This window comes from Ascaphus truei, chromosome 1, assembly GCF_040206685.1.
Source record: "Ascaphus truei isolate aAscTru1 chromosome 1, aAscTru1.hap1, whole genome shotgun sequence".
NCBI classification, from domain to species: domain Eukaryota; kingdom Metazoa; phylum Chordata; class Amphibia; order Anura; family Ascaphidae; genus Ascaphus; species Ascaphus truei.
Window position 1 is genome coordinate 5,350,433 of NC_134483.1, and position 72,089 is coordinate 5,422,521.

A 72,089-nucleotide genomic window follows, 5' to 3' on the forward strand; every position below is an offset into this window, starting at 1 on the left:
TGAGACCCTATCTCCACCTGCTCTACTGTACCCCCTGCCTAGCCTCCCCCAGGAGATCAGGCAGAGCATAGCTCGCCGGATCCCCCATCGGTGGGCTACAAATGGCCAGCACTGATGCCAAACTCGGTGCTATGTACTCCTTAAGCATGTTTATATGATAGGTTTTATTTCTTCCTGCCTCAGCATCTACCTGTACAACATAGTTGCACTCATTCATCTTTCGGTGCACCGGATACTGTCCCGACCAGGCAGCCATTCATTTGTTCTCCTGAGTGGGGTTTGAGAACCAATACTTGCTGTCCCGGGATGAATTCTCTACTAGGGCATTCTGATCATACCAAGTTTTCAGCCGACCTAATATCTCCGCCAACTGATGGAATTTCATTCTGGTTCGTTAGAATTCGTTCAGGAGTCACCAGGGCTAACAAATCCCTGAAGTAGGGGTAAATCCTTAGTTACGATGTTGTTAACCCCTTGCGTCCTGGAACCGCTACCGCTGTGCTTGAACGAAATCTTGCGTAGAGCTTGGTGAAATCATGAATCACCCTGGGGATAGCTCGGCAGGCATGGTTATAGGGTTCACAATCCTATCCCTATCATGTGTGCCCAATCTCCTCCATGGGAACATTTAACCCACCAATCCCTGATTTGTCCGGAGTTTGCAAAATGGGTAAAAAAGGCTTTCCAGTTTGCAAAGCACATGTGTAAGCCTGACACCTATGCAGTTTAGCATACCAGGGGTCCACCCCTAACTTTGCGACCCTCAGTCTAGGGTTTGGACCCAATGTGTCAATGGCTCATGCTGAGTACCGGGATCTGGCACTCAGCAACTTCCCGGCCATTTTCACACTTGGAACCTCTGAGGCTTTTTAACCCTGTATTTCACTAGACTCAAAGTCTCCCACTTAGCAGGGGCTCTTAATAAATTTGATATGTGGGTGCATGGTTTCTCTATTCTGGGCTGCACACCAAAAATCAGAGTGCTAGCCCCTTTGGTTCTCAAGTTAGCATACTGAATTGAAAGCTGTCTATTGCGGTTTCCGTGGTTAACCTAGTTCTCACGGCAATAGACTTTCCCCTTTCAAGTTAAGAACGCTAACAAGATGAGTGACAGTAACCACTTCAGACTTAACCGCAAGCCACTTATTCAATTTGACCTTGCGGTTACAATGTCCCGAGCTTAGAAATGGACACCCATTCTCCAACGCAGACTTCCCATACGCAGCCGTGCTTTTCATCCAGCACTTGGTTCAGCGCTCACAACGCCATCTTGTGCCTAAAATCCTAATAGCACAGTTTGTATGCAATTCTATTACTGCAGGCAGGGAACAGGCTGCAAAATGGGGATATGAAGGCTGGGACAGGGGCAAATACATCAGGGTAATGCATATACTTGTAACCGCTTCACTCCCAATGCGAGTTGGGGTTAATCAGCTGGGTATAATACCTTTATTAATGGTCTAATTAACCCCCTCATTGCCACAATGACCACCACAAATCCTCTCTCTGCCAGACCTACCAAAATAATCTTTCTACCAGACCTGCCCCCATGTAGCTCTCTGCAGCCAGCAGATTAGAATATTATGGTAAAAAATAATGGTATTAAGTTACTTTCCATTTTTATTACCATGGTATTGCTACTGGTATACAGGCATACCCCGCATTAACATACGCAATGGGACCGGAGCATGTATGTAAAGCGAAAATGTACTTAAAGTGAAGCACAACCTTTTCCCCACTTATCTATGCATGTACTGTACTGCAATCGTCATATACGTGCATAACTGATGTAAATAACGTATTTGTAACAGGCTCTATAGTCTCCCCGCTTGCGCACAGCTTTGGTACAGGTAGGGAGCCGGTATTGCTGTTCAGGACGTGATGACAGGCGCTTGCGTGAGCTGCCGTTTGCCTATTGGGCAATATGTACTTACTCGCGAGTGTACTTAAAGTGAGTGTACTTAAAGCGGGGTATGCCTGTATTGCCCAACCCTACTCTGAACAAGCAAATTATTTCGCACCAATATGAATTCTGTGGTGTCTAAGAAGGCTGCTCTTCCGAGATAATCTTTTCCCACACTCTACATGTGAAAGGTTTCTCCCCTCTGTGAGTTTTCTCATGAGATTGGAGGTTGCTCCTAGTACTGAATTGTTTCCCACACAAAGTACATGTGAAAGGTTTCTCACGTGTGAATCCTCTCATGGTGGAGGAGGCTGCTCCTCCAAGAAAACCAATTCCCACAAAGCTTTTTAACAAGATACAGTGGCGGCTGCCTTTATCCTAATGCGGCCTGATCCTCGGCGCTCTGATAATCGCGTGCAGATTCGTTTTTTTTTTGGTCCGGAGTGAATTGCGTTATTTTAGCGCTTGTGATATTAGCATTTTATTATCGCTGTCTGCAATACTGCAATACCGTCTAAAAACTCAGGGGGGCGTTCGCGAGCTGTTGTCTTGGAAGTCTAATACTTTAGCAGTTCAACCTACGTCAGTACACAGTCTGCGTGTGCGCACGCAGTAATTGTAAATTTGCATATTTACTGTATACATGCACCTGCAGTGCTGTACTGTATGTCTCATTTGAAAATTGTTGCAATGCATAGGCGTGTACAGTACTGTAACAGTGTCACATCTCGGCATCTACAGCGCTCTCCCCTCTCTCGCCCCCGCACACACACAGGATAATTTACTGCACTGCAGGGTATTTCAACTTCTTATCTTATCTACAGTGCAGTACATCTCTCCCACACCCTTCCTTTGAATGTGTGTCTTTCTGGTTTCAATCACATTCCTGCTTGACAGCAGATGATTACTGCACATGCGCCTGTAACTTCACCCACCACTGCTTGCTTGAGTGACCAAAAATAAAAAAAATTCTCATTTTTTATTTTTATTTTCTCCACAAGCCTGCAAAAACCATCTTGATATTACGATATTCAATCTGTGCTGTACTGTAGGTTTTGACTGCGACCCTGTGCGTTTGACTGCACATGGTTGATTTGTGTGCTTTTTATGTACTGTATTTGGGGGTGTAGGGATCAAATTATTATGATGATCTGCCTTTTGAAATGACGTCATTTCTTGGAACTGCAGTACAACTAATCCTTCCTGCAGCTGTACCCTGTGCCCCCCTCCCCCCCCCACACACACACAAGGCTTGCTCAAGGATTTGAAACTCTTATTGACAGACACCTCTACAGAGTCATTCATTTTCTGAAGCTTTTCATTGTGTTTTTAATCTGTCCCTAGCCGTCCGTCACTGCACCTGCGTGTAATCCTCTTTGAGATGGGAGCTAGCTGATTACTGCGCATGACTCACCCAACCCCCCCCCCCCAACCCTTTGAGGCTTTGTTTACGCTAACGCTTTGGAAAATCCCTTCTCGAATTTGATATGTAAATCTGATTTGCACAGCACTGTGAGAATTGAGTTAAAAAAAACATTAACTGATTCATGTTGTTTTGTCATTCATTCTTTCTCTTTGGTGTACTGTAGGTGTGGGGGGGGGTTGTTGTCAATGATTATGATTATCAAGAATGTAAATAAATATTTATTTTATTTTATCAGGAACAAAAAAATATATAAAAATAATCATTAATAATACATAATGCAGTCTTTATTAAGTTCTTCTGTCAGATGGAAATTGAGGGCCGGTGGATAATCATGGATAATGCACATTGATAATATTAATTAATAATATATAATATATAATAATATGCATGTACTGTATAGTAATATAATTTTTTCCGTCTTTATCTTCTTCCTCATTCTGTGTACAGTACAGTAGTTCATTGAGAGAGGAGAGGTTTTGTGTACATCATGACTGCATTTTAGATACTGTACACTTAACTGTACAAACAGTTCATAGACTTTACACGATACCCCCCCTCTCTCCCAGGCCATCCTTTTTTTCTGAAAAGACAAGAAAACAAAAAATTAGTGCAGTTATGTGCATACTGTATTATGGCATTGTGTGCTGTGTAGTACTGTCAAACTACTCTATACTTGAACTACTGTATACTCTGACTACTGTTAAATACTTTGTAACCAGATGGCTGGTGCTGCTCTCTCTTGAAAGGAAAAAATTGAGCAGTTACTGTAGGTGCATACTGTATTATGGCATTGTGTACTGTATAGCTACTCCATATTGGACTACAGTATGCAGTTAGTACTGTCAAACTAGTCTATACTGGAACTACAGTATACTCTGACTACTAGGAAAGAAAAAATCTGTGCCATACTTACCTGTATCATAATGTACTTACAATACTACAGTACAGTACTATACCATACTACCTTCCTGATGCTTGCCCATTACGCGCGATCACAATGGGCAACACAGTCGCAATATGGTCAATATATTTATTGCATCGTTCCACGGTGAGTACATCGTTCCAAAAACTCAGTATGCATTGCGCCAACTTATCCTTTTTGGAGGGTTTCACGACTTTTCGGATATGGTCCTTCAGCTGATGCCAGACCATTTTGATCGGATTGAAGTCTGGCGATCTGTCATTGGAGGGGGGAAAAAAGGACAATTAGTTTAAGAGATACAGTACACAGTAAAAACAGTGGGAAAAAATGAGACACAGTTACCACACTTAATCCGCTGGCATCTTCACCCAGTTGATACCGCGCTCAAGGATATGCGCTGTTGACGCTGTGTGCTTTGGATCGTTGTCCTGGTAGAAACGGTGACCATCCGGGAACTTACGTGTGATGTTTTCCACAATCTCAGGCACAATTTTGTCTTGGAAGAAAGCTTTATTCATGATTCCTATAACAAGAAAAGAAAAGTGCTCAAAAAACTGCACACTAATACAGTACAGTGCATAAGGCAAAATTATATTTTATATATTTTACCTTCAAAGATGACAATGCATCCTGGTCCACGCCTAGAGATGGCACCCCACACATGCATCTTCACTGGGTGTTTTGGACGCGGCTTCATAGATATGCAACCATTTTTGTGGAATGCAAAGGTGGCAAATCTCTCCAGCGACACAGTAGACTCGTCAGTGAAGATGCAATCCTAGAAAGTTTCTCCACTGTCGATCCATGCCTGGGCCTGGACCACTCTCTTGATCTTGTTAACGTCCCTTATCATAGGGTACGCTCTGTAATGACAAGGAATAATTTTATAGGTACAGTACAGTTTCTTAAACAACACTTTTACCTTCTGTACTGTCCAGTACTAACCTCACACGTCAATATTTCCATCCAATTCTGTGTCTCATCTTCTTTATGCTGGTCTCGGATACAGTCAGATTGTGTTTTTCCTGCAGAGTGTATTTGACCCTTAATGCACTCTTCTCATCATTCTCCTCACTTATTTTGTCGACCAGAAGAGTTGTCTCCCTACAATGTACAGAAAAACAACAATCCGGTAAGTTACTGTACAGTGCAGTAGGCCACAAGCACAGCACATCATTTGCAGTAAAAATAGTATACAGTGAGATACACTGGCGACACGTTTAATTTGAGTAGGGCTAGTACCGCAAGCCGGGACATGTCCCGGCTTGCTAGCCCCACTCCCTCGGCGTGCCGCGCGTCACCGACGCACGGTCATGCGTCATCGGGAGCCTGCGCCCCCTGCACGCGCGTCCAGGGCTCCCCGAGGGAGCCCTGGTGTCCCGCGATGTGGGGGACGGCGGCAGGGGGTTCCGGGGGACCCGGCGGACCCGGCGAGCGGAGGGAGAAAGCCCCGATCGGAGGGCGCTCCTCCGCGGCTTCGGCGCGCGCCCGGCACCCTCCGGCGCGCGCCAGGTTACTGCTGCGGCCGAGACCGAGCAAATGCTCGAATAAACTCGGCCGCAGCAGTATTGTTCTATTAATATGCAGCAATATAAACAATATATATACTGTTGTTATATAAATATACCAAAATAACTATAAAATTAGATACAGTAGATCTACACAATATATTGTTCTATTAATATGCAGCAATATAAACAATATATATACTGTTGTTATATAAATATACCGAAATAACTATCAAATTAGATACAGTAGATCTAAACAATATATTGTTCTATTAATATGCAGCAATATAAACAATATATATACTGTTGTTAAATAAATATACCGAAATAACTATAAAATTAGATACAGTAGATCTAAACAGTATATTGTTCTATTAACATGCAGCAATATAAACAATGATAGATATACTGTATTATATAGTTATATAAATATACTTACGCGTTAGTTACCGTTGGTGTCCTCGTGCGTTGCCTGTTTTTTCTGTGTGCATGATAGCACACGGTGGTTGATGGCACAACGAGGCCAGAAGCAGCTAACCAGCGTTGGATATCTGCAATTCGTTGTCCGCTCGTGTACATCTCCTTAATTCTCATGCTGAGATCCTTTGAAATCTTTTTAACAGGCATTGCTGCGAGTAGAAAGAAATACAAACACAAGAATGTATTTTCGATGTTTAGTCTGTGTATTCAATGTGCAGTGAATCCACAAAATGGATGGTGTATTTATACGTTAATGACTCACATTTGCGTACACCCACTTTCAACACCTGTACTTCGTCGCCATGCATAAAAGGTTACACACTTTGCATATCCCACCACTCGATGATCTTTATCTGAACTTGCCCTTGTCCAGATACTGCATTGTGCCATCTGCTTCCATGGATCAACCCTGATTCTACGGACGCAGGAAGCCACTCGCCTCTGCCGTGCCTGTCATGCAGAAAAAGCGAAAGGCAGGAGCCGTTTCCAAGCCAAGGCCAAAACGACAGGCTAAGGCTAATAAAGAAAACCTTCTGCTGATCCCAAAGGCTAAGGGTTTTAAAAGACGTAAGCCGTATTATGTCAAGAAGAAATACGGTGATATACACTCAACACAAAACAAATGGCAGCCAACCCATCGAACCCGCAGGCCACTTCCTCATTTATGCTTCGACGATTCTGCCGCCGCTCTCCTGGAAATCTTCAGCCCGTCTTCTCCACTACTCGTCCTCGACGCTACCGCTGCCCACACGGAAACCCACAGGCCATCTTCGCCACTGCTCTTCGACGACGCTGCCGCTGGTGCCCCTGAAATCCATGGGTCACTTTCTCCATTGCGCTTAGACGACTCTGCCGCTTCTCGCCCGGAAATCCAGAGGTCACTTTCTCCATCCCTCTTCGACGACGCTGCCGCTTCTCCTCTCCCGGAAATCCACAGGTCACCTCCTCCACCCTTCTTCGGCGACGCTGCCGCTTCTCTCCATGGAACCCCCATCTCATCCTCCGTAACACCCATCCACCATCTGGTCTACAGCACGCCATGCACAAGAACCAGCTCATTAGACCGGATGCTGAATGGGATAAGTGTGGATATCCCCGGGAACTCTATTGTGCTGGCAAAGATAGATCTGCTTCTGGAGGCCATGCTATATATGGATCAACGGATGCAGAAGATGGATCAACGGATGGAGAAGATGGATCGACAAATGGAGAAGATAGAGACTGACATAGCGGGGATACATCATTTGCTTGGTGTTCATGTCCCTGTATCCCCGACACCGGAGCAAGAGGGTGGCATGGATGTGATGAATGGGACCTTCGACCACCTTCCATCAGCAAGCGCACCCCCTCCACCAGAAGATTTTGTGTACATGTATGCCGTTGAGGAGAACATGACAACCCCGTCAAGACCACGCCAGGAGACAACACAGCGACCAAGACAGGAGGAAAGCTTCCTCCCAGACAACCTACCCTTGCCCGCCACCACAAGCACACCCCCTCACAGAAGAACACCCGCTTCCACAACCCAACCTACATACGCTTGCATCGATACGGTGCCCGACATCATCCTGCGCGATCTGCCATTGGCACTCAGGGAGAAGTATAGGGTGATGAGTGCTGGTGTAACCCACAAGTATGCCTTGTTAATTTTTAAGCACTAGGTGTCCTACTTGGTGTACTGCGAGTGGGCCTACAAAGTGAACTACGAAGGAATTCGCGAAAAAAAGGCGCTTCCTGACAATTTAAGAAAGACTATTTTGGAGGAATTGCGGCGCTTTTTTTCAATTACAGATCCTTTAATGAAAGGCGTTCGAGACTGCATTAATGGCATTTTGCGCCATACAAGGCATCGGCCATGGAAGGACAATCTGGTGGGGTACGCATTTGCGTGAGTGTTCAACTGTTGTTTATTTTTTGTAAATGTTTTGTTCCAGTCCCCGAGGGCCGCAAACAGGCCCGGTTTTCAAGGTTATCCTGAAAACCGGGCCTGTTTTCGGCCCTCGAGGACTGGAGTTGTGCAGGCCTGACTGACTGTTCTGCACACCATCCTACTGTAAATGTTTTGACTTGCTGTTCTTTAATAAAGGAGATGTTGCGTTTTGTATATTTTATGAATAAAGAATTGTTTTTAATAACAACATGTGAATGTAAACCATACTGACTGACTGTAAATGTTTTGACTTTCTGTACATAAATGTTTTCACTAGCAGTAAACCATATACCTGTTGATGTTTTGAATTGCTGTGCACTTAAAATGTTTTTACATTGTACAGTATTTGTAAATAAATGTTTTTGTACTTACTCCACCAATAAAAGAAAATGTTGATTTGTTTTAAATTGTTCCATTGTCTCCTTTTATACTGTAACAAAATACAGTGTTTCTAGAATGTACAGTACTGTCCAGACATACTGTACTGTATACTGTAGGCATGCTCAGTACTGTACATCACAAGAGTATTAAAACAATACATGCTGCACGGGTATAGAATACACATATGTACTGGAATACATGTAGAATCAATGCATAGTTTTTATTTTTTCGGGTTTATTATACAGTATATATAAAAAAAGTATTGTATACGGTCTGAAAACATCAGCATACTGTTTCAGGTATTCTATCCTAATCAATAACAACGGCCACTAAACTGTAGACTCCGGTACGTGGTTTTTTAAATCCAATTCAGCAATGTGCAGGCATTGTTACACAAAGCGATATTATCCATCGAAATCCCTCCATTTGCCGTTTTCCGCATGAGATGACAAAGTTTTCTTTTCTGAGGAAAAAATAAATAAAAGTTTTACTGCAATGGTCAGTCCCCTAAAGAAGTTCCCAGTCAGTCCCACCAATAATTTTCTCGGGGGGCGTCTCCTGTTCACATGCGCATGCGCCTACTGTCGATGTGATGACACATATGCGTTTCAAGAAGGTTCCAATGCGCATGCGCCTAGCGTTCCACCAATTGTGCAGTATCTACTGTAGAAGCCGCTCAGCCAATGATATTGCTTACAGGAGAATCGCTTGACTTTTGAATCGCACTGATATTGATATTTTCAAAATAAAAAAAAACAGAATAAAATACGGCAACATTACTCACCATAGAATTTCCCAATCGGCAGGCGCCGGACCACTGCCAGTCCCGTATTCTTGATCATACACGTCGTTGACAGGTCACAGCGGGACTACTACACCTGTAGTCAGCTGATGAGGCTGGAAATCGCTTAGGTACATGTAAGCTTGCTCGAAACTATACGCGAAATCCGGCTCAGGCTGCAGGTATCCGTGCGTGGACAGACAGCAAGGGTTGTCACTGACGGTGGGACCGTTATTGGAAGCCGGTGCTGGTGCATAGCTTGCCAGCGACTGTCGTTTCTTAGTTGGTTTTAACACGACCTTTCACCTTTTGCCATCTGCATGATCATAGATACAGGAAAAACCCGGTGATACACACCAATACCCTCCAATAAATTCGGGATCAATACGAAAAAAACATGGATCGCTACATAACTTTTTCCTTATTGCACGCTTCCACACATGAGGAGCTGGGGAAAATTTGTAAAAGTCATAGTTTTCGATAAAATACTGATAAATTTAAACAACTGTTGCCATCTTATCATCTGTTGCATTAATCGCGGCCCATATTAAATAAGCGTACGTTCTGTCGGGTTTTTGGAAGACGGGCTGCACTTGTACACTCATGGCGGGACGCTCAGCTCAGGACAATAACCAGACCGGAAACGGTGCTTGTCTTTATTTAATATGAGAAGCCTAAATTGATACATTATTGTAACCGCTTCCTTCAGTCCCAAGGCCAATTTACAATAGACCACTGTGGTATTAAACGAAACACCTGCAAGTCGACACATTACTGAAGCGCATGCGCAGAACAATTCATGAATATCTGCCATCTGGCGGACACGCGAAGAATTGCAACCAATTAAATCCGAACCATTCTCAATAAACACATCAACCGCGGGTCAACCGCGGCTGTGAATGCAACATGAACGTGGTGAAGTGCGTAGCATTCCAAAAAAAATCCCGGAAAAATGCGGTGATGTTGGAGAATAAAAGGGGCCATAGCAGTACCATATGAAGAATTTCAAACTTATTTTCAGAATATTATGTCTCCATTTCACGACTTTGCATCTATTTCTCATAGTCCCTGTGCTGTTGAATTTGAAGAATCGTATATTTCCTGTAGTGTAGAGGTTCTTCCTTACTTGCTGACTGCATTATAAGTTCCATGTATTTGTATAATCAGGAATTGAATTAGTATAGGCCTTGGTCTATCTCCTTCCTGACTTTAATTTAGGACCCGAGTGTTGTGCATTATTTCCAATTCCCTCTTTGGATTGAGTCATAGAGGAAAGGAAGGGGTTGAGAGGCATGTTGGAGGAAAGGAAGGTGAGAGATTACAAACAGGAAGATTCCTTGAAGCTGCAGCATGAGACAGTCATGGAGCTTCCAGACCTGCTTCCCTCCTCTCTCTGAAAGACCCACCCAAATCTTCTCTATGCAAGACTTGGCCCCTCCTCACTCTCTGCCAGACCCACCCCCATTCCTCTCTCTTCCAGACCCGTCCCCCACGCAGCTCTCTGCAGCAAGCTGATTAGAATATTATGGTAAAAAATAGTGGTAAGTATTAGGTTACCAGCCATTTTTATTACCACGGTATAGTTATTTGTATACTGCTGCGGCACAGTTTATTCGAGCATTTGCCCGTTCTGTGCCGCAGCAGTAGCCTGGCGCGCGCCCGAGAGTGACGGGCGCGCGCCGAAGCAGCGGAAGAGCGCCCTCCGATCGGGGCGCTCTCCCTACCGCTGCCGGGTCCGCCGGGTCCCCCGGAACCCCCTGCCGCTGTCCCGCGATCGCGGGACACCAGGGCTCCCTCGGGGAGCCCCTGGACGCGCGTGCAGGGGGCGCACGCTCCCGAAGACGCGTGACCGCGCGTCTATGACGCGCGGCACGCCGAGGGGCGGCCACTAGCAAGCCGGGAAATCTCCCGGCTTGCGGATCTGGCCGCAGTGTAATAAACTGTGTCGCCAGTGTATTACTCAACCCTACTCTGAACAAGCAAACTATTTCTCTCCTGTATGAATCCTGTGGTGTCTAAGAAGGCTGCACTTCCGAGAAAATCTTTTTCCACATTCTGTACATGTGAAAGGTTTCTCCCCTGTATGAATCCTCTTGTGTCGGCGCAGGGAGCCCTCATTACTGAATTGTTTCCCACACTCTGTACATGTGAAATCTTTCTCCCCTGTATGAATGATCTGGTGTTTTAGGAGCCTGTACTTATGTGAAAAGGTTTCCCCACACTCTGTACATGTGAAAGGTTTCTCCCCTGTATGAATTATCTGGTGTCTGACGAGACTGCACTTGAGTGAAAAGCTTTTCCCACACTCTGTACATATGTAAGGTTTCTCCCCTGTGTGATTCTTCTCGTGAGATTTGAGGTGGCTCCTAGAACTCAATTGTTTCCCACACTCTGTACATGTGAAACCTTTCTCCCCTGTATGAATCCTGTGGTGTCTGAGTAAGCTTCTCTTATGTGAAAAGCTTTTCCCACACTCTGTACATATGTAATGTTTCTCCCCTGTGTGAATCTTCTCGTGAGATTTGAGGTCGCTCCTAATACTGAATTGTTTTCCACACTCTGTACATGTGAAAGGTATATCCCCTGTATGAATTATCTGGTGCCTGAGGAGACTGGGCTTGAGTGAAAAGCTTTTATCACACTCTGTACATGTGAAAGGTTTCTCCCCTGTGTGAATCCTCTCGTGGATGTGGAGACTGGACTTGTATGAAAAGCTTTTCTCACACTCTGTACATGTGAAAGGTTTCTCCCCTGTATGAATCATCTCATGATTTTGTAGGCTTCTCTTCTGAGAAAACCTTTCCCCACACTCTGTACATCTGAAAGGTTTCTCCCCTGTGTGAATCCTCTCGTGGAGGTGGAGACTGGACTTATGTGAAAAGCTTTTCTCACACTCTGTACATGTGAAAGGTTTCTCCCCTGTGTGAATCCTCTCGTGGTCGTGGAGACTGCTCTTCAGAGAAAAACGTTTCCCACACTCTGTACATGTGAATGCTTTATGAATAATCTGATGTTTGAGGAGGTTGTTCTTAGTACTTAACCATTTCCCATTCCAGTTCTTCTCATCATTCAGACAATTTTCTAAGAGAAGTAAACAAGAAAGACAAAACTCAAATGTTTTTCAACCTGTAAATCAAATGAGTGAAAGCAAATTACAAATAAAAAAAGACTGTACTTTGAAGAATTTACTTTATTTATTTATAAAATGTTTAACCAGCAAGTAATACATTGAGAGTTACCTCTCGTTTTCAAGTATGTCCTGGGCATAGTGTTATGATGACAAATAATACAGGGTTACAAATACATAGTTACATAAGTGAACGTGGTATAAATTATATATTAGACATTGCATGCACAGTTAAAGATAATATATATTATAGGTGGATGTAACAGTTACAGACCAATTTAAAATGTGAGATCGCATTAGTTTTGAAAGAACTTAGACTGGTGGTGGCTGTGAGAGTCTCCGGTAGATTGTTCTAGTTTTGGGGTGCACGGTAAGAGAAGCAGAAGCGGCCATATACTTTGCTGAACCTGGGGACCATGAACAGTCTTTTGGAGTCAGATCTCAGATGATAAGTATTGCAGGTGGTAGGGGTGAGGAGCTTGTTCAGGAAGACAGGTAGCTTGCCCAGAAATTATTTGAAGGCAAGTCAGGAAAGGTGAACTTTGTGCCTACACTAAAGTGATGACCAATCTAGTTCTTTGATAATTTTGCAGTGATGTGTGTTGTAGTTGCATTGGAGAACAAAACGGCATATTGAATTGTAGAGGGTATCAAGTTTGCCAAGGTGACTTTGGGGTGCTGAGCCATATACTATGTCCCTATAATTGATAATTGGCATTAGCATACGCTTTCCGACCAGCAGACCTAGGGAAGACTTGTTCCTATAAAATACACCTAGTTTTGCAAAGGTTTTGGATATCAGGGTATCAATGTGCATCCCAAATGTTAAATCGGAGTCAAACCATATGCCAGAGTATTTAAAACTAGTAACTGGAGTTAGGGTGGTATCAGTGTTGGTTCTGATCTGGAGCTCAGTCATTGGAAGCTTTAAAAATGTAGCCTTGGTCCCAAATGCTACAATATTGTCAGTGTTTAAAAACAGTTAGTTTTGGGAAATCCAATTTTCAAGTTATAAAAAGTCAGATTGAAGTATGTATCGGATAGGCTAGGGCTGTGTGTATATAAGATTGTCATCTGCATACATGTGTGTTGAAGCTCCTTTACAAGCTGTAGGAAGATCATTGATGAACACAGAGAAGAGTAGGGGCCCCAGAACAGAGCCTTGTGAGACACCACAGGTGATATCCAAGGGGTTGGAATTAAAGTCTGAGATAGACATATGTTGGGACCTATCTGAAAGGTATAAAGCATGCTTCCCTATTCCAGAGCACTGGAGTTTGTTAAGCAAGATAACATGATCAACAGAATCAAAAGCATTGGGGGCGGGAGGGAATGGAGGGGAGGGAATGGAGGAAGGAGGGAGGGAATGAAGGAAGGAGGGAGGACACTTTGATGTGTTTGTGGAACTTAGAGAAGAGTTAGTTATGTTTCATCTTGCTTATACAAGTTACTGTGTTGCTGCTGCATGCAACAGAAAAGGTCCAGGCACTCTGTCTTCAGTATAACAGGTTTAATTCAGCAAAAAATTCAAAATACTGAAGACCGAGTGCCTGGACCTTTTCTATTTCATGTGTACTTCTGGGGACGTTGCAGGACTGTCCCTGTTGGCCCGTGGTCACCGGCAGGTGATATCTGATTCTAACAGAGTTTTGTGTGCCAGACTTTACATTGCTGCTAGTAGACTTAAATAGTGTGAATAGGAGTGGGTGGAAGGGTATGAGGGTGGATAAATAAAGCAAAATCACTCACACGGCCCTGTGTGAGTGTAGACACATCACAAAGTAGGCAGCTTTAGCCTGGAGCTTGCTACATAAATCACTGCTCCTGCAGATGATCTCAGAAGGAATAAAGGGGAAACAACAGTGGGTGTAAGTCACGCCGCCAGACCTTCCGGACGCGGAGTTCGGGGTAGACGTCGATCGTGCCATACAGGAGGGCTGCTGTGAGTTCTTGGATAGTAACCATTTTTCAATTTCTGGACATTACTTGTTTTTTGTTTTATTATTAAAAGTATCTGGTTTTACATCCATGGTACATTTTATGTATGAGTGACCAAGGAGGATTGAGTTCCACAAGCGAGACTTGGATTTTCTCTGAGTGTCCACACTCACATATGGCTATGTGAGTCGTTTTTATATATTTCTTTATAGCATTGTCACTTTTTAGTGACATACACCCACTGTTGTTTCCCCTGTATTCCTTCTGAGATCATCTCCAGGAGCAGTGATTTATGAAGCAAGCTCCAGGCTAAGGCCTCGGGCATGGTCAGCGCTTACGCGCTGAGCCGCGCTTGCACTTACCTGTGAGCCCCTACAGCCGCAATGAGAGCGGCTTTAGTAGGGGCTCGCCTAGCGTAGGTCTTAGGGAATTTTTAAAATCACGCGCTTGCCGGAGCGCAGGGCCGGTCACGTAAGTGGTTCGCCCAATGAGGGCAAACCAGCTCCGTGACATCACTGGCCTGCCCCCGACGGCACTCTGTCTAAGGCCAGGGAAAGCACCCGCTTTCTCTGAGCCTCAGCGCGCCCGCTGGAACCCTGGACGAGGCCTTAAGTAATTTTTAAAATCACGCGCTTGCCGGAGCGCAGGGCCGGTCACGTGAGCGGTTCGCCCAATGAGGGCGAACCAGCTCTGTGACGTCACTGGCCCGCCCCCGACACGCCCCCTGATGGCACGCTGTCTAAGGCCAGGGAAAGCACTCACTTTCCCTGAGCCTCAGCGCGCCCGCCGGAACGAGGCCTAAAGCTGCCTACTTTGTGATGTGTCTACACTCACACAGGGCAGTGTGAGTGATTTTGCTCTATTTAGCCACCCTCATACCCTTCCACCCACTCCTATTTCACACACTATTTAAGTTTACTAGTTTACTGATTTTGTTTCTTGTTTCTTTCTGGTTTGCGCTCGCCTTATTGTGTTCCCCTACTGTGTGAGGATCCTGGGAGATCCGTTGTCGTTTGAGCAGCAGCAAAGACTTGTGGCTAGTATTTCATCATTATTTGATATATGTGTATTATCGCCGCCTACAGACGTCTAGTTTAGATTCCCATAAGAATTGGGGTACTATTGTGATTTATTGGTAGGAGCGCCCCAGTTTTTCTATTTATCTTTACATTGCTGCTGCATGCAGCATAATAAAGTTTTCATTGTTACGATGACGTGCTGACGTCATACGTTTCGCGCCATTATCACAAACCCGGAAGTGAATTGGTGTCGCCGGCGTCTATAGTAGGTATAAATGCATTATGGTTATTATATCTTGTATTCACCTTGATAAAGAGCTAACGCTTGAAACGCGTAGGTGTGGGCATTTTTGCCTGTGTATGCTGCTTTTTTCCATGTTGAAAAGAACCCACCTATGCAAATAGTTAGAAAAAGAAAGGCCCCTATTATAGCACTCCCAATGGTGTAATGGTGTATTGTTTAAAATAAAACTTTATTAGCATAGTAAATAAAATAAATGTGGACTAACCAACAGAAAACGTATCACTTATACAATATTGGTTCTCAGAACTACACCTAAGGTGTGGCAGACTATGTTGTGCGTGATATGAAGCTAGGACTATATTAATAATCCTACTATAGTCTTGACGGACTACTTTGATTGTCAGCTCTTCAACCCAATCATGGCATGTAACTGCATTTGTAATAAAGATGTACGTATGTGTATTTTTACTGTTCCAGGAGTGCCGACCAGAGGAGATTCGCAGGGCGTGAGTTCCAGGAGTGCCAACCAGCGGAGATGTGCACGGCGTGAGTGTCAGGGGTGCCAACCAGCGGAGATGTGCACGGCGTGAGTGTCAGGGGTGCCAACCAGCGGAGATGTGCAGGGCGTGAGTGTCAGGGGTGCCAACCAGCGGAGATGTGCAGGGCGTGAGTGTCAGGAGTGCCAACCAGCGGAGATGTGCAGGGCGTGAGCTTCTTGGGTGATTTTACGGTAAAATATTGTCAGGGTGTGTTTGGGTAGAAGGGGGCCAGAGTTGCGGGTTACCCCGAAACATGTACTCAGGAATCGTCCCAGATTCCTGAGGACATGAGGAACGCAGACCACTGGATAAAATCCTCCCTAGAAAGCAGTTTGCAGCTCACCGCCAAATCTCCCTGCTTCAGCACAGACCAAGAACAGTAAGAACGGGCAGGAAATTGAATTACATTCAATGGTCCCCGGTATATGCCCAAACCCCAAAACCCAGTGTGGGGTTCAGTACATCTCTCACGAGGTATAAGGAGATGAGAGTTATATGTTTTTAAGTTAAAGTGTATCATATGGCAAGGTTTCTCTGTATACTTGGAAAAGAAAATGGTTTTAAAAGTCCCCAAGGTTTATATTTTTATTAAAGAAATGTTCAGAGGAAGTCATTCAGTATGGATAAAAATCCATTTGGATGTTTTTAGAAAGATAAATTCACGAAACACCTATCTACGTGCGGACAGCAACCATCCCCGCTCATTAATTGAAGGGATACCGAAAGGACAATTCCTTAGGTTGAGGAGGTTATGCTCCAATGAAGAGACCTTCATGGTGCGTTCAAAAGAGATGATGGATACATTTAGAGAAAGGGGCTATCATCAGTCCATAATACAAAAGGCTTTTGATCAGGTTCTGCAATCAGATCGTAATGAACTAATTGCAAAATGCGGAACAAAGGGGAAATCAAAAAAGAAAAATAACAATAATAATTCTAAAATACCATTGTTCATTACTAAGTTTAGTAATCAGGCCAAAGAGATAAAAACCATCATTAACCGTTATTGGGGAGTATTGAGTCTAGATACGGATTTGAACCCCATTGTCAAGGAGGGTCCAAGATTTGTTTTTACCAAAGCAAACACATTGGGAACATGATTGTCACCGAGTTTGTATTCCTCGGGGGTACCTAGTGAGGACCATATTAGGACAACTACAGGATTCTATAAGTGTGACTCTTGTAAGATCTGCCAATATGCTCATCCAACCAAAATTGTAAAAGGGAAAAAAACAAGAAAAAATTATACCATCAGATCTTTTAGCAATTGTAATACCCAATTGTTGGTTTGTTATATTTGGTGTGGTTGCTCTATGGGTTATGTGGGTAGAACAATCAGACCCCTTAGACAGAGAATGATGGAGCATGTCCGTTTAATAAAAAACAAGGACTTAAAACAGCCGGTCTCTAGACACTTTACACAATGCACTCAGGGTGGGCTAAGACCTTTTCATTTCATAGGAGTAGAACAAGTCCAGGCATCAGTTCGAGGAGGGGATAGATTGAACCTCCTTAAATCAAAGGGAGATGTCCTGGATACTTTGAGTCCTCCCGGTTTCTTTTCTCCTCTCTCCTCTCCAATCCCCCCACAATTTTATAGTTGGTTGAAGGCAAGAGAGAATAACAATATGTTCCCTTTCCAACAATAGATACAGCTCTATACATCTATATGCATATTTTGATAATATGACAATGCCATTTCATTATATGATGTTGAATAATGTTTAATTATTTTTTTAATTAGATACATTTTGAGTTTAGAATTCTAGTTGTGGATAGATACTATATAATTAGTACTGGATTGAAATACAATATCAGAATCAGAAATATCAGAATCAGAAATACCTTATGTTGCAATTATGGAATACATTACCATTAGAGATGTTAAGTCTGTTCATTAGGGTTTTTTTTTTCAATTTTGTTGTCTTTAATATTTTTATTATTCAGGAATTATTACAGCAATAGTTCTTTTGTTTTTAAATTTAGATATTTCTTTATGTTTTTTAAAATGTTAGGTTGTTTCAAGGATAATTTGAACATTTATTTACAGATTGATCTCCTGTGTACCGACCCGGCTTCACCTTGGACTCAGCACCTCTGGCTTACTGACCCTGGCTTTCCTCTGACCTTCCGCATCTCTCCAACCCTGATTACGGCTTATGGACCTCTAAGCTCCTACTGGCTCCATCCTCTGACCACAGCTAAATGGACACTGACCATTCTACTGGCTCCTACCTCCTACCCCGGCAAGTACCTGACCATTCTACTCTCTCCAATCCGGACCAGGCTGCCTAACCATCCACACTCCAGACGTGCCTCTGTGGCTGTGGGTGGCGTTTGTTCCCATTCCCACCTCAGTACCGGGGTCTCCCTTTGTTTGTAGTGAGCACAGCGTTACACACACACACACACGTGACTAAAACACACACACACTCACTGAAAAAACACACACACACGGAATTCGGTTACTATTGATATAGAAGTGCAAAACGCTAAAACACACGTTCCAAATCCAACTTCTTTGCGTTTTGGCACTAAAATTGTGTTTTGATTATTAATTAAAACATCACCATTACAAATACAATTTCTGTGACAAAACAGTGACAAAAGTTAACCAAGTTTCACTTAAAATGTGCGTGATCGGCACACACACAACTTCTTTATTAGAACTATTTATCGCAAGCTTTGCAGAGCGTAGTATCAAACACAAACACAACGTAGCATACTATATAAGCCACTCATTAACTAATTATATTCAGTATACTTAGGTGTGAATGTTGTGCTTGTTTCACATGCTTCCCGAGAAGAGTCCAGAAGAAGGTATGGCCTTATTTGGATTTGGGCCAAAAGGGGGGAGATATGTTTGACCTGAAACACCCCATTATATATTTTGGGTAACAGGAGAGACTGTTTAAGACTTGGCCAGTGGGATCCAGCAAGTAATGATTTAATGTCTCAAAGAGACAAGGCAACATGAAAAAGCCAACCTTGGAATTCCTGACAGGACAGAGACTTACACCACACATCCCACACAGCTAAGCCAGCAACAGATAACACTATACAAAGAGATACAGTTATGAAAGGAGGGAGGTATTTGGAGTATGCTCAGAGAAAATTCTGTAGTAAGAATGATTAGTGTGACAGATTTTCTAAGATATAATTATAAGCCCTGAATAAGATTTGTTTTGATCAGAGAAGAGTACCCTTGATTGCTTTGTCCTGCACGCAAAGGATAGAGCGGGCTATATTACTGGTATTGATGCTGCGCTCATAATAAACCATTTATACCCTTTGAACACACCTCCGTGTCAGCCTCACCTTTATACAGAAACTTCTGCATTATCTTCACATTTAGGGACTAAGAGCACAGGCAGAATACACAGGCCAAACAGTGGAAGGTGTCCTTGAAAAATTGTATTCTTTTTCCAAACCATTGATAGTCAGAGACCCATAACTCTGCATTACCAACCTTTATACTGGTGTGGGAGAGACATATTGCTTCTCTAACTCTGCTGTATGTGGCATGTTCCAGAATACTCAGCAGGCGTAGTGACTTCCTATGAGAGGCAACTAACCCTGAATATCCCCTAAAGGTGACCATACTACTTGTAACTAGATAACCTTGGTCTGCACAAAAGGATATTATGGTACTCACCATCGACACCAAATGTACCTATCTCTCTCTTTATTGGGGTCAGATGTTCCTCAGTGTTCGGCTCTTCTTTCTCTGCATTAATCTCTAACCTCTCTGGTACAATCACTGGAAAACCTGCCAACGAGAAAAAGGAAAATCTATCATGTAAAGCTGGGAACAGGAAATCTTATTGTGACTTCACTATACAGAAATATGTTTGTGATTCCTAAGGGGAGGGAAGTAGTTGATTTTACTTTGTTATTAACCCTTGAGTGCTGTAAACATGTTGGAGTTTTGTTCAAATCTCAATAACAATAATATTCTCAGTATAACAGACAAATGGCTGTTTTTATTTCACTAGAACATGTAGCTTATAAATGTATCCATGCTTTAATATTACTTTTCCTAATATTTTAGACATTTTAGTCCATTTTTTACACAAATTGAATAAAGACAAGTGAGGATATAAGGGTATTTACCACCTATAGGAAATACATCTATGTCTCTCATTATTGGGGTGAGATGTTCCTCAGTGTTCGGCTCTTCTTCCTCTGACTTAATCTCTAACCTCTCTGGTACAACCACTGGAAAACCTGCCAACGAGAAAAGGGAAATCCCTCATGTAAAGCTGGGAGTGGGGAATCTTCTTGTGACTTCACCTCTTCTGATATTGGTATATTATAATACCTCTCGTAAAGAAATGTTTAACTGGCCCTTCTGGCAGAAAAAAACAAAGTTGAAGACATATCTTACCTCCAAGTGGTTATATGGGAAAACAAATTAATTAGTTTTGTGTTTTGACTCACATAACTGCAAAATAATCAGATATTCCCTCCTTCCAGATTTCAGAGCCATCAAAATATCTACTATACACACCAAACAAGTGTGGATCCATGCTGGTAGTGGGCAGTGTCCCTCTGTCCATGCCAGTAGTGGGCAGTGAGCCTCTATTCATGCTGGTAGTGGGAAGTGCCCCTCTGTCTATGCCTTTAGCGGGCAGTGCTTCTCTGTCCATGCTGGTAGTGGGCAGTGCCCCTCTGTCCATGCTGGTAGTGGGCAGTGCTTCTCTGAAGGTGCTGAGATAGGAGACTCCTTGATTTATATTTGTTGGGTGACAGCTGCGCCTGTATAAAAGAGAAGAAGGAATGTAATTAGTATGATCTGTTTTCTTGGACAAATATACAGCATTTAGTACAAGCTTTCAAGCCCAATATTATTAACACAAAAGAGTCCCAAAGGAGTCAGAAAAGACAGGACACCAAAACAAACATACAGCAGCCATTATCCGAACATTTCACGGAGCCGTTTTTGTGAACTCTACTGTATTCCACGCAGCATTCACAGGTTATTGTTCCATGAATGCCACGAGCCACACCTGTTTACCGCTGTTGTGTCATGTTCTAAGAGGCATACAGACCATGAAATCCGACACTTCTGCTCTACCTCTCAGCCTGCCTATATAAACCTCCCTTTCCTGTTCCTCCCTTGCCTGTTTATACTGGTTCCTCAGCTCTTGCTAGGTTCTTGTGTTTACTACTGTGTTATTGCTATTGTCCTGTTCCAGTCTCCTTGTTGCCGACCTCTGCTTGTGACCTGTCTACGCTATCTGCCACCTGCCTCCAACCTCTGCTTGTGACCCCTACCACACTCCCTGCTGTTCCTGCCACTGGAATCCACTCCAGTCGAAGACCAATCCTAGACAGAATAAAACAGGACCTACCATGGATTCCGCCGGAAACAAACCAGACCCAGGCTCGGAAGCTCTATGACTTGCAACGTGCCATAGTTGGGTACAAGGAACAACAAGGACACGTTTTCAATCATCTTGGTCGCGTGGAAGAACATGGTTCCCGCTGGGAAGAACGTGTCATCCGCTTGGAAGAATGTGCCCTCCGCTCAGAGGAACGGGCCGCCTGAGCTGAGGAACGTGCCGCCGGCTTGGACTAACGAGCCGCCGCTGCAGAAGCTGAAAACCGTGAACTATGTGCAGCTTTAATCGCCACATCTGTTCAAAACACTGTGCCTGTGCAAACCGGGCCCCTTTTGGAAAAAAAATTTTGAGGAAAAAAAACAATCTTTCCGGGATTTCCTTAGTTAGAGGCAACTAGTTGTCATTTTGGAATAGTTCTCATCTCATGAGACCTGTTACCAATTCAGCTAATTTCTATTGTGTTTTGTATGCTTAACATGCGGGCTTAAAGACAATTAAGTCACAGGCATTTTTTTTAAATTTACATGAATGTAATACAGTAGGAATACAGTACATGGGAATAGAGAGAATTATGGGTAATATTAGAGCAGGAGACCGGGACCTCCAAATTGACAAGAGAGAGCAATTTTGGATCTATACATTGCAATCCAAACATCCGGGAGGTCTCAATGATTATATTGAGCTCACCCCCTTCCTAAGATAGATGGGCACTAGCTCAATGTTAATACTGTGCAGTTATCACCTACTTCATTCATCCCCGTTTTCCCTCCCCTTCAACTCCATACTGTATCACTGTGTTGCCTCCTTCCCTTCCTTCCCCCTTTTCCTCCCCTCCCTTCCCCCTTTTCCTTCCCTTCCTTCCCCCGTTTACTTCCCCTCCCTTCCCCCTTTTCCTTCCCTTTTCCCATTATTTCTATTCTTGTTCATCACCTGTTATCTTTTGTGATTATTTGTGGTTTATTGATTATTAATGATTATGCAAGTTTGTATCCCCTTATATAGGTGGCCCTTCTTAGTGCTATTTTAAAACTTCACCTAATATTTTAATTATTTTCATATCATATTAAATTTCAAGTAGTTGAGTGCTTATATGCTCTCACCTTTTTGTTGTTAATTGCACACACAGTGTATATTAGCAATTTACCTAATCATTAATCACTGTGGAGTGATAGTACTTAAGGCCCCCTATAGGTGTCCCAAACTTCGCCTGACGAAGCACCGGAGTGTGTGAAACGCGTTGCGGTGTTCACCCAGTGCAAACACAGACATCTAGACACTCAGTTGTCCAGCTTACAGCCTCCCCACGGAGTTTTGAGCTGTTTCCATCCGGCAAGAGCTGTAGAGACACGGAGATCGTGGTGGACTACTCCTTATGGGTATCGCGAGAGGACGCAACCCGGAAGTACCATCCGAGTATTGCCGAGCCAGTTGGTCCCAGCGCACGGGACTGATCCGTGAGCCTCGGCGTGCACCCCTGTGTCTACCACCCACTTGTGCCAGATGTCCGTGCACTGTCTTCTACTGGATTAATTTTAATATACATTTAAGTTACTACTTGCTATTGTTTTATATGTTTAATACATTCATGTTGACCCTTGGTGCGCTTCTGTGCCTTCTTTTTGCATGACCATCCGCCATTGGAGCTTTCCCACAGCGGACTTTGATGAATGAGGGGTGCCTTCACTTTACAGCAGCAGCAAAATGGGAGAGTGGATCAATTTTAAGAAGCATGAGCGCGGATTGATTTTTCTTCATACAGTAAGTCACAGGCATAGTTTATTTCCTTAGTTAGGGAATTCTTTTTGTGTTATAATTTTTTAGTTTATTTTAATAAAAGTATTTTTTGAAGTATTTTATACTTTCCTTGTTGTATTCTTGCTCATTTGAGGAAACTTGGTACACCACTTCACTTCTTTTCATTCCATATGCGCCCAAGTGTCCCCTCTCTTTTTACTGAGTGGAATGAGGCCGCGCAGAGATATAATTTTCGGCAGAGTCTCTCGGAGCAAATTAAAGACCAACTAGCCCGAGTGGTGCCTCCAGAGAGATTTGAGGAATTTGTCCGTTTATGCATCCAAATCAATCGCAGGCTTATGGAAAGACGATTGGAGAGACAGGGGTTCCTGCCAAGCAACCCCGGGTTTAGAGATGTCAGTACCCCAAGACGTTCCAGAGAGACTGAGGCGGAGCCGATGCAAGTAAACACATTGTGGGGACCTCTCTCAACTGGGGAAAGGAATAGACGCTGAACAGAAGATCTGTTTGTATTGCGGAAACGATGGGCACTATCTTGCCGATTGCCCAAACAAGTCCAGGTGGTCTTCTTTCCAGAGCCCTAAGAGAAATCAGCTGCACGCTATTTCAAAGACTGTTTTCTCTACTTCTCAAAGTAAAGATAACCCTCCTTCTCTACATCCACACCTGGTTCCTATTATAATCGAGGAAGGAACACATCGTTTTTCAACCACAGTAATGGTCGACTCAGGGGCGGCAGGGAATTTTATGGACCTAGAATTCGCCAAGAACAAATCGGTACCATTTATAGCCAAGGAATCAGCAGAAAGGATAGAAGTCGTTGACGGTTCTCCCTTGAGCTCTGGACCTGTTACCCATGAAACAAGTAACTTAACACTAATCATGGAGCCCAATCACCAGGAGGAGATTTCATTTGGTCTCATTCCTTCGCCTTTGTTTCCAGTGATTCTGGGAATTCCATGGCTCATGATCCACAACCCACTAATTGACTGGAAGACCAAGACACTCAAGTTTCCCTCAGAGCAGTGCCAGCTACCTAAAACTCCTATACCAGAGTGTGTGGGAATACATAAGATTTCCTCGCCCCAAGAAAATCTACTGCCGACTCCATACTGAGTTTTTAGATGTGTGTGACCAGAAGAACACAGATACGCTTCCCCCACATCGGTCTTATGACTGCCCCATTGAATTATTACCGGGTGCTGCCATTCCGTTCGGAAGAATCTATTCCCTCTCAGAGCCGGAATTGAAGGTCCTCAATGACTACCTACAGGAGAACATGTCTAAGGGTTTCTTCTGACCCTCTACTTCGACAGCAAGCGCTGCTCTCTTCTTCGTAGGAAAGAAAGATGGTTCTCTACATCCCTGCATTGACTATCGGGAACTAAATAAGATTACTGTGAAGAACAGGTACCCGTTACCTCTGATTCCCGAACTATTGGAAAGAATTCGGTCAGCCAAGATCTTTACCAAATTAGATCTCAGGGGAGCATATAATTTGATCCATATTCGACCTGGTGATGAATGGAAGACAGCCTTCCGAACGTGTTATGGGCACTATGAATACTTGGTGATGCCCTTTGGACTCTAATGCCCCTACTACCTTCCAGCATGTAATCAATGATATCCTCCGAGAGTTATTGGACCAATTCGTAGTGGCATACCTGGATGACATCCTAGTCTTCTCAGATAACACAATGGATCACCAGAAACATGTCCGTATTGTCCTTGAGCGTCTCCGTGAGCACAAATTCTACATCAAATTAAAAAACCGTGTGGAGCATGCCAATTTAGGTCCCCCAATAATACTGAATTTGTTCAAATGTGAATGGTGAAAAATTCTTGGTGGACTTCTGTATCGTATGTAGATCCGACCACATAATATATCTGTTAGAATGCCCCTGCAAGTTGCAGTATGTGGGGAAAACAGCGAGACGAGTAAGAACAAGAATTATTGAACATCTTAGTAGTACTAAAAGAAAATTGACTATTGACTACACATAGTATATCCAATCACTTTTTAGAACACCATCAGGGGGATCCTACTGGTTTAACCTTTGTCATTGAACACGTTATACAGAATTGGCGAGGGGGGGGACAGGGATCTAGAATGAATAAAGAGGGAAACATTCTGGATCCATATATTGAGGACCTTCTTTCCCAGAGGACTCACTATGGAGATAGATATTGTTCCCTTCCTCAAGTGATTTAATGTCTTCATGCATCTAACAGTGTTTTCTCTCTTCTTTTCTGTCCTCCATCCCATGTTATCTTATCGTGTTATCTATCGTTGGGGGCAATTCCCCCTTTTCATGATACTCTGTATTTATAGTTAGGTACCTGTCTGGTTAGCAGCACATTCCTTGACATTGCTATGTATGTTATTGATGTTGTATTTACATTATCTAATGTTCTTAGTCGTTACATTTCATTAGAGTAGCTTCATCAATCTCTCCATGTATAATGTCCTCATTGAAATACATATGTATATATTAATGTAATAGGTTGTATATATGTATATTCCTTATGTTGTACCTATATCATCTAGTATAATTATTCTATTGTAAGCAATATTAAACACTTCAGGGGAAGGGGGGAAGGGAAAGAACACCTTCGCTACAGTCTGGAGGTGCTACAATCAGGGACGATGTAGAATAGCAACAATAGAAAAATGAAACCCCTATAATGAGCACTCTAAACAGATATGTACACTGATGACACCAGAGGAATCTAATGATGTAATGAATTAATTATTTAAAATAATCTTTATTAGGAGATACCTCAAAATTAAAATATTGCAGGTAAGTGAACCTATGCCTCCTCTAAGGCTTGCCTAATCTAAAGTGCGAATTTAAAATGGAGTGGGTATAGACTGGGGTATAAAGTCCCAATATAGCGTATAAATAGGACTATAAAGCCATCACGTTTAGATGCAAAATCACATCTAAATAAGTGTAGCTAAATACCAGACTCTCAATGGTTAATGAGTAACCTATACAGAGAAATAAAAGGATCTACTGTCATAGAGAGTCTCAGTGATTGCTACACTGTGGGGGTACAATGCCTGTGGCCAAATATGTAAATGAATATCAATATATATAACATTTATATCAGCTCTGGCCTCCCACCTAGCAGGTAGAGCAGTGTAGTGTGAACACCATAGTGCACACTTCAATAAACGCCTAGATCCTTATTAAATGAACATTCAGTGGCGGCCGCCTTTATCCTAATGCGGCTGAATCGGCGCAACTTTGATAACCGCGTGCAGATGCGTTTTTTTCCCCGGAATATGTTCCGGGATTTTTGCGCTCGTTTAGGGGTCTATGCACTAAGCAGGGGAATCAGGAAAAAAAAAGACCACCTGAGGTATCCTCGGGCTTCTCACGGGTACCAGGCTGTGTGGTCCACAGGGGACACCTGCGGGGAAGAACCGGTGGCCACACATCTGTGGGGGCACAGCGGACCCATAGGGACCACCCGTGGGTCCCCAGACCCCCGTGGGAACCACCCGAGGCCCCTCAGTCACCTGTGGGTCTGACCCAGGGCCCCCAGACATCCGCGGGCAAGCCTTAGAGGACGCATAGGTTCACTTACCTGCAATATTTTAATTTTGAGGTATCTCCTAATAAAGATTATTTTAAATAATTCATCAATTCATTACATCATTAGATTCCTCTGGTGTCATCAGTATTCTGGAAGCCAGAGGGTCACGTGTAGGATGACTTAGCTCAGATAGTGTCAACTCGCCCTCTTTTCCAAGCACGACAAGGTCTGTTTCTTTTCTTACTTTATTTTGGAGAAAGTAGGTAAATACAGTTTCTTGTGTAGAGGTGTAGGTATCTCTGTGTGTGCTTAGTAGTAAAGGGAGGTGAAAAGATAATCCTGCAGCACCATTACAGGGTTTACAGCGAGGTACTCACGAGTCCAGAGCAATGGTGGAAAAGGAAAAAGCAATGTATGCTGGGCAGTAAGATAGTCTGGGGACAGACCATCTGTGGGCAGAGCAGAGGGGGAGAAAGCAGACTAGCCCATTAGAAAGAAAGGCTGGGGCTGCCATGACAACTCACAGGAGTGTCTGGGGGAGCTACAACATGTATCAATAATGTTGCATCTTTAATACAGCAAGCTGCTGGGTGAGGGAAATGGCACTGTATTTGTGTGCAGAGCCAAACACATACAGCTGGCACAAAAAGGCTGACAAGCAGGGCTGCGAGGAAAAAGGGGGGGGTGGGGGGTGAAACAGAAGTGTAGACAGGGGTATACCTGTTCCATGACACTCCCCGTCTGGTATCTGTAGATACCACTATATAACATGCTATGTGGAACATATGTGCAATGCAAACATAACATAACAATGCAAAGGTCCATATTCCCATAGCAAGGTGATACCGGCCGGTACCACTGGCGTTAAAGTTCTTTGGCCAACCTTCCAGTAAGGGAAGCCGGGTGGATGCACAGCTCTTGGTTAGCTTGATGCAACACAATGTCTTTTGTAAGAGTCCCTGGCACTGTTTCCTTTTAGCCTTGTGAGAAAACAGTCCTTTTGTCTCTGCAGTTTTATCCACAGAGCACATCCCCTTGTAAGTGCGCCAGTCGTGGTAGCTTGTCGCTCTATCACCTGGCGTTTGGCAGAAGGAGATGGCATTTGGTTCCTTGCGGAAGCGAAACAACACTTCTGGAAGACTGGTTGTCGAATCTAGTCCAGTAAAGAGGGCGTCTCTCAGAGAGACTCCCTGAAGCTGAGTGCTGGGGTTAAACATTACCCGGATTTGATCGGGTTCCTGAGGGTGGTAGGCCCCAGGTGATTGGAGGTACCGACATTCTTCACCTTTCTCCATTAGAGGTGCTGACTTTGTGTGGCCGGTAAGGAATATCTTTTGGATGAAGGCCACAAGGTTGTTTTTGGTCTCTGGTTCCCTTTGTAGGTCGCAGAGGTGCGAAGTGAACCTAGAGATGGCACGTTCTCCATTGTTTGGGAAGCTCCTTCTTGGTGAACGGAATGGTAGCGGAGTCACCCAACTGCTTAGTCTGTCTTTAGAGAGCTCCTTGACTGTTAACTTCGGGAATCCTCTATCTTCCCTTGATGATGTTTGCTTGTCATCGTCCCTTGTTGTCTGGAACGCTGTGCACCGTAGGTCATTGGTGCGTTCCTCTTGCACGAGAACATCTCCCCGTAATTTGGTTAAGCGCTTTTGTGTCTCTTTGTTGACTACCATCGGGAGGTTGTTGTCTCCCTGGACGTAACGAAGAACAGTCTCTTTTGCCCTAGTAAAACCCTTTATGAAATGTCTCTGTGGCTGTCTCTTTTTGGATGTGTGAGAGGACAGTCCTTTTGACACTGTGGCTTCACCTGTGGGGCGCAATCTTTTGCGGCTATGCCAGCCGTGGTAGTTGGTTGCTCTGTTGCTTGATACTCTGTGGAGAGGAACAACTGTACGTCTTAGTTGTGCCATTGCTCGCGGGAGTATTGTCTGATTGTTTATTGTTTTTTGGACGGTCCCTTTGTCGGTCACCTTTGGGAGGTTACTCTCTTCCTTCGGTGGAATCGACTCATCATCCTTAGCTGTCTGGACTGCTGAGCATCTTAAGCCATTGTCGCATCCCATCGACGTGAGGATGTCTTCGTTGGCCTCAGGGGTATGACCTTGTCTTTTCTCTTCACTTGGCCCTTCGGTCACTTGGAGATGGCCAAGACATGGTTCAGAGAGAGATGTGTGTCCACATTCTGTCACCACCGTTCTGCGGGCATCAACGTAGTCTTGCCCGTGCTCTTTGTTGGTGCACGCGTTGCCCACTATCACCCATCCTAGGTCAAGTCTTTGGGCGTATGGCGCTTTGTGGGGTCCGTTATGCTGTTTACGGACTTTATGTACCCTCATGATGTCCCTACCGAGCAGCAGCAAGATCTTGGCGCCTTGTTCTACCGGTCGGATGTGGTTGGCTATTCCTTTGAGGTGGGGGTAATGGAGTGCCACGTCTGGTGTGGGAATCTTGTCCCTGTTTGTGGCCATGTGGTTGCACTCGATGAGTGTGGGAAGGGGCATGTTCACTTTGCCGTCTATTGAGCATATGGTGTAGCCATTCACTCTTCTCCCTTTGGTCTCCATTCGCCCTGCGCACGTTCTGAGAGTGTAAGGAGAAGCACCGTCTTGTATGTTAAACATGTCGAAGAACTCTGACCTGACCAGCGATCGGTTGCTCTGGTCGTCGAGGATTGCGTACATCCGAATAGCCTTCTCAGGTTGTCCCTGGGGGTGCACTGCGACAAAGCATATTTTGGAGCAGGACATTTTGTCACCTTCTTTTCCGCATACCTCAGTGCGCTGAGATGTGACGGATGTTGACTCTCCTTCTTCTTTCTCCCCGCCATGCTCCGCTACGGAGGATGGGTTCTTGAGTTGGTGGAGTGTCATCGCCTCTAGGTGTAACGCTGTCACATGCTTGTCACTTTCGCACACTGTGCATTTGATCTCTTCTTTACAGTCCCTGACTAGGTGAGTCGTGGAACCGCAGCACTTGAAGCAAACTCCGAATTCTCCAAGTAACCTCTTGCGTTCCTCTAGGGACTTCATCCTGAACCCAAAGCACTTGTTGAGTGGGTGTGGTTTCTTGTGTATGGGACATTCCCTGTTTGGGTCCCTTGGTTCCTTGTCTCCGGCGACCGACTGATCGGGAGTAGTTTGGGTCGTGGGGGGCACGTCCGTCCTGCGGGCCGAGATGGGTGTTTGGGGGTTACCATATCTCGTCGCTGGTCTCTCGTTCCTCAGGCTGCTTGCACTGTATGTGGTTTGCGAACCTAAGAAGCTGGGGTCGTTCCTCGTCCTTGCTGCTTCGCGAATGAAGCTCAAGAAAACTGAGAATGGGGGGTAGACGACTTGCTTTTCCCTTTTGTATTTGGAGCCTTGTGAGATCCATTTTTCTTGGAGGTTGAAGGGTAGCTTCTCCAGGATGGGCCTCACTCCACGAGCTGAGTCTAGGACATTGAGACCTATTAAGGAATGATCTTTTCTTGCGAACTCCAGTTCTTGCAGCAGGTCTCCAAGATCTCGTAACTTCGAGTAGTCTTTGGTTGTGATCTTGGGGAAGCTTTCGACTCTTTTGAAGAGCGAATCCTCGACTGCTTCGGGGCTGCCGTAGGATTCTTCCAGCCTTTCCCACACTAGGTCCAGACCTACTTGGGGTTGATGCGCGTTTGCTGCCCGCAGTTTTTTTGCGTACTCTCTGGATTCGTTCCCCAGGAACTTGACTAACAGGTTGAGCTCTTCCCTTGCTGAGAAGTGCAAGCTGTCGATTGCGTCTTTGAACGTGAACTTCCATGTCCGGTAGTTCTCAGGGTGGTCGTCGAAGCAGATGAGCCCTGCTTGTACCAGGTCGCGCCGGATCATATACTTGGCTATGTCTGTCAGGCCTGAGGCATCGGCGTGCTTGTCCCGTTCTGAGGTAGTTGCTGGGAGGGTCCGTGCGGTAGCCTCTTCCTTGGCGTGGACGCGTGATGGCTGCTGGCTAGTGTGAGGGGCTGTTTTCTCCCACGTGGGTGTACCTGGATTGTGAGCCTGTTGTGGTGCATCCGTGTGCGCTCTGGCGTGTGGATCACTATTGTGGCTGTGGCTATCCCAGGCAGCATGTGCCATTGAAGGAACAGCATCTTCTCCTCGTGGGCCTAGCAAGTCTTCAGTGTCTGTGGAGTCGCTCCATCCGTGTTGAGATGGTGCGCTGGTGTTCACACTGAAGAGGCTCCTTACGTAGTCTTCAGTGCGTTGGACTGGGTCCTCTGAAGCTATCCGTCTGTACGGTAGCTACCCGCCGTCCTGTCTCGCGGCTGCTTCTAAGACTTCGGCTTGGGCTAGGGCGGCGGCGGCTTCCTTCTCTTGATTTAGGGCCTCTAGGTTGACGTCCACCTCTGCCTTTTTCCGTGCAGCGGTGGCAGCGGCTGTTTGCTCCTCCTCTTCCAAGCGGGCCCTTTTTAGTTTCATGACTGCCTCTTTCTGAGTGTATTCGGCCCTGGCACGTGCGGCCTCTGCGGTGGCTCGCGCCTTGGTAGCGTTTGCGCTTGCGCTAGACGCGTGAGATTGCGCTGATCTTGCTGACCTTGATGAGTGTCTGGATGTGCTTGAGCGCTGTGACGCGGTCTCCAGGAGGAGCTCTTTTCTCACGCTTTGCGTATCTGTGATGGCGGCCCGCACGCGGCTGTCACGTGCAAGATCAATGTTGTTTTGTAAGTCTCTTTCTTGCAGGCTTTCGCCGGTGTTGGTTCTGGTCAAGTAGGTGATGTATGTTTCTGACAGCCCTTGGTAGCACGAGTGATTAGACTTTATTTGAATAATTGCCTGCGCGAGCTGTTGTGCATTATCGCCAATAATAACAACATTGCGTAACTCCAATGCGGTGGTTTCCCAGGACAACTCCAATTTAGCGCGGTGTGCTTCAATGGCAGTCTCATATTTTTCACGGGCCTTTTGTGTCAGTGTGACTGTCCGTTTGGGCCTTGCGCCTGCCCGCGCCTGTTGCACTTGCGCAGCGGTCTCTGTGTCTGAGTGATCGCTTTCCTGCGTGATGTCTGGTGAGGCTCCGAGTTCTGCCATGCTGTAGGTGTGTGTAGGCCTTTTGCCAGTGCGTGTGGCGTGCGGTCTTTTACCTTGTCAGCGATGGGCGTCTGTCTCAGATGATGCCGAGCGGTGTCCTGCAGCGTGCGGCGTTGGGGTAGCTGTACTTACAGGTGTCCGGTGGCTCTGACCCGTGTCCTGGCGGGTGTCCGGCGGCGTGGCCCTTGATGGCACTGGCCGTGGGAACGTGCGCAGGGGTAGGTGGGAAGGTGGCTCCTCACTATGGGGCTGTGCAGAGGGTGAACTCAGACAGAGAAAAAGGCAGTTAGGTTTTGTGTAAGAAGCACTGTATGTTGCAAGGCTGCTGTGCAGTGTAGGCTGCTGCTTGTCTGTTAAGGCTGCAGGCTGTGTGCAGTTTGAGCTACTTGGTGCTTCCTTTGTGTGGTGTAGAGGCTGCTCTGTATTAGCTGTGTAAGCTGCTTGCTTGTACTGCTGTAGAGGCCGCTCTGTATATCATGGAGTCTGGAGTAGCAGCTCCTGTAAGTGTCTGTAAGGCACACAATATCTTTTCACTATTCTGGAAGCCAGAGGGTCACGTGTAGGATGACTTAGCTCAGATAGTGTCAACTCGTCCTCTTTTCTGTTTCTTTTCTTACTTTATTTTGGAGAAAGTAGGTAAATACAGTTTCTTGTGTAGAGGTGTAGGTATCTCTGTGTGTGCTTAGTAGTAAAGGGAGGTGAAAAGATAATCCTGCAGCACCATTACAGGGTTTACAGCGAGGTACTCACGAGTCCAGAGCAATGGTGGAAAAGGAAAAAGCAATGTATGCTGGGCAGTAAGATAGTCTGGGGACAGACCATCTGTGGGCAGAGCAGAGGGGGAGAAAGCAGACTAGCCCATTAGAGAGAAAGGCTGGGGCTGCCATGACAACTCACAGGAGTGTCTGGGGGAGCTACAGTACAACATGTATCAATAATGTTGCATCTTTAATACAGCAAGCTGCTGGGTGAGGGGAAATGGCACTGTATTTGTGTGCAGAGCCAAACACATACAGCTGGCACTAAAAGGCTGACAAGCAGGGCTGCGAGGAAAAAGGGGGGGGGGTGAAACAGAAGTGTAGACAGGGGTATACCTGTTCCATGACAATCAGTGTACATATCTGTTTAGAGTTCTCTCATTATAGGGGTTTCATTTTTCTATTGTTGGTAAGCAATATTAGTTAGAAATCGATACTAGTGGTACTGTATGTACATTGTTTTGTACCTTAGAATGTACAATCGCGTTTTTCTATAGTATATTGTACATCATGATTCACCCTTTAGCCTCATTTGCCTCATTATGTACTAGTGCCCTTTCAAACCTAGCAGCCATGTTTAAAGTAGCCATGTTTAACGTAGCCATGTTTAAAGTAGCCATGTTTAACGTAGCCATGTTTAACGTAGCCATGTTTAACGTAGCCATGTTTAACGTAGCCATGTTTAACGTAGCCATGTTTAACGTAGAATGTTTAACGTAGCCATGTTTAACGTAGCCATGTTTAACGTAGCCATGTTTAACGTAGCCATGTTTAAAGTAGCCATGTTTAACGTAGCCATGTTTAACGTAGCCATGTTTAACGTAGCCATGTTTAACGTAGCCATGTTTAACGTAGCCATGTTTAACGTAGCCATGTTTAACGTAGCCATGTTTAACGTAGCCATGTTTAACGTAGCCATGTTTAAAGTAGCCATGTTTAAAGTAGCCATGTTTAACGTAGCCATGTTTAAAGTAGCCATGTTTAACGTAGCCATGTTTAACGTAGCCATGTTTAACGTAGCCATGTTTAAAGTAGCCATGTTTAACGTAGCCATGTTTAACGTAGCCATGTTTAACGTAGCCATGTTTAACGTAGCCATGTTTAACGTAGCCATGTTTAACGTAGAATGTTTAACGTAGCCATGTTTAACGTAGCCATGTTTAACGTAGCCATGTTTAACGTAGCCATGTTTAACGTAGCCATGTTTAAAGTAGCCATGTTTAACGTAGCCATGTTTAAAGTAGCCATGTTTAAAGTAGCCATGTTTAACGTAGCCATGTTTAACGTAGCCATGTTTAACGTAGCCATGTTTAACGTAGCCATGTTTAACGTAGAATGTTTAACGTAGCCATGTTTAACGTAGCCATGTTTAACGTAGCCATGTTTAACGTAGCCATGTTTAACGTAGCCATGTTTAACGTAGCCATGTTTAAAGTAGCCATGTTTAACGTAGCCATGTTTAACGTAGCCATGTTTAACGTAGCCATGTTTAACGTAGCCATGTTTAAAGTAGCCATGTTTAACGTAGCCATGTTTAACGTAGCCATGTTTAACGTAGCCATGTTTAACGTAGCCATGTTTAACGTAGCCATGTTTAACGTAGCCATGTTTAACGTAGCCATGTTTAACGTAGCCATGTTTAACGTAGCCATGTTTAACGTAGCCATGTTTAACGTAGCCATGTTTAACGTAGCCATGTTTAACGTAGCCATGTTAGTGCCGAAGTTTAAAAGGAAGTTGGGAACTCTATTGAATTACTGATCATCTTTTTCTTCCCTTCTCAGGTAAAACCATATTTCAATTGTCTGTCTTCAAATCATCCCTTGAAGTGTCTTAATTCAATTCAGCTTTCACACTTGGGCAAGACAACACCCAGCTTAGAAAATCCATCTGTTTTAACGGCCCTCACATGTGCTAATGAAGTTGCTTGGGCCAGTCAGGTGACATTTTAGAAGTATATATGTAAGCACACCGCAGCCTTGCTGTCTGCAGCCATGTTTAAAGTAGAATGTTAGTGCTGAAGTTTAAAAGAAGCGCAAAAGTAGACAACAACTACAGGTCCTTATTCCTGCATCTGATCTACGCTGGAAAGGAGGATATCATCTATCCCAGACTGCACATCTCAGCACTTTACTATTGCTGTGATGTGATTACATAAATATTACAATGTGGGAGAGATCCCTGTGACTCACAGCTCATGGGCCCTCTGGTACCGGCAGCTCTCCTCTGTGGGTGCAGGATGGGCAGCAGCTGGACCTGTGGTTCCCCTCTGTGGGTGCAGGATGGGCAGCAGCTGGACCTGTGGTTCCCCTCTGTGGGTGCAGGATGGGTGCTGGACCTGTGGTTCTCCTCTGTGGGTGCAGGATGGGTGCTGGACCTGTGGTTCCCCTCTGTGGGTGCAGGATGGGTGCTGGACCTGTGGTTCCCCTCTGTGGGTGCAGGATGGGTGCTGGACCTGTGGTTCCCCTCTGTGGGTGCAGGATGTGTGCTGGACCTGTGGTTCCCCTCTGTGGGTGCAGGATGGGTGCTGGACCTGTGGTTCCCCTCTGTGGGTGCAGGATGGGTGCTGGACCTGTGGTTCCCCTCTGTGGGTGCAGGATGGGTGCTGGACCTGTGGTTCCCCTCTGTGGGTGCAGGATGGGTGCTGGACCTGTGGTTCCCCTCTGTGGGTGCAGGATGGGTGCTGGGCCTGTGGTTCCCTCTGTGGGTGCAGGATGGGTGCTGGGGAGATGATCAGATGCTTGCTGAGCTGTAACCTCCTACTGGATAGGGCAGAGAGGCTTAACTCACACAGATAAGTGACTGTAATTTATAGGGGCCCCTAATTGGGACTGGTCCCCACACTATGCTAAGCGCACTGAGACATGGAAGTATCTGTATTACCAGTAATCTCCTCCTACCGGGTGAGGGCAATGTGCAGCTCTCACACCCTCCCTGTATCACTGCCTGCTACATCCGGGTCACAGCACTATGTCCTACTGCGCATGCTCACACGCAGGGCATCATGGGAGTTGTAGTTTTCTAGCCTTCAGTACCAGTGACACATAGAAGCAGCACAGTAACATTTCCCAGACACTGTGCTAGGGAGAGAGAGTTACTTCTGCATGTAGCGGTGTATACACCGCCTGCTCCCTCACTGCTCCCTTTTGGCCAATGATAGGAAGGAGGTAACCTGGGGTAACATAACCCCCGAGGCTGTAATAAAGCTAAAGGACTAAACATATATCCATATACAGTATGATTGTGCTGTTTCATACAGTGTGCCTGTGCTGTGTCATACAGTATGCCTGTGCTGTCTCACACAGTGTGCCTGTGCTGTTTCATACAGTGTGCCTGTGCTGTTTCATACAGTGTGCCTGTGCTGTGTCATACAGTATGCCTGTGCTGTCTCACACAGTGTGCCTGTGCTGTTTCATACAGTGTGCCTGTGCTGTTTCATACAGTGTGCCTGTGCTGTGTCATACAGTATGCCTGTGCTGTCTCACACAGTGTGCCTGTGCTGTCTCACACAGTGTGCCTGTGCTGTTTCACACAGTGTGCCTGTGCTGTTTCATACAGTGTGCCTGTGCTGTTTCATACAGTGTGCCTGTGCTGTCTCACACAGTGTGCCTGTGCTGTTTCATACAGTGTGCCTGTGCTGTTTCATACAGTGTGCCTGTGCTGTATCATACAGTGTGCCTGTGCTGTATCATACAGTGTGCCTGTGCTGTGTCATACAGTGTGCCTGTGCTGTGTCATACAGTATGCCTGTGCTGTTTCATACAGTGTGCCTGTGCTGTATCATACAGTGTGCCTGTGCTGTATCATACAGTGTGCCTGTGCTGTGTCATACAGTGTGTCTGTGCTGTATCATACAGTGTGCCTGTGCTGTGTCATACAGTGTGCCTGTGCTATATCATACAGTGTGCCTGTGCTATATCATACAGTGTGCCTGTGCTGTGTCATACAGTGTGCCTGTGCTGTTTCATACAGTGTGCCTGTGCTGTATCATACAGTGTGCCTGTGCTGTATCATACAGTGTGCCTGTGCTGTATCATACAGTATGCCTGTGCTGTATCATACAGTATGATTGTGCTGTTTCATACAGTGTGCCTGTGCTGTGTCATACAGTATGCCTGTGCTGTCTCACACAGTGTGCCTGTGCTGTTTCATACAGTGTGCCTGTGCTGTTTCATACAGTGTGCCTGTGTTGTTTCATACAGTGTGCCTGTGCTGTGTCACACAGTATGCCTGTGCTGTCTCACACAGTGTGCCTGTGCTGTTTCATACAGTGTGCCTGTGCTGTTTCATACAGTGTGCCTGTGCTGTTTCATACAGTGTGCCTGTGCTGTTTCATACAGTGTGCCTGTGCTGTTTCATACAGTGTGCCTGTGCTGTTTCACACAGTGTGCCTGTGCTGTTTCATACAGTGTGCCTGTGCTGTATCATACAGTGTGCCTGTGCTGTTTCATACAGTGTGCCTGTGCTGTGTCATACAGTATGCCTGTGCTGTTTCATACAGTGTGACTGTGCTGTATCAGTGCTGTTTCATACAGTGTGCCTGTGCTGTATCATACAGTATGCCTGTGCTGTATCACACAGTGTGCCTGTGCTGTATCATACAGTGTGCCTGTGCTGTATCATACAGTGTGCCTGTGCTGTATCATACAGTGTGCCTGTGCTGTTTCATACAGTGTGACTGTGCTGTATCAGTGCTGTTTCATACAGTGTGCCTGAGCTGTATCATACAGTATGCCTGTGCTGTATCATACAGTGTGCCTGTGCTGTATCATACAGTGTGCCTGTGTTGTATCACACAGTGTGCCTGTGCTGTATCATACAGTGTGCCTGTGCTGTATCATACAGTGTGCCTGTGCTGTATCATACAGTGTGCCTGTGCTGTATCATACAGTGTGCCTGTGCAGTTTCATACAGCGTGCCTGTGCTGTGTCATACAGTATGCCTGTGCTGTTTCATACAGTGTGACTGTGCTGTATCAGTGCTGTTTCATACAGTGTGCCTGTGCTGTATCATACAGTATGCCTGTGCTGTATCACACAGTGTGCCTGTGCTGTATCATACAGTGTGCCTGTGCTGTATCATACAGTGTGCCTGTGCTGTATCATACAGTGTGCCTGTGCTGTATTATACAGTGTGCTTGTGCTGTTTCATACAGTGTGACTGTGCTGTATCAGTGCTGTTTCATACAGTGTGCCTGTGCTGTATCACACAGTGTGCCTGTGCTGTATCACACAGTGTGCCTGTGCTGTATCATACAGTGTGCCTGTGCTGTATCATACAGTGTGCCTGTGCTGTATCATACAGCGTGCCTGTGCTGTATCATACAGTGTGCCTGTGCTGTTTAATGCAGTGTGCCTGTGCTGTGTCATACAGTGTGCCTGTGCTGTTTCATACAGTGTGCCTGTGCTGTGTCATACAGTATGCCTGTGCTGTTTCACACAGTGTGCTTGTGCTGTATCACACAGTGTGCCTGTGCTGTGTCACACAGTGTGCCTGTGCTTTATCATACAGTGTGCCTGTGCTGTATCACACAGTGTGCCTGTGCTGTATCACACAGTGTGCCTGTGCTGTATCATACAGTGTGCCTGTGCTGTTTCATACAGTATGCCTGTGCTGTCTCACACAGTGTGCCTGTGCTGTTTCATACAGTGTGCCTGTGCTGTTTCATACAGTGTGCCTGTGCTGTATCATACAGTGTGCCTGTGCTGTTTCATACAGTGTGCCTGTGCTGTGTCATACAGTATGCCGGTGCTGTTTCATACAGTGTGACTGTGCTGTATCAGTGCTGTTTCATACAGTGTGCCTGTGCTGTATCACACAGTGTGCCTGTGCTGTATCATACAGTGTGCCTGTGCTGTATCATACAGTGTGCCTGTGCTGTATCATACAGTGTGCCTGTGCTGTTTCATACAGTGTGCCTGTGCTGTGTCATACAGTGTGCCTGTGCTGTATCATACAGTGTGCCTGTGCTGTATCATACAGTGTGCCTGTGCTATATCATACAGTGTGCCTGTGCTGTGTCATACAGTGTGCCTGTGCTGTTTCATACAGTGTGCCTGTGCTGTATCATACAGTGTGCCTGTGCTGTATCATACAGTGTGCCTGTGCTGTATCATACAGTATGCCTGTGCTGTATCATACAGTATGATTGTGCTGTTTCATACAGTGTGCCTGTGCTGTGTCATACAGTATGCCTGTGCTGTCTCACACAGTGTGCCTGTGCTGTTTCATACAGTGTGCCTGTGCTGTTTCATACAGTGTGCCTGTGCTGTTTCATACAGTGTGCGTCACACAGTATGCCTGTGCTGTCTCACACAGTGTGCCTGTGCTGTTTCATACAGTGTGCCTGTGCTGTTTCATACAGTGTGCCTGTGCTGTTTCATACAGTGTGCCTGTGCTGTTTCATACAGTGTGCCTGTGCTGTCTCACACAGTGTGCCTGTGCTGTTTCATACAGTGTGCCTGTGCTGTTTCATACAGTGTGCCTGTGCTGTATCATACAGTGTGCCTGTGCTGTTTCATACAGTGTGCCTGTGCTGTGTCATACAGTATGCCTGTGCTGTTTCATACAGTGTGACTGTGCTGTATCAGTGCTGTTTCATACAGTGTGCCTGTGCTGTATCATACAGTATGCCTGTGCTGTATCACACAGTGTGCCTGTGCTGTATCATACAGTGTGCCTGTGCTGTATCATACAGTGTGCCTGTGCTGTATCATACAGTGTGCCTGTATCATACAGTGTGCCTGTGCTGTGTCATACAGTATGCCTGTGCTGTATCATACAGTGTGCCTGTGCTGTATCATACAGTATGCCTGTATAATACAGTGTGCCTGTGCTGTATCATACAGTGTGCCTGTGCTGTATCATACAGTGTGCCTGTATAATACAGTGTGCCTGTGCTGTATCATACAGTGTGTCTGTGCTGTATCATACAGTGTGCCTGTGCTGTATCATACAGTGTGTCTATACAGTATGCCTGTGCCGTATCATACAGTGTGCCTGTGCTGTATCACAGGGGGGCGCAAACTTTTTTCCCTGCGCCCCCCTGACGGCTGTCCCCTCGCTCCCGCGCCCCCCCCAACCCCAACTTACCCGCGCTCCGGCGTAATGACATCACGTTGCCATAGCAACGTGACATCACATGACCTCGCAGCGTCACTTTGATGCCGCGTTGCCATGGCGCCGCAGGGAGGAAGCCGCCGGAGCCACGGTAAGTTAGGTTTACAGAGGCCCTGCAGCTCCCCCGGCACTTAATTTAAGCGCCTTCGGGAAGCGCGCGGGGCCTCTGTAAACCCCGCGCCCCCCGTCGGCAGTGTCGCGCCCCCCCTGGGGGTCGCACCCCACAGTTTGCGCACCGCTGCTGTATCATACAGTATGCCTGTGCTGTATCATACAGTATGCCTGTGCGGTGTCACACAGTGTGCCTGTGCTGTATCATACAGTATGCCTGTGCTGTATCATACAGTATGCCTGTGCTGTATCATACAGTATGCCTGTGCTGTATCATACAGTATGCCTGTGCTGTGTCACACAGTGTGCCTGTGCTGTATCATACAGTGTGCCTGTGCTGTATCATACAGTGTGCCTGTGATGTATCACACAGTGTGCCTGTGATGTATCATACAGTATGCCTGTGCTGTTTCATACAGTATGCCTGTGCTGTGTCATACAGTGTGCCTGTGCTGTATCATACAGTATGCCTGTGCTGTGTCATACAGTGTGCCTGTGCTGTGTCATACAGTGTGCCTGTGCTGTGTCATACAGTGTGCCTGTGCTGTATCATACAGTGTGCCTGTGCTGTATCATACAGTGTGCCTGTGCTGTATCATACAGTGTGCCTGTGCTGTATCATACAGTGTGCCTGTGCTGTATCATACCGTGTGCCTGTGCTGTATCATACAGTGTGCCTGTGCTGTATCATACAGTGTGCCTGTGCTGTTTAATACAGTGTGCCTGTGCTGTATCACACAGTGTGCCTGTGCTGTTTCACACAGTGTGCCTGTGCTGTGTCATACAGTGTGCCTGTCCTGTGTCACACAGTGTGCCTGTGCTGTATCACACAGTGTGCCTGTGCTGTATCACACAGTGTGCCTGTGCTGTATCATACAGTGTGCCTGTGCTATATCATACAGTGTGCCTGTCCTGTATCATACATTGTTCCTGTGCTGTATCATACAGTGTGCCTGTGCTGTATCATACAGTGTGCCTGTGCTGTATCATACAGTGTGCCTGTGCTGTATCATACAGTGTGCCTGTGCTGTTTCATACAGTATGCCTGTGATGTATCATACAGTATGCCTGTGCTGTGTCATACAGTGTGCCTGTGCTGTGTCATACAGTGTGCCTGTGCTGTATCATACAGTGTGCCTGTGCTGTATCATACAGTATGCCTGTGATGTATCATACAGTATGCCTGTGCTGTTTCATACAGTATGCCTGTGCTGTGTCATACAGTGTGCCTGTGCTGTATCATACAGTATGCCTGTGCTGTGTCATACAGTGTGCCTGTGCTGTGTCATACAGTGTGCCTGTGCTGTGTCATACAGTGTGCCTGTGCTGTATCATACAGTGTGCCTGTGCTGTATCATACAGTGTGCCTGTGCTGTATCATACAGTGTGCCTGTGCTGTATCATACAGTGTGCCTGTGCTGTATCATACAGTGTGCCTGTGCTGTATCATACAGTGTGCCTGTGCTGTATCATACCGTGTGCCTGTGCTGTATCATACAGTGTGCCTGTGCTGTATCATACAGTGTGCCTGTGCTGTTTAATACAGTGTGCCTGTGCTGTATCATACAGTGTGCCTGTGCTGTGTCATACAGTGTGCCTGTGCTGTTTAATACAGTGTGCCTGTGCTGTATCATACAGTGTGCCTGTGCTGTGTCATACAGTGTGCCTGTGCTGTGTCATACAGTGTGCCTGTCCTGTGTCATACAGTGTGCCTGTGCTGTATCATACAGTGTGCCTGTGCTGTGTCATACAGTGTGCCTGTGCTGTATCATACAGTGTGCCTGTGCTATATCATACAGTGTGCCTGTCCTGTATCATACATTGTTCCTGTGCTGTATCATACAGTGTGCATGTGCTGTATCATACAGTGTGCCTGTGCTGTATCATACAGTGTGCCTGTGCTATATCATACAGTGTGCCTGTGCTGTGTCATACAGTGTGCCTGTGCTGTATCATACAGTGTGCCTGTGCTATATCATACAGTATGCCTGTGCTGTATCATACAGTGTGCCTGTGTTGTATCATACAGTATGCCTGTGCTGTATCATACAGTGTGCCTGTGCTGTATCATACAGTGTGCATGTGCTGTGTCATACAGTGTGCCTGTATCATACAGTGTGCCTGTGCTGTATCATACAGTATGCCTGTGCTGTATCATACAGTATGCCTGTGCTGTGTCACAGCGTGCCTGTGCTGTGTCACACAGTGTGCCTGTGCTGTATCATACAGTATGCCTGTGCTGTGTCACAGTGTGCCTGCGCTGTATCATACAGTGTGCCTGTGCTGTATCATACAGTGTGCCTGTGCTGTATCATACAGTGTGCCTGTGCTGTATCATACAGTGTGCCTGTGCTGTATCATACAGTGTGCCTGTGCTGTATCATACAGTGTGCCTGTGCTGTGTCATACAGTGTGCCTGTGCTGTGTCACAGTGTGCCTGTGCTGTATCATACAGTGTGCCTGTGCTGTATCATACAGTATGCCTGTGCTGTATCATACAGTGTGCCTGTGCTGTATCATACAGTGTGCCTGTGCTGTATCATACAGTGTGCCTGTGCTGTATCATACAGTGTGCCTGTATCATACAGTGTGCCTGTGCTGTGTCATACAGTGTGCCTGTGCTGTATCATACAGTGTGCCTGTGCTGTATCATACAGTGTGCCTGTATCATACAGTGTGCCTGTGCTGTGTCATACAGTATGCCTGTGCTGTATCATACAGTGTGCCTGTGCTGTATCATACAGTGTGCCTGTATAATACAGTGTGCCTGTGCTGTATCATACAGTGTGTCTGTGCTGTATCATATAGTGTGCCTGTGCTGTATCATACAGTGTGTCTATACAGTATGCCTGTACTGTATCATACAGTGTGTCTATACAGTATGCCTGTGCTGTATCATACAGTGTGCCTGTGCTGTATCACAGGGGGGTGCAAACTTTTTTCCCTGCGCCCCCCTGACGGCTGTCCCCTCGCTCCCGCGCCCCCCCCCCAACCCCAACTTACCCGCGCTCCGGCGTAATGACGTCACGTTGCCATAGCAACGTGACGTCACATGACCTCGCAGCATCACTTTGACGCCGCGTTGCCATGGCGCCGCAGGGAGGAAGCCGTCGGAGCCACGGTAAGTTAGGTTTACAGAGGCCCTGCAGCTCCCCCGGCACTTAATTTAAGTGCCTTCGGGAAGCACGCGGGGCCTCTGTAAACCCCGCGCCCCCCGTCGGCAGTGTCGCGCCCCCCCTGGGGGTCGCGCCCCACAGTTTGCGCACCGCTGCTGTATCATAAAGTATGCCTGTGCTGTATCATACAGTATGCCTGTGATGTATCATACAGTATGCCTGTGCTGTTTCATACAGTATGCCTGTGCTGTGTCATACAGTGTGCCTGTGCTGTATCATACAGTATGCCTGTGCTGTGTCATACAGTGTGCCTGTGCTGTGTCATACAGTGTGCCTGTGATGTATCATACAGTATGCCTGTGCTGTTTCATACAGTATGCCTGTGCTGTGTCATACAGTGTGCCTGTGCTGTATCATACAGTATGCCTGTGCTGTGTCATACAGTGTGCCTGTGCTGTGTCATACAGTGTGCCTGTGCTGTTTCATACAGTGTGCCTGTGCTGTTTCATACAGTGTGCCTGTGCTGTGTCATACAGTGTGCCTGTGCTGTGTCATACAGTGTGCCTGTGCTGTATCATACAGTGTGCCTGTGCTGTATCATACAGTGTGCCTGTGCTGTATCATACAGTGTGCCTGTGCTGTATCATACAGTGTGCCTGTGCTGTATCATACAGTGTGCCTGTGCTGTGTCATACAGTGTGCCTGTGCTGTGTCATACAGTGTGCCTGTGCTGTATCATACAGTGTGCCTGTGCTGTATCATACAGTGTGCCTGTGCTGTATCATACAGTGTGCCTGTGCTGTATCATACAGTGTGCCTGTGCTGTATCATACCGTGTGCCTGTGCTGTATCATACAGTGTGCCTGTGCTGTATCATACAGTATGCCTGTGCTGTTTCATACAGTGTGCCTGTGCTGTGTCATAGAGTGTGCCTGTGCTGTATCATACAGTGTGCCTGTGCTATATCATACAGTGTGCCTGTGCTGTGTCATACAGTGTGCCTGTGCTGTATCATACAGTGTGCCTGTGCTATATCATACAGTATGCCTGTGCTGTATCATACAGTGTGCCTGTGTTGTATCATACAGTGTGCCTGTGCTGTTTCATACAGTGTGCCTGTGCTGTGTCATACAGTGTGCCTGTGCTATATCATACAGTGTGCCTGTGCTGTGTCATACAGTGTGCCTGTGCTGTATCATACAGTGTGCCTGTGCTATATCATACAGTATGCCTGTGCTGTATCATACAGTGTGCCTGTGTTGTATCATACAGTATGCCTGTGCTGTATCATACAGTGTGCCTGTGCAGTATCATACAGTGTGCATGTGCTGTGTCATACAGTGTGCCTGTATCATACAGTGTGCCTGTGCTGTATCATACAGTGTGCCTGTGCTGTGTCACAGTGTGCCTGTGCTGTGTCACAGTGTGCCTGTGCTGTATCATACAGTGTGCCTGTGCTGTATCATACATTGTGCCTGTGCTGTATCATACAGTATGCCTGTGCTGTATCATACAGTATGCCTGTGCTGTGTCACAGCGTGCCTGTGCTGTGTCACACAGTGTGCCTGTGCTGTATCATACAGTATGCCTGTGCTGTGTCACAGTGTGCCTGCGCTGTATCATACAGTGTGCCTGTGCTGTATCATACAGTGTGCCTGTGCTGTATCATACAGTGTGCCTGTGCTGTATCATACAGTGTGCCTGTGCTGTATCATACAGTGTGCCTGTGCTGTATCATACAGTGTGCCTGTGCTGTGTCATACAGTGTGCCTGTGCTGTGTCACAGTGTGCCTGTGCTGTATCATACAGTGTGCCTGTGCTGTATCATACAGTATGCCTGTGCTGTATCATACAGTGTGCCTGTGCTGTATCATACAGTGTGCCTGTGCTGTATCATACAGTGTGCCTGTGCTGTATCATACAGTGTGCCTGTATCATACAGTGTGCCTGTGCTGTGTCATACAGTGTGCCTGTGCTGTATCATACAGTGTGCCTGTGCTGTATCATACAGTGTGCCTGTGTTGTATCATACAGTATGCCTGTGCTGTATCATACAGTGTGCCTGTGCTGTATCATACAGTGTGCCTGTGCTGTATCATACAGTGTGCCTGTGCTGTGTCATACAGTGTGCCTGTGCTGTGTCATACAGTGTGCCTGTGCTGTATCATACAGTGTGCCTGTGCTGTATCATACAGTGTGCCTGTGCTGTATCATACAGTGTGCCTGTGCTGTATCATACAGTGTGCCTGTGCTGTATCATACCGTGTGCCTGTGCTGTATCATACAGTGTGCCTGTGCTGTATCATACAGTATGCCTGTGCTGTTTCATACAGTGTGCCTGTGCTGTGTCATAGAGTGTGCCTGTGCTGTATCATACAGTGTGCCTGTGCTATATCATACAGTGTTCCTGTGCTGTGTCATACAGTGTGCCTGTGCTGTATCATACAGTGTGCCTGTGCTATATCATACAGTATGCCTGTGCTGTATCATACAGTGTGCCTGTGTTGTATCATACAGTGTGCCTGTGCTGTTTCATACAGTGTGCCTGTGCTGTGTCATACAGTGTGCCTGTGCTGTATCATACAGTGTGCCTGTGCTATATCATACAGTGTGCCTGTGCTGTGTCATACAGTGTGCCTGTGCTGTATCATACAGTGTGCCTGTGCTATATCATACAGTATGCCTGTGCTGTATCATACAGTGTGCCTGTGTTGTATCATACAGTATGCCTGTGCTGTATCATACAGTGTGCCTGTGCTGTATCATACAGTGTGCATGTGCTGTGTCATACAGTGTGCCTGTATCATACAGTGTGCCTGTGCTGTATCATACAGTGTGCCTGTGCTGTGTCACAGTGTGCCTGTGCTGTGTCACAGTGTGCCTGTGCTGTATCATACAGTGTGCCTGTGCTGTATCATACAGTATGCCTGTGCTGTATCATACAGTATGCCTGTGCTGTGTCACAGCGTGCCTGTGCTGTGTCACACAGTGTGCCTGTGCTGTATCATACAGTATGCCTGTGCTGTGTCACAGTGTGCCTGCGCTGTATCATACAGTGTGCCTGCGCTGTATCATACAGTGTGCCTGTGCTGTATCATACAGTGTGCCTGTGCTGTATCATACAGTGTGCCTGTGCTGTATCATACAGTGTGCCTGTGCTGTATCATACAGTGTGCCTGTGCTGTGTCATACAGTGTGCCTGTGCTGTGTCACAGTGTGCCTGTGCTGTATCATACAGTATGCCTGTGCTGTATCATACAGTATGCCTGTGCTGTATCATACAGTGTGCCTGTGCTGTATCATACAGTGTGCCTGTGCTGTATCATACAGTGTGCCTGTGCTGTATCATACAGTGTGCCTGTATCATACAGTGTGCCTGTGCTGTGTCATACAGTGTGCCTGTGCTGTATCATACAGTGTGCCTGTGCTGTATCATACAGTGTGCCTGTATCATACAGTGTGCCTGTGCTGTGTCATACAGTATGCCTGTGCTGTATCATACAGTGTGCCTGTGCTGTATCATACAGTGTGCCTGTATAATACAGTGTGCCTGTGCTGTATCATACAGTGTGTCTGTGCTGTATCATATAGTGTGCCTGTGCTGTATCATACAGTGTGTCTATACAGTATGCCTGTACTGTATCATACAGTGTGTCTATACAGTATGCCTGTGCTGTATCATACAGTGTGCCTGTGCTGTATCACAGGGGGGTGCAAACTTTTTTCCCTGCGCCTCCCTGACGGCTGTCCCCTCGCTCCCGCGCCCCCCCCCCAACCCCAACTTACCCGCGCTCCGGCGTAATGACGTCACGTTGCCATAGCAACGTGACGTCACATGACCTCGCAGCGTCACTTTGACGCCGCGTTGCCATGGCGCCGCAGGGAGGAAGCCGCCGGAGCCACGGTAAGTTAGGTTTACAGAGGCCCTGCAGCTCCCCCGGCACTTAATTTAAGCGCCTTCGGGAAGCACGCGGGGCCTCTGTAAACCCCGCGCCCCCCGTCGGCAGTGTCGCGCCCCCCCTGGGGGTCGCGCCCCACAGTTTGCGCACCGCTGCTGTATCATAAAGTATGCCTGTGCTGTATCATACAGTATGCCTGTGATGTATCATACAGTATGCCTGTGCTGTTTCATACAGTATGCCTGTGCTGTGTCATACAGTGTGCCTGTGCTGTATCATACAGTATGCCTGTGCTGTGTCATACAGTGTGCCTGTGCTGTGTCATACAGTGTGCCTGTGCTGTTTCATACAGTGTGCCTGTGCTGTTTCATACAGTGTGCCTGTGCTGTGTCATACAGTGTGCCTGTGCTGTGTCATACAGTGTGCCTGTGCTGTATCATACAGTGTGCCTGTGCTGTATCATACAGTGTGCCTGTGCTGTATCATACAGTGTGCCTGTGCTGTGTCACAGTGTGCCTGTGCTGTATCATACAGTGTGCCTGTGCTGTATCATACAGTATGCCTGTGCTGTATCATACAGTGTGCCTGTGCTGTACTGTATCATACAGTATGCCTGTGCTGTATCATACAGTGTGCCTGTGCTGTATCATACAGTGTGCCTGTATAATACAGTGTGCCTGTGCTGTATCATACAGTGTGTCTGTGCTGTATCATATAGTGTGCCTGTGCTGTATCATACAGTGTGTCTATACAGTATGCCTGTACTGTATCATACAGTGTGTCTATACAGTATGCCTGTGCTGTATCATACAGTGTGTCTATACAGTATGCCTGTACTGTATCATACAGTGTGTCTATACAGTATGCCTGTGCTGTATCATACAGTGTGCCTGTATAATACAGTGTGCCTGTGCTGTATCATACAGTGTGTCTGTGCTGTATCATATAGTGTGCCTGTGCTGTATCATACAGTGTGTCTATACAGTATGCCTGTGCTGTATCATACAGTATGCCTGTACTGTATCATACAGTGTGTCTATACAGTATGCCTGTACTGTATCATACAGTGTGTCTATACAGTATGCCTGTGCTGTATCATACAGTGTGCCTGTGCTGTATCACAGGGGGGCGCAAACTTTTTTCCCTGCGCCCCCCTGACGGCTGTCCCCTCGCTCCCGCGCCCCCCCCAACCCCAACTTACCCGCGCTCCGGCGTAATGACGTCACGTTGCCATAGCAACGTGACATCACATGACCTCGCAGCGTCACTTTGATGCCGCGTTGCCATGGCGCCGCAGGGAGGAAGCCGCCGGAGCCACGGTAAGTTAGGTTTACAGAGGCCCTGCAGCTCCCCCGGCACTTAATTTAAGTGCCTTCGGGAAGCGCGCGGGGCCTCTGTAAACCCCGCGCCCCCCGTCGGCAGTGTCGCGCCCCCCCTGGGGGTCGCACCCCACAGTTTCCGCACCGCTGCTATATCATACAGTATGCCTGTGCTGTATCATACAGTATGCCTGTGATGTATCATACAGTATGCCTGTGCTGTTTCATACAGTATGCCTGTGCTGTGTCATACAGTGTGCCTGTGCTGTATCATACAGTATGCCTGTGCTGTGTCATACAGTGTGCCTGTGCTGTGTCATACAGTGTGCCTGTGCTGTGTCATACAGTGTGCCTGTGCTGTATCATACAGTGTGCCTGTGCTGTGTCATACAGTGTGCCTGTGCTGTATCATATAGTGTGCCTGTGCTGTATCATACAGTGTGCCTGTGCTGTATCATACCGTGTGCCTGTGCTGTATCATACAGTGTGCCTGTGCTGTATCATACAGTGTGCCTGTGCTGTTTAATACAGTGTGCCTGTGCTGTATCATACAGTGTGCCTGTGCTGTTTCACACAGTGTGCCTGTGCTGTGTCATACAGTGTGCCTGTCCTGTGTCATACAGTGTGCCTGTGCTGTATCATACAGTATGCCTGTGCTGTTTCATACAGTGTGCCTGTGCTGTGTCATACAGTGTGCCTGTGCTGTATCATACAGTGTGCCTGTGCTATATCATACAGTGTGCCTGTCCTGTATCATACATTGTGCCTGTGCTGTATCATACAGTGTGCCTGTGCTGTATCATACAGTGTGCCTGTGCTGTATCATACAGTGTGCCTGTGCTGTATCATACAGTGTGCCTGTGCTATATCATACAGTGTGCCTGTGCTGTATCATACAGTGTGCCTGTGCTGTGTCACACAGTGTGCCTGTGCTGTAGGGTGACCAGATTTTGAAAATGAAGAACCGGGACACAGTGTGCCTGTGCTGTGTCATACAGTGTGCCTGTGCTATATCATACAGTGTGCCTGTGCTGTATCATACAGTGTGCCTGTGCTATATCATACAGTGTGCCTGTCCTGTATCATACAGTATGCCTGTGATGTATCATACAGTATGCCTGTGCTGTTTCATACAGTATGCCTGTGCTGTGTCATACAGTGTGCCTGTGCTGTATCATACAGTGTGCCTGTGCTGTATCATACAGTATGCCTGTGCTGTGTCATACAGTGTGCCTGTGCTGTGTCATACAGTGTGCCTGTGCTGTTTCATACAGTGTGCCTGTGCTGTTTCATACAGTGTGCCTGTGCTGTGTCATACAGTGTGCCTGTGCTGTGTCATACAGTGTGCCTGTGCTGTATCATACAGTGTGCCTGTGCTGTGTCATACAGTGTGCCTGTCCTGTATCATACAGTGTGCCTGTGCTGTATCATACAGTGTGCCTGTGCTGTGTCATACAGTGTGCCTGTGCTGTATCATACAGTGTGCCTGTGCTATATCATACAGTGTGCCTGTCCTGTATCATACAGTGTGCCTGTGCTGTATCATACAGTGTGCCTGTGCTGTATCATACAGTGTGCCTGTGCTGTATCATACAGTGTGCCTGTGCTGTATCATACAGTGTGCCTGTGCTGTATAATACAGTGTGCCTGTGCTGTGTCACACAGTGTGCCTGTGCTGTAGGGTGACCAGATTTTGAAAATGAAGAACCGGGACACAGTGTGCCTGTGCTGTGTCATACAGTGTGCCTGTGCTGTGTCATACAGTGTGCCTGTGCTATATCATACAGTGTGCCTGTGCTGTATCATACAGTGTGCCTGTGCTATATCATAGAGTGTGTCCTGTATCATACAGTATGCCTGTGATGTATCATACAGTATGCCTGTGCTGTTTCATACAGTATGCCTGTGCTGTGTCATACAGTGTGCCTGTGCTGTATCATACAGTATGCCGGTGCTGTGTCATACAGTGTGCCTGTGCTGTGTCATACAGTGTGCCTGTGCTGTTTCATACAGTATGCCTGTGCTGTTTCATACAGTGTGCCTGTGCTGTGTCATACAGTGTGCCTGTGCTGTGTCATACAGTGTGCCTGTGCTGTATCATACAGTGTGCCTGTGCTGTATCATACAGTGTGCCTGTGCTGTGTCATACAGTGTGCCTGTGCTGTGTCATACAGTGTGCCTGTGCTGTATCGTACAGTGTGCCTGTGCTGTATCATACAGTGTGCCTGTGCTGTATCATACAGTGTGCCTGTGCTGTATCATACAGTGTGCCTGTGCTGTATCATACCGTGTGCCTGTGCTGTATCATACAGTGTGCATGTGCTGTTTCATACAGTGTGCCTGTGCTGTTTCATACAGTGTGCCTGTGCTGTTTCATACAGTGTGCCTGTGCTGTATCATACAGTGTGCCTGTGCTGTGTCATACAGTGTGCCTGTGCTGTGTCATACAGTGTGCCTGTGCTGTATCATACAGTGTGCCTGTGCTGTATCATACAGTGTGCCTGTGCTGTGTCATACAGTGTGCCTGTGCTGTATCATACAGTGTGCCTGTGCTATATCATACAGTGTGCCTGTCCTGTATCATACAGTGTGCCTGTGCTGTATCATACAGTGTGCCTGTGCTGTATCATACAGTGTGCCTGTGCTGTGTCATACAGTATGCCTGTGCTGTTTCATACAGTGTGCCTGTGCTGTATCATACAGTGTGCCTGTGCTGTATCATACAGTGTGCCTGTGCTGTATCATACCGTGTGCCTGTGCTGTATCATACAGTGTGCCTGTGCTGTGTCATACAGTGTGCCTGTGCTGTATCATACAGTGTGCCTGTGCTGTATCATACAGTGTGCCTGTGCTATATCATACAGTGTGCCTGTGCTGTATCACACAGTGTGCCTGTGCTGTGTCACACAGTATGATTGTGCTGTATCATACAGTGTGCCTGTGCTATATCATACAGTGTGCCTGTCCTGTATCATACAATGTGCCTGTGCTGTATCATACAGTGTGCCTGTGCTGTATCATACAGTGTGCCTGTGCTGTGTCATACAGTGTGCCTGTGCTGTATCATACAGTGTGCCTGTGCTGTGTCACACAGTACTGCACCGACACACTTTATTCGAGCAAATACCCAGTATGTACCTGGCAGATAAATGGAATGCGCCGCTCCTCACCTCTGACAAGCCCCGTTGCGTTTGCCTTCCCAGCCTGGGTTCATGCCTGGCTGACGGGCGGCTGATCTGTTAAATGATAATGATTAGGATTTAATAGGCTGCAATGCTTCGCGTGTCTACCAGATGGCATAAATTCATGAATTGTAATGCAGTATATATATATATACTGTGCAGTATTGCAGCCAGCGGGAATAAAATGCTTCAATCCCTGCCTGGAAAATAACCCAATGCACTCGGGCAGAAAACAGTCACAAACCTCAATACACCCGGGTATACCCGAATTCGTGGGACTAGCCGAGCTCGAATAAAGTGTGTCGCCAGTGTATGATTGTGCTGTATCATACAGTGTGCCTGTGCTATATCATACAGTGTGCCTGTCCTGTATCATACAGTGTGCCTGTGCTGTATCATACAGTGTGCCTGTGCTGTATCATACAGTGTGCCTGTGCTGTGTCATACAGTGTGCCTGTGCTGTATCATACAGTGTGCCTGTGCTGTATCATACAGTGTGCCTGTGCTGTGTCATACAGTATGCCTGTGCTGTATCATACAGTGTGCCTGTGCTGTATCATACAGTGTGCCTGTGCTGTATCATACAGTGTGCCTGTGCTATATCATACAGTGTGCCTGTGCTGTATCATACAGTGTGCCTGTGCTGTTTCACACAGTGTGCCTGTGCTGTAGGGTGACCAGATTTTGAAAATGAAGAACCGGGACACATTTTTTTTTTTTTTTACATAAGTTTATTTATTGTAGTATTTTATTTATTTATAAAATATTTTACCAGGAAGTAATACATTGAGACCTCTCGTTTTCAAGTATGTCCTGGGCACAGAGTAAAACAAATAATACATGGTTACAAGTATAGTTACATAAATGAACAGGGTATACATTATATACAAGACATTGTGTGCACAGTTAAAGAAAATATATATTATGAGCGTATGAAACAGTTACAGACCAGGTTAAAATGTGAGACAGCCTTAGATTTGAAAGAACTTAAACTGGTGGTGGATGTGAGAGTCTCTGGTAGGTAGTTTTGGGGTGCACGGAAGGAGAAGGAGGAACGTCCGGATACTTACACTTATACTACACTTACATACACTTATACTTTACTACCATTAGTCCCTGTTACATAGCTACGTGTGTGTACGTGTGTGTACGTGTGTGTGTGTCGGATGACCTCCCTAATCGAACAAAAAAAAAGCCATATGTGAATGATTCTGAACCCCTTAACCAGTGTCAGGATGCCCCCTCTTTACAATTTCTAAAGCAGCAATCCCGCCTGGGATCTTACCTGATCTGCAGTCCCTCAAGGTACTATACTGGAGGGGAGGTGTTCCCTACCTGTCTTCCAATGTCTCCCTCGTGAGCTGTGTTATACAGTGTGCCTGTGCTGTTTCATACAGTGTGCCTGTGCTGTGTCATACAGTGTGTCTGTGCTGTGTCATACAGTGTGCCTGTGCTGTTTCATACAGTGTGCCTGTGCTGTTTCATACAGTGTGCCTGTGCTGTGTCATACAGTGTGCCTGTGCTGTGTCATACAGTGTGCCTGTGCTGTATCATACAGTGTGCCTGTGCTGTATCATACAGTGTGCCTGTGCTGTATCATACCGTGTGCCTGTGCTGTATCATACAGTGTGCCTGTGCTGTATCATACAGTATGCCTGTGCTGTTTCATACAGTGTGACTGTGCTGTATCATACAGTATGCCTGTGCTGTATCACACAGTGTGCCTGTGCTGTATCATACAGTGTGCCTGTGCTGTATCATACAGTGTGCCTGTGCTGTATCATACAGTGTGCAAGTGCTGTTTCATACAGTGTGCCTGTGCTGTTTCATACAGTGTGCCTGTGCTGTGTCATACAGTGTGCCTGTGCTGTATCATACAGTGTGCCTGTGTTGTATCATACAGTATGCCTGTGCTGTATCATACAGTGTGCCTGTGCTGTATCATACAGTGTGCATGTGCTGTATCATACAGTGTGCCTGTGCTGTGTCATACAGTGTGCCTGTATCATACAGTGTGCCTGTGCTGTATCATACAGTGTGCCTGTGCTGTATCACAGTGTGCCTGTGCTGTGTCACAGTGTGCCTGTGCTGTATCATACAGTGTGCCTGTGCTGTATCATACAGTATGCCTGTGCTGTATCATACAGTATGCCTGTGCTGTCTCACACAGTGTGCCTGTGCTGTTTCATACAGTGTGCCTGTGCTGTTTCATACAGTGTGCCTGTGCTGTTTCATACAGTGTGCCTGTGCTGTGTCATACAGTATGCCTGTGCTGTCTCACACAGTGTGGCTGTGCTGTTTCATACAGTGTGCCTGTGCTGTTTCATACAGTGTGCCTGTGCTGTTTCATACAGTGTGCCTGTGCTGTCTCACACAGTGTGCCTGTGCTGTATCATACAGTGTGCCTGTGCTGTATCATACAGTATGATTGTGCTGTTTCATACAGTGTGCCTGTGCTGTGTCACACAGTGTGCCTGTGCTGTAGGGTGACCAGATTTTGAAAATGAAGAACCGGGACACAGTGTGCCTGTGCTGTGTCATACAGTGTGCCTGTGCTATATCATACAGTGTGCCTGTGCTGTATCATACAGTGTGCCTGTGCTATATCATACAGTGTGCCTGTGCTGTGTCATACAGTGTTCCTGTGCTGTATCATACAGTGTGCCTGTGCTGTATCATACCTCCCTAATCGAACAAAAAAAAAGCCATATGTGAATGATTCTGAACCCCTTAACCAGTGTCAGGATGCCCCCTCTTTACAATTTCTAAAGCAGCAATCCCGCCTGGGATCTTACCTGATCTGCAGTCCCTCAAGGTACTATACTGGAGGGGAGGTGTTCCCTACCTGTCTTCCAATGTCTCCCTCGTGAGCTGTGTTATACAGTGTGCCTGTGCTGTTTCATACAGTATGCCTGTGCTGTGTCATACAGTGTGTCTGTGCTGTGTCATACAGTATGCCTGTGCTGTTTCATACAGTATGCCTGTGCTGTGTCATACAGTGTGCCTGTGCTGTGTCATACAGTGTGCCTGTGCTGTGTCATACAGTGTGCCTGTGCTGTGTCATACAGTGTGCCTGTGCTGTATCATACAGTGTGCCTGTGCTGTTTCACACAGTGTGCCTGTGAAGCACTACCTTTTATCCACTTATCGATGCATGTACTGTACTGCAATCGTCATATACGTGCATAACTGATGTAAATAACGCATGTGTAACAGGCTCTATAGTCTCCCCGCTTGCGCACAGCTTCGGTACAGGTAGGGAGCCTGTATTGCTGTTCAGGACATGGTCTGGAGCATGCGCGAGCTGCCGTTTTCCTATTGAGCGATATGTACTTACTCGCGAGTGTACTTATAGTGAGTGTCCTTAAACCGGGGTATGCCTGTATGCCTGTGCTGTTTCACACAGTGTGCCTGTGCTGTTTCATACAGTATGCCTGTGCTGTACCATACAGTATAAAGTATGCCTATGCTGTTTCATACAGTGTGCCTATGCAGCTTCATACAGTATGCCTGTGCTGTTTCATACAGTATACAGTATGCCTGTGCTGTACCATACAGTATAAAGTATGCCTATGCTGTTTCATACAGTGTGCCTATGCAGCTTCATACAGTATGCCTGTGCTGTTTCATACAGTATACAGTATGCCTGTGCTGTTTCATACAGTATACAGTATGCCTGTGCTGTTTCATACAGTAGGCCTGAAGAAGAGCTTAACAGAGGCACCTGTTCTCGCTTTTGCCGACCCAGAACAGCCCTACGTTCTCCATGTAGAAGCAAGCCTCAATGGCCTAGGTGCCGTCCTGCACCAAAAATATCCGTCTGGCCTCCGACAAGTGGCCTGACTCCCAGTGAGCAAAATTATCTGGTCCATAAGCTGGAGTTTCTCGCTCTCAAGTGGGCAATCATGGATAAACTCCATGATTATCTTTATGGCGTCACTTTCATAGTTACATAGTTACATAGTAGATGAGGTTGAAAAAAGACGTAGGTCCATCAAGTTCAACCTATGCTAAATTTAGACAACAAATACTTTATCCTATATCTATACTTACTTATTGATCCAGAGGAAAAATTAATTCCTTCCTGACTCCAAGAATTGGCAATCGGATTAATCCCTGGATCAACATCCTTCCCATGTATACTTATTTGGTATATCCCTGTATACCTTTCCCATCTAAAAAGATGTCCAACCTTTTTTTGAACAAATCTATTGTATCTGCCATCACAGTCTCCATGGGTAATGAATTCCACATTTTAACTGCCCTTACCTTTGTAAGAAGGACCCTTTCTTTGTTGCTGGTGAAATTTCCTTTCCTCCAACCTTAAGGGATGGCCCGAGTCCTTTGTACTGCCCATGGGATGAATAGTTCTTTTGAAAGCTCCTTGCATTGTCCCTGAATATATTTGTATATAGTTATCATATCCCCTCTTAGACGCCTCTTTTCTAATGTAAATAAATCTAATTTAGCTAGCCTCTCCTCATAAGTTAGAATGTCCATCCCCTGTATTAATTTGGTGGCTCTTCTCTGCACTCTCTCTAGTTCCATAATGTCTTTTCTTAGGATTGGTGCCCAAAATTGTACTCCATATTCAAGGTGTGGTCTTACTAATGCTTTGTAAAGGGGCATAATTATGTTTACTTCCCTTCCATCCATTGCCCGTTTGATGCAAGATAAGATCTTGTTTGCCTTTGCAGCTACTGCATGACATTGAGCACTATTGCTAAGCCTGCTGTCTACAAGCACTCATAAATTCTTCTCCATCAAAGATTCCCCCAATATATCTCCATTTAATTTGTAAGTCGCCTTTTTATTCTTCCATCCCAAATGCATAACCTTACATTTATCTGTATTAAACCTCATCTTTCATTTACCTGCCCACGTTTCCAGTCTCTCCAAGTCCTTCTGAAGAGAAATTACATCCTGCTCTGATTCTATTACCTTACACAATTTAGTATCATCAGCAAAGATGGAGACTTTGCTCTCGATCCCAACCTCAAGGTCATTAATAAACAAGTTAAAAAACAGGGGTCCCAGTACCGATTCCTGAGGTACTCAACTCACGACTTTAGCCCAACCTGAAAAGTTCCATTTATGACAACCCTCTGTTGTCTGTCCTTTAACCAGTTTTCAATCCAGGTGCATACAGTATATTATTACTGAGTCCAATTTTCTTTATTTTGTACACCAACCTCTTGTGTGAAACCTTATCAAAAGCCTTTGCAAAATCTAACTGCATTACCCAGGTCTAAATTCATACTTACCTCCTCAAAGAAACAAATAAGGTTAGTTTGGCAAGATCTAGCCTTCATAAATCCATGCTGACTATTACTAATAATTTTGTTTTCCATTAGGTATTCCTGAATATTATCCCGTTTTAAACCTTCAAGTAGTTTCCCACTATTGAAGTCAGGCTTACAGGTCTGTAATTTCCCGGTTGTGATCTAGCTCCCTTTTTAAATATAGGCACCACATCTGCTTTACGCCAATCTTGTGGTACTGAGCCTGTGGAAATTGAGTCCTTGAATATTAAATATAATGGTTTGGCTATTACTGAGCTTAACTCTTTGAGAACTCTTGGATGTATGCCATCGGGGCCAAGTGCCTTATTTACTTTACCTTTTTCAAGTCGCTTATGAACTTCTTCCTCAGTTAACCAATTGGTCATTAATATGGAGGTTGTGGCTTCCTCCTGCGGCACTACTATTGAACTTGATTCTTCCCTGGTAAACACAGAGGCAAAGAATTTGTTTAATACCTCTGCTTTTTCCTTATCTCCAATAATCTGCCTACCCATGTCACACTGAAAGGGTCCTATATTTTCTTTTCTAATTTTTTTGTTATTAAGGTACTTAATGAACTTTTTAGGGTTGACCATACTTTCTATTGCAATCCTTTTTTCATTATCCATTTTTGCTAATTTGATTGCCCTTTTGCAATTTTTGTTACATTCCTTATAATTCTGGTATGATGTCTCTGTCCCTTCTGACTTAAAGAATCTAAACGCCTTCCTCTTATTGTCCATTTCCTCCCCTACCTGTTTATTTAGCCACATTGGTTTTGACTTATTTCTTTTATACTTATTACCCAAGGTTATACACTGATAAGTGTGTTTTTCTAACAATGTTTTAAAGACTGCCCATTTATCTTCTACATTTTTCCCTGCAAAAACATCATCCCATTGTATTACTACTAGATTAGACCTCAGTTTATTAAAATCTGCCTTTCTAAAGTTTAAGGTCTTTGTTGAACCCAAGAAATCTATTTTTTGATCATTTATTTCAAATGAGACCTTGTTATGATCACTGTTACCCATATGTTCCAGGACTTGAATCTTTGTTATTACTTCTACATTGTTTGATATGACCAAATCCAGAACTGCCCCTCTCCTGGTTGGTTCCTCAATAATTCGGGTCATATAATTGTCTTTAAGCACCCACGAAAACCTGTTTCATTTTGTTGTAATGCTAATCTCATTGCCCCAGTCTATGTCTGGATAATTAAAATCCCCCAGTATGCAAACATAACCCAGTTTTGATGCCTTCTCCATTTGCAAAAGTATTTTAGCTTCCTCAATCTCACAGATATTTAGTGGTTTATTGCATATTCCCACAAACATTTTCTTTATACTTTTATCTCCACTGCTAATTTCTATCCACAAGGTCTCTACATTTTCATCATTCCCTTCATAGACATCATCCCTTATAATAGGTTTTAGATCCGGTTTAACATATAAACATACTCCATCTACCCTTCTACTGCTGCGGCCAAGTTTATTCGAGCATTTGCCCGTTCTTGGCCGCAGCAGTATCCTGGCGCGCGCCGGAGGGTGACGGGCGCGCGCCGAAACAGCGGAAGAGCGCCCTCCGATCGGGGCACTCTCCCTACCGCTGCCGGGTCCGCCGGGTCCCCCGGAACCCCCTGCCGCCGTCCGGCGATCGCGGGACACCAGGGCTCCCTCGGGGAGCCCTGGACGCGCGTGCAGGGGGCGCAGGCTCCCGATGACGCGTGACCGCGCGTCGGTGACGCGCGGCACGCCGAGGGGCGGCCACTAGCAAGCCGGGAAATCTCCCGGCTTGCGGAACCGGCCACACTTTATTAAAGTGTGTCGGTAGTGTATTTGTTCGATCCTTCCGAAAAAGGGAATAACCCTCTAAATTAACTGTCCAGTCATGAGTTTCATCCCACCATGTTTCAGTAATGCCTATGATATCATACTGCTCCTTTGCAGCTATTAATTCAAGCTCCCCCATTTTATCTGTCAGGCTTCTTGCATTAGCAAGCATGCATTTCAGGTTTTTTTCAGCCTGTACTATTATCTTATCTGCACTTTCCTTTCTGCACCCACTTGGTTTAGTCTTTAGAAGTTTTCTAGTATTATCTCTATTTACTATGGGTGTCTCTCTGCTTGTCAAACTTGCACTTGTCCCCATTCTACCTCCATACCACCTTGTATTCTCATCTATTCCATTTAGTTCATTATCTGTTTCATTGCCCTCCCCCCTCCATTCTTTCGAAGTGAAGAAGGATAGCAATCCGTTTACGTACATATTAACATCAGCCAAACTGGATTCTAATGGCCACCGATGGCTGGCGGTGTTATCTAACTACCAGTTCACCCTGAAATATAAACCTGAGCCCCTAAATATCAGAGCGGATGCCCTATCCCGAAGACCAGGACTGAGCACCACTCCAGACGATGACCTCTGGGTGGAGATCCCTGGACCAGGCATGCGAGCCATGTGCAGCACGGCAGCTATCATAGAAGATAGAGTGGCCTTCTCAGATTTGAGGTTTGTGGATTCAATAGGATATCAATCCAAAGCCATCCCCGCCGCTTACTGTTACCAAGAGGGGATGAACATTACCACAGATAAGATCATCCCGTGGAAAGATATGGTACAATATCAGATCTGGGACCACGTGGCTGGCATTATCAAATAGGCCTTTCAGAAAAACAAGCCTGCAATTCTGAAATGTGCCCCCAGCGACACGATCGCCATCCTCATGCGAGAAGCGGACAAATTTGAGATTGACAACGGTCTACTCTATTGGGTGGTACAATACCACAACCATCTGGATAGACGGCAACTGGTTCTCCCCAGAAACCTACATCATATAGTCCTGAGGTCCCTGCACGATGAACATGGCCATCTCGGTGTGGAGGAGACCTTTGGGTTGGTCAGAGACCAGTTCTTCTGGCTGCAGATGTGCAAGTCAGTGGAACGACACTGTTGCCGGTGCTCAAGGTGCATCCAGCGCAAAACTCTCCCTACCTGAGCCGCACCAATGGCTCATTTGAAGAGCTCGGGACCCATGGACTTGGTGTACATGGATTTTCTATGTTTTGAACCCGACACCCGAGATATCAGTAACGTGGTCGTCATCACGGCCCATTACACACACTACGCTCAAGCCTTCCCCACCAAAGACCAGAAGGCCATCACAGTGAGGAAGATCCTATGGGAAAGATACTTCGTATATTATGGCCTACCCAACCACCTTTATTCTGACCAAAGCCGGGATTTTGAGAGTAAACTTATTCTGGAACTACTCAAAATCCATGACATCACCAAGTCCCGAACAACTCCATACCATCCGGAGGGTGACGCTTTGCCGGAGCGATTCAACAGGATGTTGTTGGACATGCTTGTCGCTTTTTCCTCCGCAATATAACAAAGATACGCCCTTTCCTCTGTTGCTCGACTGCTAAAACTCTGACTCAGGCCCTCATTCTCTCCCGTCTTGATTACTGTAACCTCCTGCTGTCCGGCCTTCCTGCCTCTCACCTGTCTCCCCTACAATCTATCCTAAACGCTGCTGCCAGAATCACTCTACTCTTTCCTAGATCTGTCTCAGCATCTCCCCTCATGAAATCCCTCTCCTGGCTTCCGATCAAATCCCGCATCTCACATTCCATTCTTCTCCTCACTTTTAAAGCTTTACACTCTTCTGCCCCTCCTTACATCTCATCCCTAATTTCTCGTTATGCATCATCCAGACTCTTGCGTTCTTCTCAAGGATGTCTTCTTTCTACCCCCTTTGTATCTAAAGCCCTCTCCCGCCTTAAACCTTTCTCACTTTCTGCCCCACACCTCTGGAATGCCCTTCCCCTCAGTACCCGACTAGCACCCTCTCTATCCACCTTTAAGACCCACCTTAAGACACACTTGCTTAAAGAAGCATATGAATAGCACTGTGGATATTCTGAACACGATACATAAAGCTTGGCCCCCTGCAGACACACTTACCAGAACTCCCTCCTACTGTCTCTATACGTTCTACCTACCAATTAGACTGTAAGCTCCTCGGGGCAGGGACTCCTCTTCCGAAATGTTACTTTTATGTCTAAAGCACTTATTCCCATGATCTGTTATTTATATTATCTGTTATTTATTTGATTACCCCATGTATTACTACTGTGAAGCGCTATGTACATTAATGGCGCTATATAAATAAAGACATACAATACAATACAATTCAAAGGCACTCAGAAGACTGAGTGGAGTCGGCATGTGGAAACCGTAGTACATGTGTACAACTGTACCCACCACAAGTCCACCGTGTTCTCCCCGTTCTTCCTAATATTCGGGCGCAATGCCAGGCTACATGTGGATGTGCGTCTGAGGGTATCGACCGATGGGGAACCCAACACGATGCACTTCCGATACGTGCAAAGGCGACAGGAAAGTGTTCAACAGGCCTACCAGCTGGCTGAGAAGTCCTCTGCTCAGCTCAACGCCAACAACAAGAGGCGATACGACCACAAGGTCAGACACCGAGAGATTTGTCCTAGAGATGCCGTGCTTCTCCGCAACCTCGGGATTCCTGGGAAACACAAATTAGCCTAACCATTGGCATGATGGGGTGTTTGAAGTGGAGACGCAGATGCCGGGCCTCCCTGTCTTCCGCATAAAAGACACGGATGGCCGGGTAAGTGTCTGGCACTGTAACCACTTTCTCCCTATCCCGCAAGTGGCAGACGTCGAACCTGAGATACACCAGTGGACGGTGAGCCGGAACCAGTGGAAGCTAACCATGAGATCATCCAGGATCACACAGACGGTGAAGAAACCGTCAATGAAACAGTAGAGGATCCTATGGAGGGACCCTCTCAAAGGGGTCCCCAAAGTCACGCAGCCTTCCCGGAGGAGCTACAGGTAAAGGGCCCAATGCACAACGCCTACTAGGGTGGCTCCAATGAGCCAATCTCTGGATCCTAGAAGCCTGTGGTTCATACCGCACAGACTATGCAGAACATTAATACTCTCAATGTGAGAGGCTGAGCCTCAGGACTATGCTTATTAAACCCCAGAGGGAGTAGCTGAAGAACCGTTCCGACGGATCCAAAGAGTTAGGCATCCTCCCAATCGGATGACCTATGATTATATTGGGGCACCCTATTATGAGACTCGGCAGTGGTCTCGGAACAAAATACAGTCTGTGATCACGATGTTCACTGAACTGCATAATCTTATGTAGAGCCGTTGGGAATGTGGTAAGTTGTGACACCTGTAACTGCATTTTTATTATACAATTTGTGTGGGTATATTGTTATGGTTGTGTACGCTGTTCCCAAGCGGGGCCGTTGGTATATTCACCAGGGGGAGAATGTGACAGGGTTTCCCTCTGGGCTCCCCATGTCCCCTTGCTTATGGGAGTAATGGAGGCCGGCGAGTACTGGGGAGGAGAGCGCACATCCAGCGGGTGCAGGTGAGGTGTAGAGGCGGCGAGCGGGGGTTGGAGAGGCGACTGACTCGCCGGCGGCTCCCTTTGCAGGGCGCCACCATGTTGCTAGGCTTACACATGTGCAGTGCAAAATTGCGCATGCGCAGGAGAAGATAGGAACGGCGGCCAATAGGGGAAGGCTACAAGCAGGGAGTACATGTCCCATGAGCCCCTGGGACAGGGACACATGGTGCGCATCAGCTAATAGGTCTGCCAGGATTCCCTTGCTCTAGATATTGTTACTCTTCGCGGGCTGAGACCATGCCAGTCGGAGCTGGGACATCATTAGGGTAAGAGGTATGTGCAGGTGTCTGTGGCACTAGGTCAGGTATTCCCTGCGAAGAAGCGGAGGCTTTGCGAAGGGATGCTTGGAATCATGGATCCCATCATTGCGACATCAGCGTCCCCGGGTGTTGGATCACCCGGCAGGTACCCAACTCTTCACGTGCACCAACAAACACTTTAGTGGGCAGCGCTGTACCACACTTTGGGTGGCGTATTACTTTGTGATACCCGGGTGGTTGGGTGTCCAGGGGCCCCTCAGTACTTTGGGGACTGTGACTTCAGGGAGGGGAACGGAGTATTGGAGGGTACGGCCATGCATGGCCTGGTTGGTGGGACTATATATATATATCTATCTATACATATATATATATCTATATAGATAGATATATATATATATATATATATATATATATATATATATATATCTATGTTGCCTGCAGTAAAAACAAGTGTGTGTTTTATTGCATGAGGGTCCTGTAACAGGATTATTCTACATAGTAGAATCCCGAACAGGTGGAGGTGCTACCGAGCATTGATCCAGGTACACCCCAGGCTCCCAGCAGCGGAGGCTCCGGTTTCCTGTGAGCCACAGGTATTGCACTCAACACACACACACTGTAGCCACACATCTCCCAGGGGGTGGGGGAAAGTGCGCTAAATGTTTAACTCGTTTAATATTTCTTAATTGTTGTTGGAGCCCCGTTCTTGAGTACTGATCGATAGCTTCCTCTCCTTGTGCAGGGCGCATTGCCGTGGGAACTTTGCAATGTACCTTTCTGCTATTTATGCTCTTACTATTTCCTATGACATAATGCACAAGGATACATGTAAGTACAGTGACGCGTTATTGCACATTATGCATGTGATAGACATTGTGTGCTGATGTCCTGGCACAGCTTGTGTTTCACTAAAGTGTTGGGATTGCCCAAATGCCTAGTCCCTGGCCCTGTTGCCTAGTCCCCTGTTGCCTAGTCCCCTGGCCCTGTTGCCTAGTCCCCTGTCCCTGTTGCCTAGTCCCACTCACAGTGACTTCTGTCTCATATCGTAAGTGATCTCTTTACTCTGGCAATTTTCCGCACTCATTTTGAGTATAATATTGACGGATACGCTAAGAAAACACCCTTGGATCTCTTTGTTAGTGGACCTCCATGCTCGGATACAGATCCCTTACACCTCTCCATATATGCTCTCACTGGGCGACCTCATTAACTCCTTTGGATTACACCTGCAGTCCAGTCAGAAATCTGGGTGCCCATTCTCTGCCTGTCGAGCTTAATATGGTCAAGGCTGAGCTACTGTAATCATCTCAAAAGAAATGAGTAGTAGGTTAATTATTGAATCCTCAAATTTCTCTTTACATTTAGCAGTGATAGTAAAGGGGCATGATCTATTAATTAATATTGCCCCTCCTCTGTGTTTTCAATTGCAGCTGAAGAAATACACATTTAATATCCACTTAGCTAATAGCTTTATATGTTCAGCATGTAAATTGTGGTTCTTGTAGTAGTGCAATGTCGGGATGTTGACTTGTAAGCGCCGTCAATGCTCTTTTCTTCTTTATGGGAAAATTCAAACCTCTTACATTAAATGAAGTGATCATTAACATGCCTTTATGGTTTGGGAATGTGATCCCTGATTACACGTAATCGAGTTGATGAAACTCTGAAACCACGGAAGGAGCACCCCCCGCACAGTGCATCACTGCAAGTCCTCCGGCCCAATCCTATGCAGGGCCTCTAACATACACACACTTCAGAACAGAACAATGATATACAGCACACACTAGAAAGCAAAATAATTTTTGCAGGGTGCAACGGACTACAGAGGACCCAATACCTCCAATATACAATATAAATAACACAAAGCCCAGCACACACTGTCTATAGATAATAGAACAAATGAAAAGGGATAATGCCAAGAAGAAATGAAATGACATTTAATATGTAACACAAACCACCAGTATAAGAATCACATCCACTACATCAAAAGTTGATAACATGCAATAATAAAACAGGCAAAAACAGAGGGAATAATGGAGGGGGGAGAGGGCAGTGAATAAGGTACAAATACAATAGGGTCAAGACAACACATAGGTGGGTACAAACAATGGGGAAGCAGCAGGGGGGCAACATTTAGGGGAACACCCCTTTGTCAGGCCCGTTCCCCCTCTCTCCAATGGAACAGAGGGGTACTTCCCTGTCCCCCAGACCCACAATAAAAACGTCAAGTCCCACAAAGAGACTTAATAACCCTCACACAAACAGTTCAATAGGGTATTAGTATTATTATTATTCTTTTCCTTTCTAGTGTGTGCTGTATATCATTGTTCTGTTCTGTTATATTTACCCACAGATATACGAGCAACACACAGATTTGATCTATAGACCATATGTCTGAATCACGGGAAATACCTATACCCCATACTGACGTAAATGTCTTTGCCTATACGGATATTGACACAAGCCGTATAGCAACATAATGTTTGGGGAATAGAGATTTCCTTCAGGAAAATAATCCTGATGATTATTCAATCAATTTGGAGCGTAAATTAAAGGGCCTATCCCAATTCTTCAGTCACAATTTAGGTCTATTAAATTCCCAGAGGGGGTGAAGCATCATATATAAAAATTTACATATATACTCACCACCTCTGTGAACTTTCCCACTTCTAGACGCCAAAAACTGAAGGAAAATCCGTTATTTCCTCCCCTGGCTTCAGAACCGAGAGGAACCTTTCCTCTGCCAAGTAAACTGATGCCTTGTGACTGGATACACCATCTGCACCGTTTGCAGCAGACTTCCCAGGAAACTTTCACGCCCTGCCACTGTTATCTTTGATTTTTGATGAACTTTTCAGGCCTAGTAGACGAAAGAAATGAAACGTAACGCAAACCAGGTTTCAAATCCTTTGTCTCAATTTATTACTCATAGGGTAATGACTTTTATACAGAAAAAAAAAGATATTGGTTAGAGGCGTAACATAGGCGTAACATAGACGTAACATAAGCGTAACTTAGGCGTATCCTAGGTGTGTCTTGGGCATATCTTTGATTAGAGGCGTGATTTAGGGGCAGGACATATTAGTGGCGTGACTTTAGGGACATGTCTTTCCCAATACAAGCAATGTCTGAATACATAGCTTATTCATTGTCTGTTATCAAAAGAGACCTTGAATCTTTAGCAACTATATTACACTATTTTGCTTCTTGCAGAGAACCATTCTATTATATTCTAACTAAAACATCAGGAAATTGACAACACAAAAGTATCGTAGTAATATCCTGACCAGGAAGAAAGGAAATGCAATTTGGCAGAAACTGAGTGCATTTATGAATTATATTTCAGCAAAAGGCTGACTACAGAATCTTAACTAGTTATGCTCAGACAAAATGGAAGCTTAACATGAGTGCAGATTCTGGCCTGACATACTGGTCCTAACAATTCCCTCCTTTTTGTTCTCTAAAAGAACAAATACCCTTACTAGGTACTCTTCTCTATGACTATGGCCTTTTGGGGACCAATAGTATCATAGACTCTGTTCATGGCCACATATGAATTATTAATTGCATACATAGCGTGAGATGAAACTGAAGGTTTCCTTGAGACAAATGAAAGCATTGCACACTTAGCACAGTGAAAAATAACGAAAATTGCTGCGATTATGCTAATCACTACAATAAGACAATAGATAATTTTCATACCCAATTCTCCGATCCAACTAGTGAGTCCTGACATTCAATTTAAGCTAAGGCCTGAGGATTTTTTACGCATCCTAGCCTGAATTTCCTGTAACTTATCCATATCTTTATGAATAGTGCCAGACTCATCTTCAATATAGGCACAGCACTTCTGTCCTACAAGTTTACAAACACCTCCTTGTGAGGCTAGCAGATAATCAAGAGCCATTCTATTCTGTAATAATACTGTTCGGATCTGCTCTTGTTCATTAGTGAGACGGATAATAGCATCACTTGTCCGATTAAGAGCATCATCAATATTTACCATAAGATCACTTAATTTAGAATAGAGATCCAGAACACCTAAACTAGGTAGAAAAACCCCAGCTGCAATGCGGGTTGGACTAATGCTCCTGGTCAGATCTTTTCGATTTCTCAGCCTCCCTTGGGGTAATGTGTCAGATACATAGAAAGTGGGAAGGATGAAACCCATATAACAAGGGGCAGTGTGATTGCAGGGTACAATCTTAGTGTCCCACATGCCACACAACCAATAGAGTTATATATATACTGTACAACATTAAATATTTCTATAGATAAGAAAATGGCTTACATCTCAATATGTCACATAATCTAAGGGTCAGCTATTTGTGAGAATTGGTGGGGGCTAATTTCTGCTAACAGCGACTGCACAAACATTCTTCTTGCACGCATCTTTCATACTGCATTTACTCAGAATGGCAAAACGGACCAAGATGGCTGCTATGGTCAAAATGGCTGACTTGTGATCCTTTCCTTGTGGTTGACTCACGTCCCTTTGTGACCTCCAACCTTCCTCATATCCAGTCTTCTCAGTCCCCCCATATCCTTAAGAGACAGTCTATTTAAAGAACAGAACAGTTAACCATTTCATAGTCCTGATGGACCAAGATGTCCAAGTTGTGCATAACTTCATTCCTTTCTTTTCCGGCCATTATATCAGCCCAGTTGATTTCTTCTTCGGTCTCTTCTTCTGGGGGACTGGTGACATCATCACCGCAGAGAGGCATAGCGTCGGTGGGGGTTGCAACGCACTTCTGGATCAGTGTTTTGCTGTACTTAATACATAGAGAGCAATGAGTAGGACAAACACACACATACAAAAACATTCGCTAGCTTCGCTCAAAGCAAATCAATCCAACCACCAAGTCCCCATGGTCCCTAAATCCTGGATAAATACACAACATTGCGCTTTAACTAGGGCGCATACATGCCCCTCCTTTTGAGGCTAAAATATAGTCTAGAGCTATTTTATTCTGCGGAGCCATTAATTTAAACTACCCTATTTCCTCGATTCTAAGACGCCATCGATTCTAAGACGCACCCTTGATTTAATAAAAAAAATTGGGAAAAGAAAACCCCACTAAATTAAATGTGCAGAATAAATATTTTTACTAGCAGACAATAATAGCATACATTTATCCATACAATTACATATCACTTTCTTCTTCAGTATCACATTCAAAGTTAGAGTTTAAGTCTAAAGATTCTTCTGAATCACTTTGGGAGTTGTTGAGGTCAGCGTTTTCCCACAGAAGATCGTCCTCTGTACCATTAAGTGAATTTGTGATGCAGCATTTCTTAAATGAGTGCTCTACTATTGTTTCTGGTATTTTCTTCCAAGCAGCGGACACCCATTCTGCAAGTTTTGATGCAGATGCCCTCTTAATTTTACCAGAAGGTGTCAAAGGAAGGTTTTCAGATAGCAACCATCCCTCATACTCTTTCCTTAGATGATCTTTAAACGGTTTGTTCACAGAAACATCGAGGGGTTGAAGTTGGCTAGTCATGCCTCCAGGAACAACCACCAAGTCACAGCGCATTCTGGCGAGCTTATTCTTTATCTGTTCAGATAAATGTCCACGAAATGCATCAAGAACCAACATACTGGGTGTGTTACGTAGGGCGCCTGGACGTCTACTCCAGACGATTTTTACCCAGTCTTCCATCAGCTCAGCTGTCATCCATCCATTTTTTTGTGCACGCACAATTACATCTGTGGGAAAGATCTCATTCTTGGGTATGGTTTTGCGGTTTAAAATGATATAAGGCGGCAACTTTCGGCCATCGGCAGTAATGCATAGCATCACAGTGACACGCTGCTTTTCATAACCCGTGGTCATGATCTTGACCTCTTTAGCCCCTTTAGGATTGACAGTGTAATTTCTGGGCATATCGAAGTATACCGGGGTTTCGTCTGCATTTCCAATTTGGTTAAAATCATAGTTTTTTTTTCTTTCTTAAGTCAATGACATATCGCTGGAAGATAAGCAGCTTCTCTTGAAAGTCAGCTGGAATCTTTTGACAGATGTTCTGCGCCTGAGTGATAGTCCTTCACGACGTATGAATCGATCACACCAACCTCTCCTTGCTTTGAAAATTGTGTAATCTATTCCGAGAGATTTGGCAATTTCTACTGCCTTTACTTGCATTGCCTGGCGTGTGACAGACAATCCTCTTGCACTTGTCTCAATGACAAAACGAAGCATAGCTTCATCTACTTGTGGGTATCTTCCCTTCTTAGGTCCTGTAAAGCACTTGGTTGTTGTTTTGCAAGCAAATATGGCAGTGCGGTCCTTCCTCCAGCGACGAATATTTGCTTCATTTATAGTAAATTTACGTTCCGCAGCTCTATTTCCGTGCTCTTCTGCGTACGCAATAACTTTGCGTTTCAATGCTGCATCATAGTGAAGTCTTTTTGATGACATTTTACGGTAAGTCACACTGCACTACACTGCACTTCACTATACAGTACACTGCGCAATTCTGCGCAACAGTACACTGCGTCACACTGCCCACTGCGCAACAGTACACTGCGTCACACTGCACACTGCACACCAGTACACTGCGTACCAGTACACTGCGTCACACTGCCCACTGCGCAACAGTACACTGCGTCACACTGCACACTGCCCAACAGTACACTGCGTCACACTGCACACTGCACACCAGTACACTGCGTACCAGTACACTGCGTCACACTGCCCACTGCGCAACAGTACACTGCGTCACACTGCACACTGCGCTACAGTACACTGCATCACACTGTACACTGCACACCAGTACACTGCGTACCAGTACACTGCGTCCCACTGCGCAACAGTACACTGCGTCACACTGCACACTGCGCTACAGTACACTGCGTCACACTGTACACTGCACACCAGTACACTGCGTACCAGTACACTGCGTCACACTGCCCACTGCGCAACAGTACACTGTGTCACACTGCACACTGCCCAACAGTAAACTGTGTCACTGCACAATAGTACACTACACTATACTACAGTACAACTTTTCTCCTCAGCACTACAAACAGGATACTGCTAAGCATTATGGGAGCTGCGCTGGGGATGCTGTACTTACTGTATGTTGAGTGACAGGTGCTCCTCAGCTCATCTTCCCCTCTGGCTGCATTCACACGTTCCGGCCAGGGGGAGTGGTAGAAGCACTGACAGCCGCCTTATGCGCGGAGGAGGGTGAGAGGAGGAATGGGAGAGGCAGCCTGCACCTCTACAGCAGCACAGCCCAGCTGATCGTGGGACGCGCCGAGGGAGAGATGTCTCCTGCACACAGGGGGGGGGGGGGTATGGGAGAGGTGACCGGCAGCAGCACAGCCCCACGCCGAGGGAGAGATGTCTCCTGCACACAGGGGGGTGGGGGGATGGGAGAGGTGACCGGCAGCAGCACAGCCCCACGCCGAGGGAAGATGTCTCCTGCACACAGGGGGGGGGGGGGGAGATGGGAGAGGTGACCGGCAGCAGCACAGCCCCACGCCGAGGGAGAGATGTCTCCTGCACACAGGGGGGTGGGGGGATGGGAGAGGTGACCGGCAGCAGCACAGCCCCACGCCGAGGGAGAGATGTCTCCTGCACACAGGGGGGGGGGGGGGGAGAGAGGTGACCGGCAGCAGCACAGCCCCACGCCGAGGGAGAGATGTCTCCTGCACAGGGGGGGGGGGGATGGGAGAGGTTACCGGCAGCAGCACAGCCCCACGCCGAGGGAGAGATGTCTCCTGCACACGGGGGGGGGGGGGGGGTGGGAGAGGTTACCGGCAGCAGCACAGCCCCACGCCGAGGGAGAGATGTCTCCTGCACACAGGGGGGGGGGGGGGGGATGGGAGAGGTGACCGGCAGCAGCACAGCCCCACGCCGAGGGAGAGATGTCTCCTGCACACAGGGGGGGGGGGGGGGGGGATGGGAGAGGTGACCGGCAGCAGCACAGCCCCACGCCGAGGGAGAGATGTCTCCTGCACACAGGGTGGTGGGGGGATGGGAGAGGTGACCGGCAGCAGCACAGCCCCACGCCGAGGGAGAGATGTCTCCTGCACACAGGGGGGTGGGGGGATGGGAGAGGTGACCGGCAGCAGCACAGCCCCACGCCGAGGGAGAGATGTCTCCTGCACACAGGGGGGGGGGGATGGGAGAGGTTACCGGCAGCAGCACAGCCCCACGCCGAGGGAGAGATGTCTCCTGCACACAGGGGGGGGGGGATGGGAGAGGTGACCGGCAGCAGCAGCACAGCCCCACGCCGAGGGAGAGATGTCTCCTGCACACGGGGGGGGGGGGGGGGGAGAGGTGACCGGCAGCAGCACAGCCCCACGCCGAGGGAGAGATGTCTCCTGCACACAGGGGGGGGGGGGATGGGAGAGGTGACCGGCAGCAGCACAGCCCCACGCCGAGGGAGAGATGTCTCCTGCACACAGGGGGGTGGGGGGATGGGAGAGGTGACCGGCAGCAGCACAGCCCCACGCCGAGGGAGAGATGTCTCCTGCACACAGGGGGGGGGGGATGGGAGAGGTGACCAGCAGCAGCACAGCCCCACGCCGAGGGAGAGATGTCTCCTGCACACAGGGGGGGGGGGATGGGAGAGGTGACCAGCAGCAGCACAGCCCCACGCCGAGGGAGAGATGTCTCCTGCACACGGGGGGGGGGGGGGGGATGGGAGAGGTGACCAGCAGCAGCACAGCCCCACGCCGAGGGAGAGATGTCTCCTGCACACAGGGGGGTGGGGGGATGGGAGAGGTGACCGGCAGCAGCACAGCCCCACGCCGAGGGAGAGATGTCTCCTGCACACAGAGGTGGGGGGGGATGGGAGAGGTGACCGGCAGCAGCACAGCCCCACGCCGAGGGAGAGATGTCTCCTGCACACAGGGGGGTGGGGGGGGGGAGAGGTGACCGGCAGCAGCACAGCCCCACGCCGAGGGAGAGATGTCTCCTGCACACAGGGGGGGGGGGGGGTATGGGAGAGGTGACCTTCAGCAGCACAGCCCCACGCCGAGGGAGAGATGTCTCCTGCACACAGGGGGGGGGGGGGGTGGGAGAGGTGACCGGCAGCAGCACAGCCCCACGCCGAGGGAGAGATGTCTCCTGCACACACGGGGGGGGGGGGGGGGGGATGGGAGAGGTTACCGGCAGCAGCACAGCCCCACGCCGAGGGAGAGATGTCTCCTGCACACAGGGGGGTGGGGGGGTGGGAGAGGTTACCGGCAGCAGCACAGCCCCACGCCGAGGGAGAGATGTCTCCTGCACACAGGGGGGGGGGGATGGGAGAGGTGACCGGCAGCAGCACAGCCCCACGCCGAGGGAGAGATGTCTCCTGCACACAGGGGGGGGGGGGGGGGATGGGAGAGGTGACCGGCAGCAGCACAGCCCCACGCCGAGGGAGAGATGTCTCCTGCACACAGGGGGGGGGGGATGGGAGAGGTTACCGGCAGCAGCACAGCCCCACGCCGAGGGAGAGATGTCTCCTGCACACGGGGGGGGGGGGGGGGGTGGGAGAGGTGACCGGCAGCAGCACAGCCCCACGCCGAGGGAGAGATGTCTCCTGCACACGGGGGGGGGGGGGGGTGGGAGAGGTGACCGGCAGCAGCACAGCCCCACGCCGAGGGAGAGATGTCTCCTGCACACAGGGGGGGGGGGATGGGAGAGGTGACCGGCAACAGCACAGCCCCACGCCGAGGGAGAGATGTCTCCT

General features: G+C 46.6%; 1 protein-coding gene across 2 annotated transcripts; it reads right to left on the bottom strand.

The window, feature by feature from the left end:
• Nucleotides 1-11,182: 11,182 nt before the first annotated feature.
• LOC142469763 (uncharacterized) lies at nucleotides 11,183-35,446 on the bottom strand. Of its 2 annotated transcripts, XM_075576502.1 has the most exons (6): nucleotides 34,938-35,006; nucleotides 34,831-34,894; nucleotides 20,709-20,956; nucleotides 20,312-20,425; nucleotides 19,854-19,967; nucleotides 11,183-12,412 (listed from the first exon to the last, which is right to left on the bottom strand). In XM_075576502.1, the coding sequence occupies exons 3-6, from the start codon at nucleotides 20,875-20,877 to the stop codon at nucleotides 11,316-11,318; spliced, it is 1,494 nt and encodes a 497-aa protein (XP_075432617.1). In that variant the 5' UTR covers nucleotides 20,878-20,956; nucleotides 34,831-34,894; nucleotides 34,938-35,006; the 3' UTR covers nucleotides 11,183-11,315. The 2 variants fall into 2 exon arrangements, with proteins under 2 accessions (XP_075432617.1, XP_075432539.1); XM_075576424.1 differs by having other exon boundaries at nucleotides 11,184-12,412; nucleotides 34,831-35,446.
• Between the last annotated feature and the right edge of the window lie 36,643 nt (nucleotides 35,447-72,089).

Coding starts and splice junctions, on each gene's coding strand:
- LOC142469763 (XM_075576502.1), bottom strand. CDS start 20,877: ATGGACAGAGGGGCACTGCCCACTACCAGCATGGACAGAGAAGCACTG. Junction 20,426..20,708: donor CATGGATCCACACTTGTTTG/GTGTGTATAGTA, acceptor TCTCGTTGGCAG/GTTTTCCAGTGGTTGTACCA. Junction 12,413..19,853: donor AGGTACATTTGGTGTCGATG/GTGAGTACCATA, acceptor TACTTCTCTTAG/AAAATTGTCTGAATGATGAG.